Below are 71,510 nucleotides of genomic sequence, written 5' to 3'. Positions count from 1 at the left end.
TTGAAAATAGCATGGCAGCCAGGGCCTCAGGCCCCTCAGAAATGAAGATTTGGGTCATGTCACCAGAGAAGACACCAATACTAGGAGAAGCATTACCTGAGGCTGAGGGTAATAAAGAATGGACACCAGAGAATGGAAACAGTAAAAATCAGTTACATCCCCTAAATCAATTGCTGTGAGAAAAGGGAGAATTTTCTCTGAAATTCTGAATAAAATAAATTATCCCTTTTTTTATTATTTTATTTATTTGAGAGAATTCTCTCTCAAATTCCAGCTGTGAATTGTACCAACTGGAATCTGAAATTAAAAGCAATACCATCTATTTGAGCAAGTCCCCTCCTTCCCACCCAAACTAGCTTGCAGCAATTCTCATTGCAGTTGCAATGAATCTATAGAACAAGTTGGGAAGAACTGATAACTTCCCAATATTGAGTATCTCTATAAATGTACATGGAATATCTCTCCATTTATTTAGTCATTCTTTGATTTCATTCATCAAAATTTTGTAGTTTTCTTCATATACAGCTTGTTCAGTCTTTTTGTATTTATGCCCTAGCTGTCCTTTCCCAGTGGAGTTGTCTGGCTAGTGCTATTTCTCCCAGCCATAATGTGTGACAATATACAAGAAGTATTGTCAACCAGGGAAGCTCACCTAAGCTTCAGTGTCAGGGTTTTTACTAGGAGCTAGTTATGTAGACATGGCTGATCTTAGTTTCCAGATCCTCCAGAGGTGGTGCTGACCACCATAAATATTAAATACAATGGACTTCAGATCAGAGAAAATTACCAGAGACAGAGAGTGCTATCATATAATAATAAAAGGATCAATCACCCAGAAGACATAGCAATTATAGATATGCAAGCACAAAACAACAAAGTGACAAAATATGTTAAACAAATCTTAATATAACTAAAAGGAGATATTGACAAATCCACAATTATAGTTGAAGAACTCAACACTTTCCTCTCTCAACAACTTATAGAACAACTATACAGAAAATCAGCCTGGGTATAGAAAAACTAAACAATGTGATAGACCAACAGGATCTAATGGCTATTTATAGAACACTCCATCCAACAGTAGAGCACACATTCTTTTCAAGAACCCACAAAAAAAATACAAAGATAGATCATATCCTAGGCCATGACACAAACCTCAACAAATTTGAAAGAGTTGAAATCATACTGAGTGCATCCTCTGGGCTACAATGGAATCAAACTAGGAATCGATAAGAGAACAATAACAGAAAAACCTCCAAACATTTGGAATCTAAACAGCACATTTCTAAATAGTGCATAGGTTAAAGAAGAAGTCTCAAGGGAAATTTAAAAAGACACTGAACTGAATAAAGGTGAAAATAAAGCATATCAAAATTTGTAGAACACAGCTAAAGCCATGCTGAGAGGAAAATCAATAGCACTAAATGCTTATATTAGGAAAGAGGAAAAGTCTCAAATCAATAATATTAACTTTTCCTACAATAACCTAAAAAAAGAGCAAAATAGGCAGCTGAATGAAGACAATAATAAAGATAAGAGCCACAATAAACAAAGAGTTGGTTCTTTTTGTGGAAAGTAAAAAGTTTTTCTTTAAAGTTTCTTTTCTTGTTAAAGAATAAATAATAAATGTTAAAAATAATAGTTTCTTTTAAAGACTTCCTTTAAAATCTTCTTGTTTTTTATATTTTATTTTATTTTATTTTATTTTTATTTTTGCTAATAAATATTTGTTAGGCCCTATCCTATGTAGCTACTAGATATAAAGGAATAAGTACATTCTATGTCCTTGTACTTTAACCAAGATACTTGTTGTAGACATGCTCAGGCATGTCCCAGCTCACAGCCTATACCCCTTCCTTATTTAGAAATGTTATTACTTTTCTAAGTCCTTTCACAAGCAACTTCCTATTTTCATTTTTTTCTCCATTGCCTTTACCTATTTAAGAAATTTTTAAGTTGTTAGCCAATCAAGTTTAGCTTAGACTGTGAGATCCAGCTTCAACAGACAGATATATGACAGAGCGAAAAGGATAAATATTCCTGCCTTTCTTTGTTCATTGTGCCTTTGCGGCAAGATTTCTGATGGGTAGCACCCTTTCTGCAGAAAGTAAAATTGCTTTACTGAGAAAACTTTTTATCTAAATGCTAAATTTTCTTTGTGGCACCAAGGAACAGACATTTTGTTTCTAACAATCTGGTGGCCTGTACAGGGAGACATTCTTGTCCAGTGGGGGCAGTCTCTGGTCCTCTCTTGTGAGGAGGCACACCCTGCTGCATTGTTGCTGCAGCCTCAAGGTGAGGAATCTGGACCCACCCAGTGTGAGGAGTAAACCTGGACTCTCAACAATGGAAAGAAACTGGCCAACAACCTAAGAAAAAGAATCCTCCCATACCATGGCAACCAGGTAACTCTGTGCACAGACAAAGGTAAAAAAAAAAAAGTTGGAAAAGCAGCAAAGCATTTCCTTGTTAGTCAGGACCACAGAAAGAAAAGCCACAAGAGTGGTAAAGTGTTTCCTTAGTAGTCAAAACCTAAGAAAGAAAAGCCACAGAGGCAGTAAAGTATTCCTTAGTCAGAACATAACAAAGCAAGAAAAAGCTGCAATGCTGGTGAAGTAGTCCTTAGTCAAGGTGTCTTATAAGTTAAAGGGGTGAGAAATTTTTAATAGAAGAAATTAAGCCTCACCCCAAAAGATGAGAAATTTTCAATAAAAGAAATTGAGTCTCACCCCAAAACCATCAAGATAGGAAATATTCCAAGTAAAGTAAGAAGTGAAAATAATAAAGCTAGCAAAACAATAATATCCCTCCTGATAGTCCCCTAGGCCTATTATTAAAATATCAGAAAGATAATGAAAACACCAAGAATAAAAAGAAGCAACAAATAATAAAGTATTGTTTTATGTTGACTCAAAACCCAATCCTCAAACCCTCCATTTTCTGGCCAAAAAATTTAAGTCAAATGAGGATTGGATCTGTCAGCTTTTATAGAGTATGTTAATAACAAGAGTCCCATCTCTCAGGAAGAAATAAATTATGCCTTATGCCAGGCCTGCCAGAGCTGCACAAAGAGTGTGAAGGGAACCACTCCTCTGCTAAGAAATTCCTGTTACTCAAGTAGAAGTTAATGAAAACACTTACAAAGGTGGCTCTGACATACAGATAGCAGAGAACAGCAAGAGCATAAAGACACACGAGACACAGCCTAGAAACCAGAGAAGTAGAGAGAGAGAGAGAGAGACAGGCAGAGAGAGAAAGAGAGAGAGAGAGTCAGAGAGAGGCAGAACGAGAGAGAGAGAAAGAGACAAGGAGGCAAAGAGAGAAGGAGAGGCAAATAGAGAGAGGGATAGAAACACAGAAAGACAGAGACAAGTGGAGAGAAAGAGGACAAAACAAATATTTCAAATTAAAAATAAGTCACTTCAAAAGAGAATGTCCCAAATAGGAAAAAAAACAAAAGTCATATCTAAAAGAAAATCAGCTAATATTAAAATTTTGTTAATTCCGAAGGCAAGAACAAACCTATTAGAGATTTAATGCTAAAATTTAGCTTAAGCCTCTATATTAATCAAGGAAAATTCCTCTCCTCCCTAAACTTGCTCACCACCGCAAACAAAGAACACATCCATCCCAAAGTATGATCAAAAGACAGGAATTGAAGAAATTACAGATTCTCTGATTAATATTAAATTAAAAATAATATAATTTATAATTATATTATTAAAAAATAATAAAAAGAAAACAATACCCTATTCCTTTAAAAGCTGAAGTAAATTTAAAACCTATAATTAATAATTAAAAGTCTTCTCCGTGACAGGCTTCTTGAACTCTGCATATCTTGCTATAACACTCCAATACTGCCTGTAAAGAAGCCAGACAGGTCATATGAGTTAGTGCAAGACCTTAAAACTATTGATCAGACAGCCAAACAGGCTACTGTTTCTTAGCTGTACAACTGGCCTGCTTTACAGCTAAATAAAACCTAGGACACAGAGAGCTAAATGCTAGAATAAGCCAGACGTTATCTGCACTTCTGTCTAAATCAGAGGCTCTACGTCTAGCCCACAATCAAAATCCCAAACTTACAAGGTTTTCAATGAAAGTGAAGTTTGCTGAAAGTTAACATAACATGTACCATCCTAACTTCCAATTTTGTGGCCTTAAGCAGCCTAGTCCACAGACATAAAGGAAGTTTGCCTTAGAAAAAATGGTTATCATCTCTGACATTAAAAAGGGGAAATTTATGTAAAAAATCTCATATAGTAAATTCTTGTCCTAAAGTAAATTAACTAGTTGTTTAAAGAAAAAGATGTTTACAAGTTAGAAGGTTGAAGCATGTCAAAGATTGTCTGTGAAATTCATAGAAAATGTTATAAAAGAGAATTTATGCAAGAAATGTTGTATAATTTAAAAGTAATTAAGCCTCTTAAATGCAAAACTATTAAAGAAAGTGTGTAAAGTGTGTAAAGAAAGTAAATTTTAATTTTAGTAAAAAGATTATAAAGAAGCATAAGAATGTAGATTTTTACCTACATTAAAAAGTTTTTAAAAATTGTTTTGAAAGTTTAAGGAAGTGTTAAAACATTAATTGTAAAAGAAATTCTGTTTGTAAACATATTAGCTAAAGTTAAAGAGTGTCGTCAAGTTTTTCTATACACTAGACATTAAAATAAAAGCATAAGTTTTTCTTAAAGCACTAACCTGTTCTTTAACAAAAATTATAAAAGTTAAAAAGAGTCTATAAAAATCTTACCTTATAGTCAGACATTAAAATTAAATAAATATGTCTACAAAATTTTATTAAAATTAAGTTTAACATTAATAGCACACTAATATAAAGGTGAAATTTAGCTTATCTAGTATAAAATCATACAGGAAGCATTGTCAAATATAAAATAGTGTTTAGCTCTCATTAGTCTAAAAACTAATAAAAATAAGTGCTACTGAGAATTCAGAAATTCAGATACTGCCAGACCAGAAAAAAAAATGTTATCCAAACCCCTTATGAAGAAAATCTTGTTCTAATTGCCTCAAAAGACCCATTAAAGGCCCCAAGCTATGTGTGATGCAGCTCTCAAAATTTATAAGTGCATTAAAATTTTTACTTTAGCAAAACAAGTTGCAGACAGTTGTCTAATTGGTAAGAAAACAAATAAACAAGCCCTAAGAAAATTACCCCTTGGGACTCCATGTTTGGGTCCCCCTCCACGAACACCCTCTCTCTCATGGAAGCTGCTTTCCCTCTCCTAAACTCCATCTCTCTCTCTATTCCCTTCTCCTCAGTGTGGAAGCTGCTTTCCTCTCCTGGATTCCTTCTTTCTGGATTCTCTCACTTAGTGTGAGAAAAGCTTTCCTTATCTGGTTTTACCCTCTGGGAATCCTTCTCACTCAATGTAAGAGTGGCTTTTCTTTCTCTCACTCAGTGTGAAAGTTAGCTGTTTCTCTCTCCTTCTCCTTTTTCTCTCTCTAAATAAATCACTTTCTACAAACAAAAAAAAAAGAAAAAAGAAAAAGAAAGAAAAGAAAATTACCCCTTAGAAAAAGAAATCCAAGACTCAGACCATTTCAAAGTGTCCAAGTTGATTACACTGAAATGCCCCCAATTAGTCAGTGGAAGTATTTATTAGCAATAGTAGATCATTTCACCCATTAAGTAGAGGCTATTTCTTTTTCAAGTGTAACCACTAGTAATGTAGTTAAATCATTAACTGAATATATTATACCCAAGTTCAGACTAATAGAAAACATTGATTCAGACAAAAGAACCCATTTTAATCCACATATCATTAAAAGGTTAGAGCAAGTACTAGACATAAAGTAGGAATATCACATTATTTAGCTTCCATACTCCTCAAAAAGAGTAGGAAAAATAAGCCAAACCCTTAAAAGCCACCTAACTAAATTAGTCCTGGAGATCCAGTTGCCATAGTCTAAATGTCTTCCTATTGCTTTATTAAAGATTAGAACCACCCCTCAGAAAGATGTTGGCCTATCCCCTTATAAAATGTTTTACCAGTTGCCTAACTTACATTCCACTGCTGATTTCCCCATATTTGAAACAAAAGATGAGTTTCCCAGAAATTATGTACCTAGTATCTCCTCTACCCTTTCTTCTCTTAAAACCAGAGGTCTTTTAGCACAGGGAGCACCCCTAGAATTTCCAGTACACCAGCACCAGCCTAAGGACTATGTCCTAATCAAAGGATAGAAAGAAAAAAACTTGAGCCAGCCTAAGAAAGACCCTACCTCATGCTTCTACCCACCAAGACTGCCATTTGCACAGCAGAAAAAAGATAGACACATAACACCCAAGTCAAGAAAGCATCATCACCATCAGAATCATAGGCCATTGTCCCAAGATAAAGCCCTACCAGATTAAAGTTCAGAAAAGCTTAGTCTATTTTTTCTTTTTCTGTTCTTACCTTTAACCACTCCCCATCTTATTATTAATGTAATTAGACCTAACTCACCTCTAGTTATTATTTTTGATGCCAGTTTACTTATGTCTTGCAGAGATTTACACAACCAAAGACAGCTTACGACTTCAGAAAAATATCTCTGTCCCTCTTAAACTTCCTCAGATTAAGAAGACATTATAAGTTCCTGTAAAGATACTAGTAATCTAGAGAATAGTAGCTGTATTAATTAGTAAAGATCAGAATCTTGCCCCCTAAAACAAAATCTCTATGTTCTGCTAAGTCTAATGTCCTACAGAACACTAAACGTTTGAGATAGACTGCTTCCACAAGTCTTTGTCAGTCCTTAAAACCACATATCCATTTCACCAAAATAATTACTCCTTTTAGCTGTTAATATGACCAATGTAACCCTATACAGCTTACTATTACTACTGCAACATCTAAAAACTCTTCCTTTTCATTAAGCTCTGTTTATAGTATAAGAACCGACATTTCAGGAAAAGATCTTAGAAGATTTTTTAAAATATGCTTTATTGCTCCTTCAACCTATCAATCACTTCTCCCAGACACAATGACAAAACCAAAGTCTCTGTAGTAGAAGTAAAAAACCTAAAGCAAACCATAGCAATTAAGACAAAATATCAAGATGTAAATGCTTGGCTAGAATGGATTAAATATTCCATCCACACTCTAAATAAAACTGATCGTTATGCTTGTGTGCACAATAAGCCAGAAGCCCAAGTTGTCCCCTTGCCACTTAGATAGTCCTCTAATCAGTAAGACATAGACTGCATAATAGCTCTTTTTCAAAATCCCACAGTCTAAGATAATGAACTGTGCCAAACTCCCTGCTATTTCCTGAAGTATAGCACCCTGCAAGTCAGCCCCTGAAGGCCATCCAGCCTCTATCTTCCAAGACGAACTTTATCTTGTGCCTCCAATGACAAAAAAAAAAAAAAAATAGCATTCCTTAACTAAGTAACAGAATGCAGTGAAGTCAAGCACTCGTAAGAGCTGACCCATCAGTCCACCCTTATTCATCCCTGAGAAGATGTATAGTAGTATTGTAGAAGACCTTCACTAGACACTCTGCTAAATAATTAGAGCAGTACTTGTGTTCTAGTTAAATTAGCTATTTCTTTTACCCTACCATTTCATCAATCAGAAAAAAAAAAAAAACCATGACATCATAAAACAAGAGAAACCTCTCACAAGCCTCTCAACCTCCATGTCTGTTTAGATGCAATCAGCATTCTACAAAGTGTACCAAATGAATTTAAAGTTAAAGACCAAATAGCTACAAGAATTAAATCTATCCTCCCATAGATAACAGTTAATAAAAATATAGATTAGATAAGCTATATTTATTACAGTCAACCATGATTTATTACACTAAAGATGCTGTCAAAAGAAGAGCAGAACAGTTAAAGTCCACTAGCCAAATAGCCTAGAAAAACAGAATAGTTTTAAATATAATATTAGCTGAAAAAAGTAGTGTTATGTTATGACTAAAATCTGATGTTGTACTTTCATCCCAAACAACACTTCTCCTAATGGAAGCATAACGAAAGCCCTATAAAGCCTTAATACTTTATGTAGGGCTGGAGGGCCCCACAGGATCATGGGGTGTCCCTTATGCTGTGCTGTGGTGCAGGATCCAGGAAGTAAAGAGACAGGATACTGAAGAACTGGTGAAGAGCATCTGGACCCAGGGGGCCACGCAACCTATGAGTGGAGATCAGCGAGAGCCCCACATGCCCAGAAGCATCTGTATTTATTAGGTACAAGCAGGGGGCAGGGTCATGAGTGAGGTCATCATCTATAGGCTTAGTAATAGGGCATACATAATCACGTGAGTCACAAGCGAGGGGACCACCCCATTATGTCACCTGGGCAGAGAAGTGGGCCGTGTGCAGCAGGGGACCGTACTGTGCACAGTAGTAGAGGGTCGTGTACAGAAAAGAGGTCCACCCCCATTAGGCCACCGAGGTAAGGAGGTGGGCTGTGTGCAACAGGTGTCGTGTGCAACACTTCTTATCTGGGGGCTGGAGACTTCAAAGGATTTATAATAGAAGGATACTGTAAGCCAATGCAGTGGGAGCTGACAGACTTGTGCTCTTCTCTTAAGATATTTATGGGAGGATGATTTGAGGTAGCACAGAAGCAAGAAAAGACTGACAGGGTATACAGCTGCAGTATCTGGTCATACCAGAGGGGCTCTTCTCCCTCAGTTATTTCCAGGATCTCCTTTCCACAGGAACTGGATGCAAGGTACTACAACTCCTTTATCAGGAGGAGATGCTCTTGCTCCAAGCCTACCATACAGCGTATGCTCTTTCAGACAGGGACACCACTGCCTGGGTCTTTGGTTCTTGTCCTGGTCTGGCTGTTTTCCCATGTACTGCTTCTGTTCTGTGACTACTATAGGCATTCCTCCTACTACAAACTACTATGGTTATATGGAAGGATTATATAAATCAGCACTAAATGTGTCATTACAGCTCCGACTACAATACCTATATGATTACATAGAAAGATTATATGGGACTAAGTATGATTATATATATATATACACATATATATATAAGCTAGATATAGTAAGCAGTGAGTTATATTTCAGGTACTAACTGTGCCTGGGGTCTGCACAGTTCTCCTTTCTCAGTGCCCCTGGGGGGTGTTACCCACACTTTATCTAAAGAACTAGCTAAAAATTTTAGAATTAATAACCCTGTTTCAAATTGGCTAGAAAAGTAGTTCAATAGAAAGAACCATAGTCTCAATTCTTACCTCTTTAGCAACTGTAATAAGGATGCTCCTTCTTCGTAAGTGTTATGTTATACCATGCATTCAAGAGTTAGTGCAAAAGTTAATAAAAACAGCTTTTACAAAGCGTCTCTTAACTTTCTTCCATCTTATTCAGAGAAGCTTTTTTTTTTTTTTTGAGAGACTCAAGCAGAACAACTAAGCCAAGACATGCTAAAAAAAAGTTTGAAGAAGAAGAACTATAAAATCAAGAGGAAGAAATTGTGGAAAGTAAAAAGTTCCTCTTCAAAGTTTCTCTTCTTGATAAGAATAAATAATAAATGTTAAAAATAATAGTTTATTTTAAATACTAACTTCCTCCAAAGACTTCTTGGTTTTGTTTTGTTTTGTTTTCTAATAACTCTTTGTTAAGCTCTATCCTAAGTAGCTATTAGATATCAATGAAAAAGTGTGCACTATGTCCTTGTACTTTAACCAAGATGCTTGTCTAGACATGCTCAGGCATGTCCCAGCTCACAGCCTATGACCCTTCCTTATTTAGAAATATTATTAATTTTCTAAATCCTTTTGCAACTTCCTCTTTTCCTTTTGTTCTCCATTGCCTTTACCTATTTATGAAAGTTTTAAGCTGTTAGCCAATCAAGTTTAGCTTAGACTGTGAAGTCCAACTCCAACCAACAGAAATAAAACACAGCAGTAAAGACCCAATACGAAAAAGATAAATATTTCTGCCTTTCTTTGTTCATTGTGCTCTCATGGCAAGATTGCTAACAGGCAGCACCCTTTCTGCAGAAAGTAAAACTCCCTTGCTGAGAAAACTTTTTGTATAAATGCTAATTTTTCCTTGCAGTACCAAAGAACAGACATCTTGTTTCTAACAATCTGGGAAGGAAAAAAAAACAATAAAATTGACATACTGCTTAGAAAGACTTGGCTGGGAGGTAGGGAAACAGAAAGGGAGGGGTGGGGGAGAAAACCAAATTGCCAATAAGATCAAGAATGAAGCAGTGTTATCACAACAGCCCTTAAAGATATCAGAAGTATAAAAAGTGCATATTATCAACAACTCCACACATAAATTTGACAACTTGTATAAAATTGACCAAGTCCTTAAAAAATACAAATGGCCACAACTCATCTGATATGACACAGATAATTTGAATAGTGCTATAACTATTAAGGAAATTGAATTTGTAATTTAAAATCTTCTGAAAACGAAATCTCCAGGGCCAGATGCTTTTACTGGACAATTCTATCAAACTCTTAAAGAAGAATTAACACCAATTCTATACAGTCTGTCGCAGAAAATAGAAGAGGGTGGAAAACTTCCCAATTCATTTTATAAAGCTAGTATTATTCCTACACCATCCCTCTTAAAATGAAAGAAAGTATTAAAAGACAAACTTTAGACAAATTTAATTCAATGGAGTTTCACAGAGCAAAGAACAATTCGAGAATCAGGCAGCTCCCCAGAACTAGAATAGATTTGGGGACACTCCAACGCTGCCACTTAGCTAAAGATAATTTATGAACAGAGAAAGGAAAGCAGATTAGAGAAAACAGAAGTGAGGTATAGAAACAGCTTCCTTGGCTGTAGTTCACAATAAGGGAGAGACTCAAATAGTTAGAAGGATATTGAGTGTTCTCAACACAAAGAAATGATAAATGTTTGAAGTAGACAGATATGCTAGTTACCCTGATCTGATCACTATATATTTTATGTATCAAAACATCCCTATGTACCCCATAAATATGTACAATTATGTGTTAATTTTAAAATGCAATTTTAAAAAGTATTTTGAAAATTAAAAGGGTTTAAAAAGAAGAAAAAAGAAAAGAAATAGCTGCCTTGGCTACAGCTCAACACTCACCTGGTTTGAATACCGTTGGAACAGCTGGCCGCCTGCGAGTGGTTGAAGTTTTGCTTCTGTGATTGGCTGAGACTCAGATACCTGTTACAAAAGCAGGCTATCTGTTTCCGCTTTCAGTTAGGTTATATAGTTCACTATGTACTGAAAAACATTTAGGTCAAACTTAAAAGTATATAAGGAGGTAGCTTTAGGCTAGATTATTTTAACAAAAGATTAATTTAACAAAAGAAAGAGAAAAATAAAACTATACACCAAGGTTCTTTGTAAAGATAGACCACCCCCAATTTTTAAAAACTTTTTTAGACAGGATCTTCCCCTGTCACCCAGGCTGGAGTGCGGTGGCTCATCACAGCTCACTGTAACTTTGAAATCTTGAGCTCAAGTTACCCTTTTCCCTTAGCGTCTCAAATAAGTAGGACTACAGGTAGGCATCACCATGCCCAGGCCCCCAAAACCTTTAACAAAATATAGCAATATTTTAAAATAATTATACACTATGACTAAGTGGGGTTTATTTCAGGAATGCAAATCTCATTCAATATTTTGAAAATCAATCAATGGAATCTACCATATTAGCAGTCTAAAGAGAAAACACTTATGATCATATCATTGATAACAAAAAAGCATTTAATAAAACTCAATATCTGTTCATGACAAAAAAAAAGACTCTCAGAAAAATAGGAATAGAATAAAACTTCCTCAGTTTGATAAAGAGCATCTAAAATAAACTCCTATAGCTAATATCATAGTTAATGATGAAAGACTAGATGTTATCTTTCTAGGTGTGATGAACTATAAATGATCATGGATTATTAAAATAAAGATATTTTACAACTATAATTGATTCCTAATGTCAAGTCATACACACACAAAAACATGAGGGGGGCCAGATGTGGTGGCTCATGCCTGTAATCCCAGCACTTTGGGAGCCTGAGGCAGGCAGATCATGAGGTCAAGAGATCAAGACCATCCTGGCCAACATGGTGAACTCTGTCTCTACTAAAAATACAAAAATTAGCCGGGCATGGTGGCACGCGCCTGTGGTCCCAGCTACTTGGGAGGCTGAGGCGGAAGAATCGCTTGAACCAGGAGGTGGAGGTTGCAGTGAGCCGAGATTGTGCCACTACACCCCAGCCAGGCGACAGAGCAAGATTCCATCTAAAAAAAACCATGACGGGACTTCAAAAAGTTTGTGAAAAATAAAATTAAAAGGCAAAATTAAAATGTACACTTCATATCCTAACATAAACACCATCAAGTTCAAGATACTTTTGTAGGTGATGATACAGTCATTAAGTTCATTCCTAAAGAACTGAGTGTCCTGGGACCCTAATCATATCAATGCAGTCTTTCTTTAATAAATAAAAACAGGTGCTCTTTAAAAATTTTTTAAGATCAGGAAACAAAAAGAAGTCAGAGGAGCCAAATCAGGACTGTACAGCAGACGCCTAAAGATTTTCCATCAAAATGCTCACAAGAGTGCCTTTGTTTGATGAGAGGAATGAGCAGGAACACTACCTGGAGAAAGACTCTCTGGTGAAGCTTTCCCAGGTATTTTCTCCTGAAGCTATTGCTAACTTTCTCAAAATATGCTCATATTAAGCAGATGTTATTGTTCTCTGGCCCTCCAGAAAGTCCATAAGTAAAATGCCTTGAGCATCTCCAAAAAACTGTTGCCATGGTTCTCTGCTTTTGACCAGTGCACTTTTGCTTTGTCTGGACCACTTGATCTCTTGATAACCATTTCTTTTGTTGTTCCTTGTCTTCAGGATTGTACTGGTAAGGCCTTGTTTCATCTCCTGTTACAATTCTTCAAAGAAATGTTTAACGATCCTGATCCCACTCGTTTAAAATTTCTATTGAAAGATCTGCTCTTGTCTGCAGCGAACCTGGGTGCAATAGTTTTGGCACCTATCAAGTAGTGGAAAGTTTGTTCAACTTTAGTTTCTTGGTTAAAATTGTGTCAGCTGAACCAGTTGAGATATCTATGGTGTTGGCTATTGTTTTGACTGCTAATCCTTGATCCTCTTCAATTAGGGCATTGTCTTACCCATCTTAGTGTCTCAAACTAGATTCTGTCCAGACAGGCTATAACAAGTTGGTAAGAGTTTATGTGGGTTCAAAACAATATCTGAACTACATGCCTAGTTTTTTTCATAACATGCATTTTCCACAAACTTTTTAAAGGCCCCTTTTGTGTGTGTATATGTGTGTGTATTCACTTCTTGCAAATGAATCAGACTACATACAAACCTTCTTACATGTCTTAAGATATTTTTATTCTTCTGTAATACTCTGTTGTGTTTAACATGGAAGATACAAGAAGACCAGATACAAAATTAGGCTGGGCATAGGCAGGTAGGAGTCAGTTTCCTTCTGCCTTTTATTGATTCATCTTTCAAACAGCTCATCTAACATTTGCTAATAGCTTTCTTATCTAGTTTAGATTTTTTCACCTGGGAATTTCTGGCTTAGCTGGTCAGATGCTATATTTTCCCTGTACTTTCAATATCCCCTTAAAGCATTACTCTTCACTTTTTGATCCATGCCTACCCTGACTATGAGAAAGTTTCCTGAGTTTTGATACTTTCCACTCCTATGACTAGAAGTAAAATAGCCCAATAAAATTTTAAATTACCTTTTCTTCAATTTGACTTTTGTTTCTCTTCCAGAATATTCTACCCTCATTTTCTCCCTTCCCTTTTTTCACACTGAGACACATTTACATTGCCTGTTATTGTGCCACCTCTATGTCACATAGGACATGTTATGGAACAGGCATTTTCTTTTGAGTCAGCCCAACTGAATTTTGAATACTGGTTTCCCCTCTAGATATGTAATCTAGGGCAAATAGTTTAAATTCCGTAAGTCCTGTCATTTGTAAAATGGTAATAATAACGGCCTGTGATGGACTTAATTGAGGTATCCTTAACTTGATTTCTTTTTGTTCTTCTAATTCTGAAACTCGACATTTTAATAAGTGGTGTTGTTTGGGTTGATTAGTAGCAGTCCCTAATTAAGGGAGAGGCTGACTGGGCATTTCAGAGGTCAAGCTGTGCAAGGAGACCTGAAAGAACAAAGCTCAGAGGTCCCTTGGGCCTGGTGCTTTTAGAGGCCTGAAGAACAGATCTTACAATTTTGCTTTGTATTTACAACTATGTTGGGAGAAAGGTAAAGGTAGAGGGATGGAAAATTCTAATGATGGGAAAAAGAACAGCTGTAAGGAGAGGGAGGGGGAAGTAAGTTCTAAAACATAAAAAGGTCATATGATATTTATGAAAAAATTGATTATTTCAAAAAGATTCTCAATCTCATTCTCTAACACATAATCTATTTTTATTTTCCCACATCCTATGTCTTGGATCTTGACAGACTCAGTTCATTGTTTTATGTGGTTTGCAATCTCAACAAAACAAAATTTGTGTTCTTTGACAAGATTAATGTATAATACTGACTTCAGTATACCCTTTTAGTCAGAACCGACCCCTTTAATTTTATTTTCCATATTAACTATTTATGATCAAAATAAGTCTATCTTGTTTGTCCTAGTGCTTCATAATTTTAGTTATAGAAACGATCCAGACTAAATTAATTTAGCATGTGTCTTCTTGACTCTAGTACATTGAATCTGGCCAGAAAAACCACATCTGCTCTCTACATAGGTAACATAAATCCATCATTAGCCAAATTGCTGCATCCCTTTGGACTGGATCTCATTAGCAGATATTGGAGTGGCCATTGGCCGGCACAGGTTGCTTTAGGCCAGCAGGGGGCAGGTTAGCTCTAGGGCGCCCGCCCGAGCAGCAGGGGGGCGTGGCTTGTTTCCTTGACTGACAGCTGAGGATTCGGGCGAGGATGAGGTAATAGGAGCCAGGGCAATAAAGACGTGGGGGTGTGTGCGCGTGTGTGTGCGACTGTGAGTGTGCTAGTGCGTGTGCAAGGCCCGAGACAATGCGTGTCTCCAGCTCGCGCTGCGGGCACTGATCATGCTGCATTAAGAAAAAAAAAAAAAGAGAGAGAGAGAGAATTACATTTTGGGGAAGGAGGCTGCAAAGTTGCAGCTGGGCGACAGTGGCGGTCCCAGCGCCGTGTCATGGCGGGTCGTTTCTCTGCATCAAGCAACCAGGGAAACCCACGCGGGCGCGGGTTTGCCTTAGCGCCCCGCTTGGGAGGGGGAGGTTCATTCTGGAAGGGACTGAGCAGAGCCGCAGGGAGGGGGAGCTCTGCCCGCGGCGGCGACTGCAATTCGTGCGGCGAAGGGGTGGGGAGGGAGGGAGAGAGGGGAGGGGAGCAGAGCGTGCCATTCGGAGCGCGGCCGTGCGGTGAGATCCCACCCCGGCGTCTGCAGAGCCCGAGGCGCAACTGGTGCTAGGGCTGGGTCCTCGCCTCGCCGTCAGCCCCAGCTCGCGGCCGCCGGGGCTCGGGCCGCGCGCCCGCCGGGTGGCTTTTGCAAGGCGGGGGCCTGTTTGCAGAGAGCGGGGCATTTGCATGAAGCGACTCGACCCCACGGAGCAGCGGCAGCAGCGGCGGACCCAGGCGGCGGCGGCGGCGGCGGCGGCGGCGGCTGCGGCGCGCGGTCCGAGCCAGGCGGCCCCGGTGTCCCGGCCCCGGTGGATGCACGGCTGGGGAGGAGCCCATGGGCCGGAGCTGAGGCTGCCTGGGGCGGCGGGGCGCGGGGCAGGGGGCGCGGTCGAGGCCCGGAGGCGACGGCGCAGGAGGAAGCGGAGGAGGTCGGGCGCTCGGGGCCCGGGAGGCGGGCCGCGCAGCGCCGCAGCCCCGGGCTCGCCATGCTCCTGGCCTCGGCCGTGGTGGTCTGGGAATGGCTGAACGAGCACGGCCGCTGGCGTCCCTACAGCCCCGCCGTGAGCCACCACATCGAGGCGGTGGTCCGCGCTGGCCCCCGCGCGGGGGGCAGCGTGGTGCTGGGCCAGGTGGACAGCCGTCTCGCGCCCTACATCATCGACCTGCAGTCCATGAACCAGTTCCGCCAAGACACGGGTGAGCCGGCCGCCCCGTCCCCGCCCCGTCCGCTCCCACCACCTCCCCAACCTGCCAAGGTACCTCCCGCCCTGGGAACCCACCTTGGCCACCTAGTCGGTGCCTCGGTGCAGAAGTGTCACCGAGAGGTGGTGGTGAGAGGCGCGTCTGTCACTCCCCTGGATCCTCGCAGGATCCTCCCTCCCCCCCAAACATCCATGCAAGTAGTATCAGTGTTCCTGTGTTGCAAACCCACCTTCAACCTACTCGCTAAGAATCCCCTCCCCATCTTCTTTCACGCCCCCACTTTTCGGCGCTTGGTGGCCCTAAGTCTTTCCGTGTAGAAATTCTAGGGCCGCCCCCAGCCTACAGGCAATCGCAGCCCCTCGCAAAGGCTTCCTGCCCTCATCCCTTGACGGCCGGCACCGTGGCTGAACTGACCCTGCTTTGCCTCAGGCACGCTGGGGCTTGCCACAGGTCCCCTCACCCCTGATCTCACTGCCTCTGCGTCTCCTGTGTGGGATTCCTCCCCACAGCTGGGTCCTGGGTGTGGGAACTGGGGGAGGAAGAAGGGATTCCCCGGAGGCTGTCGCTACAGTTGGGTAAGGGAAGCGCCGGGCTCCCTATGAGGAGAGACTGGAGCTGGGGGACCCTGGACGCCGTGGCTTTGGCGAATGCCTCTGCTACACGCTCCAAACACGGAAGCAACAGGCCGGAGCAGATGGAGAGAGGAGGGGGAGGTTTGGGGCTTCGGAATGCCTGGCAGGCAAGCCGCTCCCTTTGTCTGCTGAGGAGGAGGGGGCAGATTCCTAAGGAGAAACTGTCCCCAAGGCTTCCTCTTGAAACCGTAGCCTGTAAGGAACCCTTAGCCTCCCGGAGCGCCAAGATCCTGTCTTTTCCTGAGAATCAAGTTGCCACTGTAGCCAGCACAAGCCCGCTTCCCAGCTGACCTGCCTTTCCAGGTCAGAGCCGGGAAGGGAGCCTGCAGGATGGGGACATAGGGGGCGGGGGGGTGGGGGAGGCTGCCCTAGGGAGGAGGACGGCAGAACTGCCCCTCTTTGCTCGGTCCTTGCTTAACTAGTGAATGTGAAGAGTTTCTGTCTCCTTCAGTGACAGGTGGGGAGGGGGCCATTGTTTCTGGAATTCTGGCTGAGCTTTCCCTAGAGTGTAACCGAGGAGCCTGGAGAGGCCGGTGTGCTGGGGAGGAAGTAGAAAAGACGACTGGGAGAGGCCCTCCCCAGCAAACAGCTGTTTGAACAGGGTTTCTCCGCTTCCTTGGAAAGCCCCCACATCCTGTGTGCTAATTAAAATTGTCATGGGAAAGGGGTATCTTTCCACCCTCATGTCCCCATCTTTAGTCACAATTCCCTTGAGCAACCCCTTTGCCAAGTACTCTGCAGACACTAATTGAGGAGAGCTTTCTGGGGACAGGATTTCTGGAAGTGTTCGAATTTGCAGGGTCTTAAACCGTGTAGGGAAGGGAGAGAGGTGGAGCTGGGGGAGACTGGGAGGAGGAGAGAATAGAGAGGAATGTGGGGAGAGTGAGAAAGAGGATTAAGTGTGGCTGAGGGGGAGGGAGAGAATGTCATTGTGCAACTTGAGTAGTTGTTGTGGAGGTGAGGGTGGAGGCAGCAGGTTAGCAGAGGGATGTGTGTTGTGGGGAGCTGAGCCATGGAGGTGGGACCAGAGAGACAGACCAGCAGTTAAAGCATCTGCCAGGGGATTCCAGTCCTCAAAAACAAAAAAAAAAACAAAAAAACAAAAAAAAAAAAAAAAAAACCAGGTGTTAGCTTTTCTATTTCAGACTAAATCTCTGCAGCATTTGGAGAACCACCCTTGTGGTAGAAAGGTCTCAGCCCCTTTCCCACATTTGGGAAGAGCAAAGGTGGAATCTGTGTTTGGGGGTACTTAGAATGGGCAAGGTTTCTACAAAGATTCATGATCCTTTCTACTGAAGTGAAGTTATAGAGAAAACTGGGCGGAAGGAAAGAAGCCACGTGTCCCAGGTCTCATCACTCTCACCTGAGGACAGGTTGAATACCTCCTGATGGTGAGCAGTTTAGTGAGAGGATGACACTCCCTGGACTTCAAACCGCAGTCAGAGACCTTGCCCTGCATCATTTTAAAGGCTGCCTGAGGGTGTGTTTTACATCAGACTGCTTTGGTTTCATCCACTTATTGCTAGAGTCAGTCAGTCGGTCATCCATCCTGAGTACCTCTGTCCTGTGCGCCAGGCCCTGTGCTGGGTGCTGGAGGCACTGGGCTGCATTCCCAGAAAAGCTGGGTCTGTCCAGGCACTTGTCAAAGTAGAATAGAAGAATCTCTGGGTTTCTGAGCTCTGAGCCCCCTCCTCTCCCTTCTCCACCAACGCACACATAGTTTCTCTCAGTCTCATTGATGAGGCCATGACAGGGTAGGAACTTTCAACCAGTGGCTCCCAGGCAACCTCAGCCAAGCCCTTGCAATGTTTAATTAAATTACCCACCATCCTTAAGCCATAATTCAAAGCTGGGAACCAGAAACATCCCCATAAACAAAAGAGAGCTGGAAGTCCCCTGCCCAGAGGCGATTCCTCTCCTTTTTTGTTGCCTTCTCTCTATGGGGACATTTCCTGATGTGAGAGCTTTGTCTTTTTAGAAGTTGCTTGCTGGCTGCTTTGAGAGTCCTCAGTCTCTCCACTGGCCTGGGCTCCTGACCTCATCCAGCCTGTCTCCAGGGAGATGGCTGGGAGGTTGCAGACACCCATCTGCCCGCCTCTGTTTGCCCTGGGTCCTTCTCCTTCCCCAGACTGCCTAGGGTTCTGAGCTTATTTGCATTCTATGCCAGTCTCTTCTAGGCACTTTGGGCTAGAGAAATTGGAAGAAGGTAAGAGATGGGGTGAGATAGATGGGACTGGCTCTTGGCCACTTCCAAAAGCCTTGGTGAGGTCCTCTCCACCTGCTGTCATTTACCCTGACTGGGTTGCCCTTTTTCTGTTATAGGGCAGTAACTGAAGAGCTTTACTGCAGCATCACTTTCCCCTGTACCTTTCAGCATGCCTGACCCTACCATCTCCAGGGCTTCCGTAGCAGGATGGGGAAGATCCAGGCTGAGAGTGGGGAGAAACAGCTGTGACTCTCATTCCAGGCTCACTGCTTACTCCATGACCTTGAGCAAGTCCCTAAATGGTCAGGCCTCATTTTTTTTTTTTCTGTAGAATGAAGAGCAGCCTTAAGATTTCTCCTTTCCCTCTTTTTCTTGCCTCCTGTCAAGCGGATCAACAGGTGAATGGGCTGGCCCCCATGCCAGTGATGATACTGATAAGCACAGGGTGAGGGAGAGTTCTTTCCAGCTCAGATTTTTCTGTGCAAGTTTTGCCTTCTTTATGTCTTAAAAGTGGTGAGAAGTGTCAGATGGAGGGAAAGAGAGTGAGTTGAATTAAATGATTTGACAGGCCGGGCGCAGTGGCTCACGCCTGTAATCCCAGCACTTTGGGAGGCTGAGGCAGGTGGATCACAAGGTCAGAGATTGAGGTCAACTGACCAACATAATGAAACCCCATCTCTACTAAAAATACAAAAATTAGCCGGGTGTAGTGGTGTGCGCCTGTATACCCAGCTACTTGGGAGGCTGAGACAGGAGAATCGCTTGAACCAAGAGGCAGAGGTTGCAGTGAGCCGAGATCATGCCACTGCACTCCAGCCTGGGCTATAGAGCGACACTCTGTCTCAAAAAATAAATAAATAAATACAAATAAGTGATTTGACAGCAGCTGAGTGTTAGCCCCCTGCAACACCCTCTACCCTATGTTGGCATAGGAGTGGAGGAGGCAGGCATCATGGTGACCACATGATACTTACCATGCACAGGATGCACCATGCGTCTGCGTCACACCAAGCACATTGCACACACTATCTTGTTTAATCCTCCTTAAACAATCTTGTGAAGAACCTATTATTATCCCCATTTTGTAAGGAAACAAGTTGAAAGAGATTAAGTTGCCAAGGGTTTACAGCTGTCAATGGCAGGGCTGAGATTCCGAATTAAGTGGCCTATGTCCTATTTCTTCGTTCAGTGAATACTGATGGAGCAACCATTTAGCGCAGGCACTGTTCCAGACATGTGGGATATAGCAATAATAGAGCCTCCAAATGTTTCTTTGTCCTCGTGAAATATTCTGGTGGGCGTGGGGGATGCTGGTGAGAGTGGCCTGGGATTTCTTGGACACAGTGCATGCTCTAACAGCAGTGAGTCACTTACATAGATGTGAGTAACATGCCCTAGAGACCTCGGTGCATGCCTGGAAGGCATTGCCTTCCACTTCCCAGAAGCTGAAAGATTTTAGGCGCTTTGTAAGGCAGGTGGAAAATCTGCAAAAAACTGATTTTCTTTCTCCTTCTTCATACTTAGATTATGAATATCCTCAGTCCCTATCCTACTGGAGTTCATTTCCTTGGGTTACTTCACAGATTATCTGGTTTATAATCCTGATTCTAGACAAGCTGAGAAGTAGCACATCCAAAATAGGGTGGTCTTTGAAAATAATCAGAGAATAAAATCCCACCGTGTCTGTTGTCTCAGCACTTTGGTTCTGAGATCTGTGTATTCTCTCTGACTGTCCTCTAGGGTTGCACTCAACCACATCCCCTCTAAAACTAGCTCTGCCTCTTGACATCCCTCTGACCCATTTTACCATGTTCCCAGGGTCTAAGCCCAGGATTCTTTGACTCATTCTGTCATTTTGAGTCTTACTTGGGTACCTAATATGTACAGGCATATAGATCCTGCAGCCCAACAGCTGAAACTTGAGTCTTCCTGTGCACCACTCAAAGTGGTCATTCACATGCAGATTCCCGTGCCCAGGCCCTGGAAATGCTGGCCCGTAGGTCTCAAGGGCATTGATGACTCAATTCATACCCCAGGAGATTCTGAAGGAGGCAATCCTCAAACCTCACTTGGAAATCATTCAGCTCCTCATGGTCAAGTCTTAGCCATGGTTTTCTCTGTAGGGTCTCTCCAGTTTGTCACCTTCTTTTCATTTTCCCTGCCAACACCTTTCCACTCACCTGGAACTAAGGGACAGAGTAGCTCTGGTCTTGTCCCTCTTTTCTTAACAAACTTTACTAGTTCTTCATTGATTACAAATTAAATCTATCATGGCTTGGCATTTCAGACCTTCCAGGCCCTCCCTGGCTATAACATACCTTTCCAGGATTGTCTTCTCCTATGCCTTATATTTCCCTCCAATCTGCCAAACAGAGGCCACTTCTGTCCTCATGCATTCCTTTAGAGTTCTCTGACACCCTTCACCCCCCAACTAGTCTTAAGGTCCTTTCCTATAAAACGCTGTCCTTTGCCATTTCTACCTGTCAAAATTCTTTTTATTATTCGAGTCCATGCCATTTGTTATTCATTTCTTAAAATGTTCTCCACACCTTGAAATGCTTTGCAAACAAACCATCATTACTTCATTTATTCAATCAATATTTTTGAGTGCCTAGCACATGCTGGCATGGGGAGTGCAGCAGTGAGCACACACCCTGATGCCCACTCTCATGGGATCAGGAGTCTACTGAAAGGGACAGATATTCATCAAATTAGCCACACAAATACATATGTAACTGCACATTGAGATGAGTGCTATTAAAATTTTTTTTAAGGAACAAGAATTTAACCTGGCCAGGACTGCCTAGGCGGGCTTCCTTCTTCCTTGAAGAAATGAGCCCTCCTCTAGGAAGATCTGTGAAAAAAGATGTCAGAGAGTTTTAGGGAGGAAGCGGCATTGTGAAGAGGTCCAGAATCAGAGAAGCCTGGCAATGGGCAGAGATTGAATGCCAGCGTAGCTGAAATGTGGGCAGAGTTGGGCTCTGAGGGGGACCACGTATATTGGTGGATCGGGGGCATTTAGATTTCAACCTAAGGAGAAGTCATGCAAGGGATTTACGCAGGGAGGGGACGTGGTCAATTTTCCTGCCAACATGCATTTTGTTGGCGTCCTCTTTGTAATGTGTTCTGCCTCATAAAGAGTCATTTGCACATTTGTCTTCTAACCCTGTTTTAGACTAAAAGCTACTTGAGGAATGCTTGAATCTGCATTCCACATAGCAGTTAATGGGTTCTCAGTGATACATGATAAATGATTAAACATTAAAGTGGCCAGAAGTCTTCAGTCACAGCACAGTTTCTGGAGCCCTCGCAACTTCCAGGCATTGGGCACTAAGAATGCAAAGAGCTCCACAGCAGCATGTCTGCCCCCACTTAAGGCAGGATGGTATAAAAAGTGTTGCTGAAACATCGGTGCACATCAGCATAGTCAAGCTACACACCTCAGGCTTCCCGAGGGTGGGGCCTTGGCTGCGAGAACATTTTAAGAAATGAATGGAAAATGGAGTAAGACCTGAATGGTAAGGAGAATTTCAACAGGTAAAAATGGCAAAGGCCATTTCAGTAGAGGGAACATAGCAAATTGTGGGGGAGGGAGCCAGGGAACTCTGAGGGAATGTGTGAGGATAAAGGGGACCTCCATTTGGCAGGAATAGAAGAAAACACAGAGATTGAGGAAGATACACCTGGAAAGGTATATTATAGACCCATAGCATAGTTTCCAGAAGTAGTTCTGGGGCCACTCTCAGGCATCTCCAGGACTGATAACACTATTGTGTAATATATATATATATATATATATATATATATATATATATATCTCCCTCTCAGATGCACCTAAAATATAAAATATATATATATTATATATGTATAAGTATATACGTGTATATACTTATACATATATAATATATATACTTATATAATATATAGGCATATATATTTTAGGCACATCTGTGAGGGAGTTAAGTGCACTGTCCCTGACACCCTGGAGAGAATATAAAATAGTGCCATTTAAACTCTCTATACTTAATTTCCTCATTTGTGAAAGGTATTTCTAGGATTGCTATGAAATTACATGGGACATGTGAGGTGCTTTGTAAGTAATAAATATTGTACAAATACCAGTTATGAGAGCAGGAGAAGGCAGCCAAATGCTTGGAAAGATAGGGGCAGGTCCCCAGTGAAACCCCACCTTCAAGCCCATACCAGCCTGAAGGCTTAAAGACTGGACTGCTGGACTGGGATGAAACCCACAACCCAGAGTGAGAACTTCTGTTCCTGTTTCTCCACCCTTTCCCAATTGATTGTTTCTGAATAATGCCTTTTAACCAGTCAAATGTTGCCTTTTCTAGTACCACCTACAGCCTGCCCCTCCCCTATTCTGAGCCTATGAAGGCCCCGGACTCAGCCACATTGCAGAGGCTTTCCCAACTTTGTACAGGGGGACCACCTCTGGGTCCCCTCTCTGCTGAAAGCTGTTCCATCACTCAGTAAAACTCCCCACCTTGTTTGTTCTTTGATTGTCAACATATCCTCATTCTTCTTGGGTATGGGACAAGAACTTAGGAACTGGTGTACAGCCAAACTTGGCCCAGGTGGGCTGAGTGGGCAGGCCGTCTCCTGCAGCAGGTAGTTTGGTCGAGTGAGGCCCAGGCAGGGTGTTGCTGGCCAGAGGTCCCTGGCTTGCAAAGTGACTGAGAAGAAAATCTTGTCAGTTATACAGAAACTTTCTCTCTCTCTCTCTTTCTTACACCCCCTAGCATCCTACATACACACACCCCAACACACACACGCATCCCCTGAACTAAACCTTTCCATGGCTTCTCGATCCTGCTTAGACATATAATAGAAAATAAATTACAATAATAATCACCAATTTTCATTGAGCTCTTGCCATGGTGACAGGTGCTATTTTTGAGTTTTATGTTCATTTAATCCTCAAATCCACCCTTTGAAGTCTCTACCCAGGACCCAAACAGATGAGGAAACTGAGGCTTTCTCACACAGCTGAAAAGCACAGAACCACCCCTGTTGGCCCCAAAGCCCATATTCTTTGTTCCCCAGCAAGCTGGGCACTTAGGAAGGAAATGGAGGCAAGCCAGGGAACTATCACCTCCCCTTCTCCTGCCCCCGCATCCTGATACCCCAGGTCCCCCAGCAGAGGCCCTGGTGATGAATAGGGGATTGTTCTGCTTCTCCGTTATGCCTCTGAATGTTGATGTTTTGGGTCATTAAGGGGCTTGGAGATGGGATGGGGGGCGGGTTATGACCCTGGCAAAGGCCTGAATAGCCATTGTTTCTTTTCTTCCCCCCTTGAATGGGATTCTGTCCCCAGTCTTGGTGTCTCCCTCTGGGTTGGAGGAGGGGTGGGTCAGAGGCCGGTGAAGGGAGTCTTTTCTCACCACTTTGATGGATAGAGCTTAAGCTGACAGATGCAGAGATTCCAGCATTCCAGGGGCCCTCCCCAGCCTCCCCACCCTGCCCTGAGCCAGGCATCTGTAGCCTTGATGTTGATACCATGAAATGAGCCCTGGTTGAGGATGGGTCAGGATTCGGGTTTTGAGAAAGGGAGAAAGAGGCAACAGTTAGAACCTCAGTTCCCTTGCAGTCCTGCCAGTTCATATCTGTCGTACCATTACTCTGTAATAACCATGACCTCTTCCCGGCCCCAAAGTGAGACTGTCAAAACTAAGGCAATCCTATCCTTAGGAGGGTTTGAGCTTCTTGAAAGAAAGGCATCAGATAAATATAAAGTGATTCTCATGACCATTAAGAATGTTACGTTTGCTGCTGTTATAAGATTTAATCCTGGGAAACATGAGAGAGTTCTAACCTGATTTCCCTTCTTCTCATAGTAACACAGCATTTTTTTTGACAGCATTTATAAATGTATAGAGACCCAGCTTCCTCACACCCGCCTCTGGGCAGCCTTCCCACATGGAGAAAGAATCTTCCCTTAGTCCTCTAGGCTTCCACAGCCTTGTATTCTTTTCCTCATGACTCTTGGTGCAAGAGCATTTAGAGGGACAAGAGGGAATATGATCATTATGAGCACCACTGTGTGACAAGGGCTTTACATGCCTTAGCGCATTTATAGAGTTCACGTGAAATCCAGAACCTGGCATGTACAAATACATATTTGTTGAATTAACAAGTGAGCTATATTTAATTTGTACAAAAACTCTAGGAAGGAGTTATCCTATTTCCCAGGAGGGAAGAGGAGGCTTAGAGGTTCTATGTCAGCTAGTAAATGGAATGAGTTTGGCTGCAAACCGAGGTGTTCCGACTACAAACCAGGAGGGAGTCGTTCTGCTAGCCTGCACTGCCACCCATATCCTTCATGTTGTAACTCATCTGCTTCTACTGTGGTTGGACTGTAGACATCTTAAAGGGAGAAATGAGTTTCATTCAAAGCTAGCACTTCAGGTAGCGTCATGCCCAGTACACATGTGACTTGCTAATGTCATGCCATTCAGTATAATTGCATGCTGACCCTGACCTCTCCTCTATCCCACCCTGGCAGGAACTCTCCGCCCAGTTCGCCGCAACTACTACGACCCCTCCTCGGCCCCTGGGAAGGGCGTGGTCTGGGAGTGGGAGAACGACAATGGCTCCTGGACGCCCTACGACATGGAAGTGGGCATCACCATCCAGCATGCCTATGAGAAGCAGCACCCCTGGATCGACCTCACTTCCATCGGCTTTAGCTACGTCATTGACTTCAACACCATGGGCCAGATCAACCGTCAGACCCAGCGCCAACGCCGAGTCCGCCGGCGCCTTGACCTCATCTACCCCATGGTTACGGGGACCTTGCCTAAGGCTCAGTCCTGGCCAGTCAGCCCTGGGCCAGCCACCTCACCCCCCACCCCACCCTGCTCCTGTCCCCAGTGTGTCTTGGTGATGAGTGTTAAAGCAGCCATGGTCAATGGCAGCACTGGACCCCTGCAGCCCCCAGTTACTCGCAAGAACATGGCTCCTCCTGGAGTGGTCAAGCTGCCCCCACCACCAGGCCCTGGGGCCAAGCCACTGTACAGCACAGACACCATTCAAGGCCCGATAAAGACCGCCCCATCCCAGATGATCCGGAGACAGGCCTCCAGCATGCCTAGTGGGACAACCGCAGGCTCTCCTGCCAGCCCCCCAGGACCCAACGGCAAGACTGGAAGGGTGGCCCTGGCCACCTTGAATCGTACCAACCTGCAGCGACTGGCCATTGCCCAGTCCCGGGTGCTGATCGCCTCTGGGTAGGTGCTTCCACAGCTGCCTCAGGCATTTACTCACTGCAGAGATAGGCTACAGCAGATCTTCTGGATCAGAAGAAGGAGGGGCTGCCAAGACTTAAGCTTCTCCGCATCTTGCGTTGACCCCTGGCTGCAGGTGAAGGCAGCATGGGGTGGTAGACCAGGGAGGGTTAGATCCTTGGGCTCTGATCTGGACTCTGGTTGAGACTTTGCCTCTTACTAGCCATATGATTTAGGACCAGATTCCTAACATCACAGAGTCCTAACTTGGTCATGTGTAAATTCTGGCAGTATTGCACCTGTTCGGGGGGCTATAAGGCTTAAAGAAGATTGTGGTCAGGCGTGGTGGCTCATATCTGTAATACTAGCACTTTGGGAGGCTGAGGCTGGAGGACTGCATGAGCCCAGGAGGTCAAGGCTGCAGTGAGCTATGATCGTACCACTACACTTCAGCTTGGGTGACAGAATGAGACCCTGTCCCCCCAAAAAAAAGATTCTGCCTACTAAGTAGTAATAGGCAACATTGATTGAACTCCCACTATATTGTAGTTTGGGGCTTTATCATCTCATTTAATTTTTACAAAAACTCTATGAAGTAAGCAAGTAGGCATTACCCTATTTACAGATAAAGAAAGTAGATGTTCACTTGCTTAAAGATATTTAGCTAATCATTGGCAGAAAGTGGGATTCAAACTTCAGGATATCTGACGCTAGACCCCAGATTCTGACTCTGCTGTGCTCCTCTTCCACCAAGTACCTACCACAATGCCCAACATTCAGTAGTTGCAAAACGAGAGTTAGTTTCTTTCCTCTAGTCTCTCTGGAAGCTGGAGAGGTGACTCCAGATTGGAATACTGGCCTGTTTCAGTGGTGACTTATTATTTGCCGGGTCCTTTCCATACATTGTCTCAGTTATTCCTGTGACAACCTGGTGATGCTGTAGGTCCTATTTGTATTGCTTTTTATATTCTTGATCTTCCTGATCATAAAATCGAAGTGACCCAGATCCATGTGGTGGCTGCAACCTTTGCATGCCAGCCCCTGCTTTCTTAGCATCTCACAGCCACCCAATCTTCCCTTTCTGTCTCCAGAGAGGCCTGGCTCTGCCTGTGGCCCCTGAGCCCAGATGATCAGGATGGTTTTCAATTGCATCGGGTGCTTAAGTCTGAAAGTCCGGGCACCTCTAAGAAGGTAGTTTTGATACTCAGCTGGGTCCCTGTACACAGAGATTTGACATTGGGAGGAGGGTTGAAGAAGGGTACACCACAGAGTGGGAGGAGTGCCGGGTTGGAAGTCCAGAGGCCCAGCCCCCACTCCTACCTCTGTCACTGGGGTGAGCCAGAGAATCTTTGCAAGATCCAGTGGCCTTACCTACCCCATGGAGTCATCATGAACACCTCCACTCAGGGAGCTGGCCCCTTGGCATTGCATTCCCTTACCTTGTGATCTAAGTGTTAAGCACGGACATTCAGCTCAGAATTCATTTCCCCAGGAGGAACACAGAGCTTCTGTGTTATGCAGTAGGGGTTGGAACCCAGGTTTTGGTCTCCCAATTCACTGTTCTTTTGGCTAAAGCCCAGCTCCTCATTGTATGCAAAGTCAGTTTGTAAAAGGCAAAATGCTGGTGAGATGCATGAGATTTCCCCTGAGATGGCAGAAGTATTTGGGAGCGGGTAATACTTCTGGGGGAAGTCATGAAATGACTTAGCCGTGGCAAGGCTTAGCTATCAGTAGGTGCAAGACAAGAGTTATTTTCTTTCCTCTAGTCTCTCTGGAAGCTGGAGAGGTGACTCTAGATTGGAATACCGCCCTGTTTTCAGTGATGACTTATTATTTGCCAGGTCCTTTCCATACATTGTTTCAGTTATTCCTGTGACAACCTGGTGATGCTGTAGGTCCTGTTTGTATTGCTTTTTATGTTCTGGATCTTCCCAATCATAAAGTCAAAGTGACTCAGATCCATATGGTGGCTGCAACCTTTGCTACCACAAATAGCTAAGCCTTGCCACTGCTTAATTTCTCCCCACTGTCACACAGAACCATCCTGGGGGTGCCTAACAGAGTTCCAGGGTGATTGCTGGCATGGAGGAGGAAGGCTCCTTTGCGGGATAAGAGCACACCCTCCAGAAGTTAGGACTGTCTGGGGCTTGAACCCAAGTGCCTTGCTGTGTCCCTTGGGGAAAGATTTGCATCCCGTCTTCAGTTTCCTCATCTGTAAGATGGGATAGTAATAGTGACTTCCTTTTATGGTTGTCATAAGGATCAAACGACATATTAAGTGTATAGACTTAGCTTGACACATAATGAGTTCAGTCAGTATTGGCTGCTGTCATTGTGATTGCTGTTATCATTGTCAACAGGTGTCCATGGAGTTGAAGTCAAAGCTGAGCAGGGTCTGACATCCCACCTTGTCTCTGGTGCCCTTGACAAATGCCAGGTGACTTCATGCCATCACTGAGGGAGAGGCACCCAGGTGGCTTTGAATCTCGATGAGGGAGTAGAGTCAGCAGCTTTATCTCTCTTCTTTATTTCCTCTGCCTTCTCATAGAACTGGGGCTAGAGAATGTGTGGAGGTCCAGGCAGTCCAGTTTCAAAAGGGCTATAGAAACAAGTCGTTTTTTTTTTTCTCGACTCTGTTTTCCTGACGAGGGAGGCCCTGCCTACCCCTCTCGATCTTCCAGTCCTTTGCTTTTCACCTCTTCCCACCTCCCTCACCCCAATTCCCATCTTCTCCTCCAGCCTTTCTTGGCCATTTAATTAGCGTGTTTATTCCCTTTGTCTGGCATTGCCATCGACCTTCTGTCGCTCAGGGCCCCTTCCCCCTCCTCTGTCTGCCCATGACCTCTTCCAGCAACTTTCCCACGGAAAAAGGAAGACCAGGGAGGCGGGAGGAGTGGGATGAAGAGAAAGGTTTGGGGGCAGGAACAAAAGATCCTGTGAATTATTCAGAGACAGAAGCAGGGGGTTTCTAAAGGGAAGCAAGAAGGGGTCTGCGCAGTGGAGGCGAGCGTCACCCGGTAGCCCCCTCCTCTAGAGTTGAGGATTCTCTGTCTCCAGCTAGGCCTCAGTTGCCGTAGAGACGAGACCCTTGTCCTTCTGGAGGATTCCCTGGCTGGTGCATAACTCCGAGAAAAACACTTCTCGTCATGGTGCCTACAGAGATATCCTCCCTCCCCCAAACCCCCTTCCTCTGCCGCCTTGCCAGCTCTCTTCTTTTGTCTTAGTTTTATGTTTTAGCAATAGAAACAAAAACTTGGACCCTCCATGATGAGGAACAGCCCAACTGAATGGGGGCACGGGGTGTCTTCTGATTGGCCAAGATGTGGTTAGGACAGACAGTTTTGGCTGATGGAATTGCCGGAAGGATGTGAAATGCATGCCTGCCCTTGGGTTGCTGTTTTCTAGGAGAGCTCAGGCTTATGTAGCTGGGGCCCCAGCAGGGCGTGACCAGCTGGAACTTCATGGGCTGTTCTCCAAGGTTTCCACCTTAACCAGTAATAGTGGGGGAGGTGTGGTCAGGTGTGGCCAACTCAACAGTCTCACATACTGCCCAGCACTCAACTTTATACCTGGATACCTATGAGCTCAAGAATCAGAAAATTGCAATATTAGAGCAGAAAAAGTCTTTATTCAGCCCAATGCCCCTTTTATACTTGGGAGATAAAAGCAGAAACAGTCACCCCAACTTGCACAGGGCTCAGCTGTTTGCACAGTTATTTGATCTAGTTCCTAAATCCTCATAGGGACCCCATAGGGCACACATTTAGGATGCCCTGTTCACAGCTGTGGTAACTCAGACATAGTCAACAAAACACAGAAAGGCTTTGTGGCTCTCCCAAAGGCAAAGCAGGTCCGCGCTGAGCGGGACTAAAACAGAGACTCCCTGACACCAGTGCAGAGCCCCTTTCATTACACCATTCTGGATTTCACAAGCAAGTAACCCCCTTCTCCCCAGGCCCCTCCTTCCCAGATCCCAGTGACAAGCCCACCCGCCATGTCATTCCTCTCCTCAAGTGGCAGGGACATGGCATCTCTCCCACCTGTTGGCCCAGCAGTCTTCTTTTGTGTCCCAGGTCCACATGCAGGCCCTTCCCTCCCTCTCTCCAGACCTTGCCCGGGAGTTCTTGAGCTGCCTGAGATGTGTGGTGTTCTGGGGATTGGATTATTTCCTGGTTGACCAGATTGGGTGTGAAACCTGCCAGTCCAGTTTATGGGAACAAAGGTAGCTTTTGTCACCCAGATCACAGCTACTTATCAGCTGGAGTGGGGCCTCTGTAGATGGTGATGGAGAAGGCAGGTGCAGGGCTGGCCCTGTGTGCCGCCCCCTGCTGGGGAGCTGGGAGCAGGACCCAGGAAGCCAAGTCTCCCCAAGCCTTTCCAGAAAGAGCTGGGTGAGGAGAATCCGCGGTAAGTGGGGGACTCAGGACTTGGGTGTTCACCTTTGTGTTGTCTGCTATTCCCGATGCCGGGGGTCAGCAGTGACCACACAGCTCATGGCCTTTCTTCATGCACACATTATAATTGCCAGCATGTACAGAGTTCACCTTCTCCCAGGAATGGCTTCAACTGCTCACAGCATATAAACCTGTCTAATTCTTCTCTGGACTCTAATTCTAGAGTCCAGAATCAAGTCCATTCTTCTTTTCTTGGCCCAGTGGCCGTTGTTTTATATTCAGCTTTCGCCTCCATCCTCCCATCCTGGTTTGATTTATCCCGGGGACAATTTCAAAGAAAAGTGGCTTCGGGTGTCCCAGGGAGACACAGACATTCCCATTCCCACATCTGTTCTTCCATATCCATTTCCCAGCATTGGTGTACATGTCGTCATCACTGGGGAGGCACAGAGGCCCAGGCAGGCTCAAAGTAGCTTGGAGCTGGGGAAGCACCTTCCTTATAGGCATGAGGGGCAGAGATGGACCCACTGCTGGCGTGGAGGTCCTGTTGCAGCTTCCCCATTCCTAGTGGTGGGTTTCATCATGACGCTGTCCGAGTTTCTGGTCTGTGTCTGCAGTGTGGGATGTACAAGGATTACATAAACACATGAGCGCGCCATAGTAAATGGGCTCTGGTGCCAGATTTTCTGGCTTAGCTGTGTGATCTTACCAGGTTTCCTTAACCTCTCTGTGCCTCAATGTAGTTGTCTTTAACATGGGGTTAATAAGTATACCTCTTGCACAGGATGTTGGAGGTATTAGACAGGTTTATATACTGAGACCAGTTGGAGCCACTCTTGGGAAGAACTGAGCTCTGTGTGTGTAGGCAATTATAACGTGGGTGAAGAAGGGCCATGAGCTGTGTGTTCGCTGCTGACCCCCAACATCAGGAATAGCGAACAACACAAAATAGGGCTCAATAAACACTTTCTGGATGGATAAATCAATAAATAAATATTATTTCTTTCTTCCTCTTGCTTTCCCAGCACCAACCTACCCCCATAGCACAGCTGCTGGCTTCGCAGGCTGTCTACGTCCTGGAGTCATCTGTGACCGGGTTAGCCTCTCCAAGCCCAGCTGCAGGAGCGTGGGTGGCAGAGGGGATGGTGCAAGACCCAGCCCCATGTGTCCCATATTTTCCAAGTCAGCGCTGTGGGAGGGCCGTGCCTTTCCCAAGCAGCTGTGCCATCTCCTCTCCAGCCTGGCTGGAGTTTCTGGAGAGAAGGACAGAAAGCGGAGGAGGCTTTGCCTAATATTTATATATGTCTCAGGGAAAAGGGGAAGTGACAGCTGTTCCAGCAGTGGTTCCAAATGTTTGGGGATTGCTACATCTGCATCCTCTCAGGAGCTTTGGGAAATGCAGCTTCTTGTGCTCCGCAGGTGGAGATTCTGGCCTAGATCTGGGACTCCGTCCTTCTAAAAGCATCTTAGGTGACTCTTGTACACCCTGGTTTGAACTTGCTTTTTTATTTTTTCATTTCTTCAATAAATATCAGTTGAATGCCTACTAGTGCCTGGCTCTGAACAAAACGAGAAAGATATTTGCTTTTGTAGAGCCTAGATTTTAGAAGGGGACAAAAGAAGCAACCATTTCTTTTAAAGGATCCTAAGTAGAGCAGGAGTCCTGGTGTGGGATGGAGGGGTGGATAGCAATACTAAATCTGATGGTCTCAGGAACCTCACCTGGTAGGTCTGAGTGAAGCCAGGACTGAAGGAGTTGTAGGAGGAAGCTAAGCAGTCGTCTGATAGAAGAGCAATTCAGGTACAGGGAACAGCATATGCAAAGGCTCTGAGGCAGGAGTACACCTGGCATGTAGGAGGAGCAGCAAGAGCTGAACAGAGAGCTAAATAACATGAGAAGAGGCAAGGGGCACAAGGGAACCTTGGTGGCAGTGTAGGCAGATCCAGGCTGTGTAGGCCTTGCCAGGACTTTAACTTTGACTCTGAGTGAACTGAGGGATCATAATTCTGAGGTTCTGGGTGGCAGAGTGACATGGTCTGACTTAGGTTTTGAAGATGCCACCTCCTGCCTGCTGCTGTGTTAAGCACTTACTGCATTTTGTTAGAATTAAATACTAGTCCAAATGACATTGTATCTGCTCTTTCCTTCCACAGGGTCCCCACAGTCCCAGTGAAGAACCTAAATGGCTCCAGTCCTGTCAACCCTGCCTTGGCAGGTAAGAGAAACTCTTACCTGGGTTAAGGTAGGATGCTCTGGGTTAAGGTAGAGAAACCAGGTCGTGAGCATTTGTGGGGAATAAAAGGAGAGAATCAGATATTAATGAAAGCACATGGTGATTTTAGGAATTGCATGGGAAGGCTATGAAGAGTTTGGAAGAGCACTGATCACTAAAAGCAAAGCATGCAATTGAAGATAAGTGAATGAATAACTTTCTGGGGAAAGTACAGGGTAGAGAATCCAGGAATTCTGAGAACTTTCTACTGGAAAGGAAGAGAGTAGGTTAATGGGGAAAGAGGAATTTGGGGAGTGTTGAGAGCTAAGTCTCCAGTCCTTCCTCACCCATGCCCTGCCCCTTCCAGGAATCACTGGGATCCTCATGAGTGCAGCGGGGCTGCCTGTGTGTCTCACCAGGCCACCAAAGCTGGTCCTACACCCACCCCCCGTCAGCAAGAGTGAAATAAAATCCATCCCAGGAGTTTCCAACACAAGCCGCAAGACCACCAAAAAACAAGCCAAGAAAGGTACTAGCCTCTTGTCTTATGGGATACTGAGAGTCGCAGACTTGGCTCTCAGCCCTGACTCTGCCTCCACCTCCAAGGGTCATAGCCACAGCTTAACCCTCTGTGCCTCAATTTCTGCATCTTCTAAGTGGGCCTAACCAGTAAATGTTGACGATTGTACAAAAGCTGATGGCATACGGATCAGATGGAAACACCTTGAGAAATAAAAATATTCAGTGCAAAAGTATAGAAGACTAAAAATATAAGATGTGGTACAAAGAAAATGTGTTAGAAGAGAAAGATGACTTTGACATTGGAACCAAAACATACTGGATTCAAATCATACCTTCGTTTCTTGCAAGTTGTGTGGCCACACGGAGCCCCTATTTTCTGATCTTTATAATGAAGTAAAAATGGTCACAACTGGTATCCAGGAGGGATATCCTGGAATGCATCAACGACAGGAATCAGTCACTAACCTGTATCCCCCTAGAACCTACAGATGCTCTGGTCACTCGAATCCTCCTTTAGGAACCCCCTCCTACCTGCACACAATCCAACAAGTAAGGGGTCAATATCTGTATCTTTCTAGCACTGCAGGACCCCAGCTTAGCTCTGTGGGTCTTTCTGGTCCCTTGCATTAGTTGTTAAAGTTGACCCATCTCTCTAAGCCGCAACCTTGCAAGCTTGTGAAGTTTAAATTGGATCATGTGTGTGTTGCCCTTAGCCCAGGGCCTGGCAAGAAATAGGCTCTTAATTAGTAGAAGCTTAATTCTTACAAGAGAAGCAGGGCAACAGGAGGAAAGGGCCTGCATCGAAGCTTCGGGCTGTTGCATGATCCACTTCCTCAAACCCTTGTCCTACTTTCCAGTCTATCAAGATTTCTCTGCGTAAATGAACTCAATTGCCTTGCTCATGGTCTTATCAGAAATAACAGTATTTTACACTTTCCCACTCTTCCTGTTATTATTAATAGTGCATATCAGGCCCTTATCTGGCAGAGAGCTAAAGGGCAGTACATCCATTTGCTCATTCAATTGTCAAAGCAACCCTTTGAGGTAGGTGCTATTGCTCATCCTCGTTTCATAGGTGAGGAAACAGAAGCTTAGAGAAATTAAAGGGAGTGGCCCAAGGTGGCACTGAACATTTTTCAGGCAGTATCGTCCCACCCTCTACCTTCAGGTTGGGCTGTCTTTTACAAGTCCAGTCCCCCCAAAAATCCCTAAATCATTGCAGCCCATCAGGGTGCTTCCCAGAGGATCACCCTCCCCCTGCAGCCGGGCTATGCCTGCTGGCAGTGACAGTGCCGTCCACAGCCAGGAAAGACTGTTTTGGAGCCGTGGATCATAACTTCCTTGTTTCCCATAAAAATAATCTCACTTTGACACCACATTATAAATTGAGACTATACTTAGCAAGCTGTAAAATGAAGGCGATGTTTATTTAACCTGTAACAGGTTTACAAAATGCTTTCATTTCTGTTATCGAATCATTTGATTGCAAGGAAGAAAAACCCACCCAACTCATCTCATTTAAAATGTGGGTCTGCTGAAAATAGGCAGAGAGATTTCAGAAAAGGTACTGCAAGGAGTAAAACCTTCTCGTCAAACCATCTCATTGCTTTCTACAATCCATACTCTCTTCCACATTCTTAACTTCAATTGCAGAAGGAATTCCTCCCTTTTTTGCTTTTGACTTGCCTTATAAGTTCCCCGTCTGCCATACCTGACGTGGCAAGCTGTATGATCTCTCACCTCTGCCTTGGTGGCCCACTGAACCTCCTGTCTCTACAGGTAAAACCCCAGAGGAAGTGCTAAAAAAATATCTGCAGAAAGTCCGGCACCCACCAGATGAGGTGAGTTCAGGTTAGGAGAGCGGGATTCACCTTCTCCATCACCCACAAGCATTCCCTCTGCTATTGTCAGTTTCTACGGGATATGGCAGGGGTTGCTTTCCAAGCTCTGATGGATACAGGACTGGTCAGAGCTGACACTGAGGCTGCAAGGTCCATGGTCTAGAGCTGCAGCTGCACCTCTCCCGCCTCCCCCTTCAGCATAGTGCTGATTGATTTTAGGCTATCTTAACATGGCAGTCTCTGTTTAAGAAAAACATTATGGGCCAGGTGCAGGGGCTCACACCTGTAATCCCAGCACTTTGTGAGGCTGAGACAGACAGATCACCAGAGATCAGGAGTTCGAGACCAGTGTGGACAGCATGGTAAAACTCTGTCTCTAATAAAAATACAAACATTAGCCGGGTGTGGTGGCGGGTGCCTATAATCCCAGTTACTTGGCAGGCTGAGGCAGGAGAATCGCTTGACCCTAGAAGGCAAAGGTTGCAGTGAGCTGAGACTGTTCCATTGCTCTCCAGCCTGGGCAACAGAGCGAGACTCCTTATCCAAAAAAAAAAAAAGAAAGAAAGAAAGAAAAAGGGAAAACAGTGAAAAGCCGTAAGAAGTCACCTTAAAATGGATTTATAACAGAACAGTGGTTCTCAACCAGAGGCAGTTTGGTCCCTGAGGGAACATTTGGCCATGTTCAGAGACATTTTTGGTTGTCATGATTCACGGGAGAGGAGATGTCACCGGCGTCTTGTGAGTAGAGCAGAGGCCAGGGATGGCACTAACCACCCTACAATGCCCAGGACAGTCCTCACAGCAAAGAATCATCCTTCCCAAAATGTAAATAGTTCTGAGGTTTAGAAACCCCGTGGGACATTTATTTAAACAGCGATCTCTCTGGTACAGTTAAAATACAATTCCTTGACATTCCTTTACAAGTTCACCTTAAGTAAAGCTTGTCAGTGGGTCTGTCGACAGCATTTGTTTCCTCCACCAGCCGTTGGAGGACAAAACAGGACAGTGCATTGTCACAGCCCTCAAGATTGTGATAATTTAGATGATGAGTCCAAGTTCATCAGCACCAGGAATTATTTCAGGATGTTGTATAAAGTAAGACAAAATGATATTTAGATTCCAGAAAGCACATATACCCTGATTTGTGGGCTTTTTAGATGAGAAGTGGCAACAGCTCATCCGACTTTTGAGATTGTGTGGGAATGTCCCAGGCTGGGTGAGAGCTGACAGCCTCTCTGCTGTGTCTCCCCCTCCCCAGGACTGCACCATCTGTATGGAACGCCTCACGGCCCCCTCAGGCTACAAGGGCCCGCAGCCTACGGTCAAGCCTGACCTAGTAGGGAAGCTGTCCAGGTGCGGCCACATCTACCACATCTACTGCTTGGTCGCTATGTACAACAATGGGAACAAGGTCAGTGCCAGCCTCTGGAGCTCCTGCCACCCTTCATACTGGGCTATCGAGTAGCAAGATCGTGAAGGCCCTAAAGGGCTCTTGCACAAGTGATCTGGGGAGTCCTAGAGGTACCCCTAGGCAAGAGTGATGATCTTGGCTATTCTCAGCAGGATCAGTTCTTCACTCAATTATGGTGCTGGTAAAACCCATCTTCACCTTCCCTTTTGGGCTGTGCTATCTGATTCTCAATCTTTGATGTCAGGTCTAAGAGGGGGGTGGGTATTTGTCCATGGGGATTCTGAGGGGAGTGGCCCATTGTCATGGCCCATTGCTAGGTGAAGTGTGTCCCCATCAGTGAGAGAGATGGAAGTTCTTATCACAGCGCTAGACCCATGGTGAGTATTCATTCACAGCATTGTAAATGGGTTTTGCAACCACTTTTTCTTTTCCAGGGATAGTGATTTTCAACTATAATTTTCTTTGGACAATTTCAAAACACCCTTGACTGGCCTTTCAAAGATATTAAAGACTGTTGCCACAGTACACCTGGTAATATCTGCCCTAGAATGTTGGAAGAGGGGAAGGCTGTTTGGGATGCTTGTCTATTATCTGACAATGTAGTGATATCCCCTCATTAGAGCCAGTTCTTTGGAATCTGGAAGTCTCCATAGGTGACAATTATCTCCTTAAATGTCTGAGCATTTCGTATGTCATTGACTCATGCTCTTTCCTGTACCTGAGATAACTTTCACTCCCCATTTCCATGAATTTGAATACTACTTATTTCCCCAGGCTAAGCTTGGATTACCTTAGAGTCTGAGATATAACTGATAGCTCCCAACCTCTCACTAAGCAAGAAGTATGTCTGGATTTCAGGGTCTGCTCTGTGCGTCTCTTACAGTGGGAAAGAAGGAGAGGCAAGAGAGGTGGGAGACCTGAGCTTGAATCCCGGCTTATTAGCTGAATGACCTTGGGCAAGGTTTTCCAATCTCTTTGAGATTTCACTTTCCATCTGGAAAATGGAGATGAAAACCATACCTGCTTTATGGGGTGTTAGGTTATTATTATTCAAATTGATATGTCCTTTGTATTAAAGGCTATAATTTTTTCCTTCATCTTCATGTAGCCTATTTGATTGAAGTTCCCAGAGTACTTTCTTGTTGTCCTTGAGAGACAAGCTCATAGTGGTGGTCAGTTACTGATGGGGGATGCAAATCTGGATCACTTGCTCACTTTCCCAACCCTGGGCTAAAAGCTTTCATTGGCATCTTGCATTTCAAGAGGTTATTTTGGGCTTAAAGGGGTTTCTTAGCACATTTGTTCCCTATTTGATGTCTATATCCAAGAAGAGTATGGTAACTCTGCTTTTATTTCCGTGGGGCTTTCAAAAATGTTTCTCAAGACTCTATGCTTTATTCCCTTTTGCATGAATACTTTGAAGCCTGCATTTTAACTTTATCAAACACATGAGAGAAAAGGGCCCAGAAAGAAGGGAGTGATTCGCCCTAGGTCATGAAGCAAGTCAAGGCCAAAGCAGAGAGCAGGAGCGTGGTTTCAGAGAATAGTCGCCTGAATATGAGCTATTGCTTTAAGTGAGTAGAGTGGAGAAGTCCCTAAATAGCTCAGCAGAGGATCCCTGTCTTCCTGAGGAGATGGGGATGTCCTGGCAAGCTTTCATCCCAGCTGCGCAGCAGCACATTTCACACACAGCACTCCCAGCCCATGCGCCTTCCTTCTCTTCACCCCTCCTTTCTGCTAGCCTGGGAATAGGATTTGGTGCCCAGGTCCTCCTCCAGGCAGCACCTCACCAGGCCCTGCAGTGAAACCATAACCCTGTCCATCCCTGCATCCAGAACTGCCTCTTCCCACTAATGGAGCCACTGAGTTGCAATGCAAAGCGGGGGGGTTAAACAGACCTCACACCCTGACAAGCAGCAAGTCCTTTAATCTTGCTGTGCCTCAATTCCCCTCTCTCTAAAAAGGGGCTAATAATTTCTTCCAGGCCAGTGTCAGAAGCTGTGGCCTAAATGAAACAAGAAATGTTAAACTCTCTTTATAGTATGATTTAAAGCACTTTAATGAATGGCATCATTCTTTCTTCTAGGTATCTGTGCAGACGTTATCCTCTATCCTTCTAAGCAAATTCATAGCTATTCGTCAAGGACCATTTTCTTAAAGTTATCCTCATTTACTCTAGCTCTTAGTGGCCGATTTCTTTTTTCAGAGCAGTAGTTTCCAAACCTGGATGAGCATCAGTCTTTCCATAGAAATTATAAAAATGCTAATAACATTTAGATATACCACAAGCTAAAAGCTTCCTATGGATTATCTCATTTAATTCTCCCAACATCCCAATGAGACAGATATTTTTTATCTTTCTTCTGTAAGGGAAACTGAGACTCAAAGAAGTTAATTTGTCCAAGGTCACACAGCAGGCAGATGGCAGAGTTAAGAATTACGTCTAGGCAGTTTGATTTTCGCATTTGTGGTCTGAACTACTACACTCCGTAGCTTCCCAGTTCTGATTCAGTGGACCTGATGCGGCCAGGCTTAACAAGCTCTGTGGGTGATTCTGATGCTCAGGAACTGGGCAGTTACTGCTCTCCTGGTCTTGCTGTCTGTTCCATCCATTTGGTAGTGGGTGGCTGAATAATGACTTCCTATGTATGCTCCTCTCAGTGTATGCGCCTGCCCTAGTGATATGGTCCCCTCATCAGGGACAGGGGCTTCTCTTACATATCCCTCAGCTTGGAGCATGGTACCAGTTGTGGAATTTACCTCCCGTTACTTTGGAGAAAGCAGAAATAGCCTAGGTGACTGGGCTGGAAGGGAAAAACTAAGATCTATCACTCATCAGGGTGCACCTTTATCTCTGGTACCTTTTGGGACTGGGTGAAGAAGTTATTAGCAGAACTGTTTCTCAGTCTGGCTCTTCTGGCCTTGGCCTCTCAGGATGGGAGTTTGCAGTGTCCAACTTGCAAGACCATTTATGGGGTGAAGACAGGCACCCAGCCTCCGGGGAAGATGGAGTACCACCTCATCCCCCACTCCTTACCTGGCCACCCGGACTGCAAAACCATCCGGATCATCTACAGCATCCCCCCTGGCATTCAGGTGAGCCTTTCTCTTAGGTGGGCCTTTCTCTCAGCCCTCGGATTCTATTGTTTTAGGTGTTTGTAGGTAAAATGTTACACATGAAGAGTCTCCTTCCCACACTTGTCCCCCATCTACCCAGCCTCACCCACTGACACCACATCCCCCAACTTCACTACCACTGTTCTGACTTTCCTATGGATCCTTCCAGGATTCTTTGTGCACATGCAACAGAGAACTGTATCCACCCCTCCCATTTTTTTCACGAACAGTGACATTTAGGCACCTTGTTCAGCACCCTGCATTTTTCAATTAACAATATAGTCTATAGATCTCTCCACATCAGTATAGAGAGAGCTTCCTCGTTCTTGTGTCTGTGTAATCATCCATTGTATAAATGTACCACTATTTGCATTCAGCAGTCTCCATTTGGTGGGCATGTGGATTGTTGCCAATCTTTGTCTACAACAAATAATGCTGGAATGAATCACCTTGTACACATGTGAATGTGTCTGTAGAATAATTTTCCAAAAGTGGAATTTTTCAAATGGTATTTGCATTTGTAATTTGATAGCTATACTTGACTTTGATTTGGAGGGCATTTCTTTCCTCTTTTGATTCTTTGAAAGTCCTGAAGAACACATTTGAACACTATTCCTGGCTAAATACAAATGTGGCACTTTCCTTCACACAATGAAGCTTTTTCTGAGTGTTCTAGGGCATTGACTGTATGCATTTCTTTAGCAAATATTAATTCATCTAGCCTCTTTTCCTTCTTCCTAGTTTTCTTCTTCCATTTTGTCTTTTATTTGACAAATATATGAGTGTGGATTACGGTCCAGACATGTTCTAGATGCTGGAGAAGCAATGAGCAAAATAGACGCAGTCCTTGCTCCCTGAAGCCCTTATTCTAGTGGGACCAGGAAGGCCATAAAGGAAACAAATGAATAAACAAGATACTTCCAGATAGTGATAATTGGTGAGAAGGAAATAAAACAGGAAGCTTTGGTAGCCTTTAAAAAGCAGTGAATAAATCATGGTTCTTCCTGGAGGGACTTACTAACCAGTCAGGGGAAGATAAATGCATATTGCTAACAAAACCTATGAGATGCAATGTAGACAAAGTGAGAAAATAAGGCCTTCAAAGTCTGATGGACCTGAGTTTCACTTCCTGGCCGAGTCTTTATTAGCTGGTGCCTTCAGCCCAAGAGTCCCCAACCCCCAGGCCACCGAAGGGGCCACACAGCAGGAGGTGAGTGGTGGGCCAGCTGAGCTCTGCCTTCTGCCAGGTAAGTGGGGCATTAAATTCTCATAGGAGCATAAACTCTATTGTGAACTGTGCATGCTAGAGATCTAGGCATGCTCCTTGTGAGAATCTAATGCCTGATGATCTGTCACTGTCTCCCATCACCCCCAGATGGGACCATCTAGTTGCAGGAAAACAAGCTCAAGGCTCCCACTGATCTTCATTAAGAATAATTATTTTAGACTAGATGTGGTGGCTCACGCCTGTAATCCCAGCACTTTGGGAGCCAAGGCAGGTGAATCACAAGGTCAGGAGATCGAGACCAGCCTGACCAACATGGTAAGACCCCATCTCTACTAAAAATACAAAAAAAATTAGCCAAGCATGGTGGTGTGCCTGTAGTCCCAGCTACTTGGGAGGCTGAGGCAGGAGAATCGCTTGAACCTGGGAGGTGGAGGTGCAATAAACCAAGATTGCACCACTGCACTTCAGCCTGGGTGAAAGAGTGAGACTCTGTCTCAAAAAATAATAATTATTATTATCTTATTATATATTACAATGTAATAATAAAAAGAAAGGGCACAATAAATGTAATGCTCTTGCATCATCCAAAAACCATACCCCACTCCCCTGGTTCATGGGGAAGTTGTCTTCCACAAAACCAGTCCCTGGTGCCAAAATGGTTGGAGACAGCTGTTTTAGGCAATAGTCCCTTGACATTTCTGAGTTTGGTTTCTTCACCTGTGCAGCCAGGAGCCCAAACGGCAGAGGTTTGGTGAGGATGGGAGATAAAGTTTTTCTATGCATAGTGAAGGAAGGACACAGTACCAAGGTGCTCAATACCTGGTTGTCAACATTATTTGAGGTCCTGCTTGTCATGGGAAGGAAGGGGGGCTTATGTCTGTCTGTCTGTCTGTCTGGGAAGGTCAGAGGGGACTTTCAAGTGCAGGGAATTCTCTAGTTGAGTCTAGAAAGACATAAAGAAATGGGGGACAACATTTTTCGTGGGAGGAGGTAACACAGTTGTAGAGGAAAAAAATTGTGTATTGAAGGGCATGAAGGAAGGGTTTAATTTGGGTCTCAAGACTTACAAGGAAGTAGAGGGAGGGAGCGTGAAGGAGGTGGAGGGAGAAGACTAGGCTGTGAGGGAGGTTGCAGCCAGATCACAGAAGGCCTTGAATACCAGGGCAGGGGCCGTGGATTTTACTCATCAGTTATTGAGTGTGAGGTTAAGAATATGGACCATTGTGTGATTTGAATTATGCTCTAGGAAGGCTAGTCAGGCAAAAGAGTGGGGGATGGCCAGAGGGAAGAAGACCAATTAAAAGACCACTGCATGGTCCAGGCCCTAGGAATGGGGCCTGAACCAGGGAAGGCCAGGATAAGGAAGAGAGAGGTGTGGTTGGATATGGGGTCAGGTGAGACTTCTGGAGTGTCTTGGAGGCAATGAGCCAAGGTGATAGAGACATGAATGAAAAAACAGAACTTGGGAGAAGCAGCTGATGGTCTGGTGAGCAGTAGAACAGACCAAAACATGCAAAGACAAGGGTGGGGCTACCATTTCCTCCAGGATTAAAGAGCAGAGAGCCTACACTAGGGGATAGAGGTGGTGCATGCTGCCTTGATGGGTGCCCCGGTGGCTCTTCCTGAAAAACCCAAGCTCGTATCACGGGAAGTGTAGGTCTCCACAGTTAGGATATGCATTCATCCCTGAGTGTAAGTGGCAGGATACTCAGCGCCATGTTACTCAAGTTTCCAGGGACCACACAGGCATGGGCTTCTGTAAGGAGTCGAGACCTTCAAGCTCTGCATTCGCTGCAGAGAACCATTCCCTTGGGGAGAAACTCTGGGCTGGGCTGAGGCAGAGTCGTGACTGCTCCACTTAGCAACGAGCTGGGAGGGTACAGCCATGTTGGGTCAGTGCCAGGCAGGCATCTGAGTTGGCCACACAAGCGGCAATCCCAGGCAGATCAGGAGCAGTCAGAGCCATGGTTAGAATTGGCCTTTCAGTCAGGCAGCTTGATTTAGAAACAGCCGCAGCCATGGGAAGGTTGTAAATTTGCAGTGATTTCCTGTGAATGTGAAATTCATAACTTGGATTCTGCACCTCCGATAAGGCATTGTTGCTTCTTTCAGCTCGCAGTGGCCTCTCCCTTCTGAGAGAGACCCCACTGCATTTACCGTGCCAAACCACACGTGATCTTGAATCATGTTAGCTATTTTAAAAAATGGAAAACCACAAAATTTCTTATCATTTTGGAACCATGGTCCCTAATAAGAGAAAAAGAAAAATCTGTTTTTTTCTTACAGTTTTCTCATTCATTTGTTCTTCCACACTCATTCATTTAATCAGCCAGGACATATTTGCTGATCATCTACATGAGAGCTTGTGCCAAGAGCTGCATGCAATTATCAATATTATACTGGTTGAATCTGGAAGGGGTCTTTTAAGAGGGTTCCAGTCCTGAGGAGGTCAGGGATGCTCAGAAATTAGAGACAAACCTTAGCATGGGGAAGAGGGGATATGGTCATTGTTACCAGGAGAAAATTTGTCACTTTTCATGAGCTTCTCAAAGACACCTGTGGACCCACTCTGGGCATTGATTAGGAAGCCTATTCTCACTCAATTGTGCTTCAGTTTTTTTCTCACTCAGTGGCCAGAGCCTGCCTACTTAATAGGGTATTGAGTGGCAATAGTTGAAATGCTGTTAGAAGATTTTTAGTCTTGACTATCCCAATTCCTATCGTTAAAAAGGAAAACAAACAAAACCCCATGAGGACGAAGGAGAAAATCCACAAGAATGGTTCAGAAAATTCTGATGGCATGGCTCATAGCCTGGAGGCACTTTCTTTATTCTGAGTAGTTAAAAATGTGGAGTGTGCCTCAGGAAACCTGGGATTCAATTTTAGCAAAACCACTAATATTACAGAAGCCACTTATCTTCTCTGCACTGCAGCCTTTTTCTTCTGTAAGACAGTAGATGATGAAGATGATGGACAATGATTTTAACATTTACTGAGCTCTAACTACACATCAGGCACCGCTCACTTAACATTTATAACAACTCCATGAGGGAAGGACTTTGCGTCATTCCCCTTAAAGAGATGGAGAACAAAAACCCCAAGAGAGGGCTCCAGCTAATGCAGTGCAAGGTAACAGCTCTGCATCTAAACCCACATCTAAGGATGCAGAAATGTGTTAAATGACCACTCACACTGCTTTTTGGGTCTATTCTCTGTTGAGGTTCTAGGAGCATTATTGTCATCATTATTGAAATTAGTCACAGCCTAACCCCCCTTTTATCAGAAATATTTTGAAAAATGCCATTTTCTTGCTTGCTTTCTGCTTTCAGGGACCAGAACACCCGAATCCTGGGAAGAGTTTTAGCGCCCGAGGCTTCCCACGACACTGTTACCTTCCAGACAGCGAGAAAGGGAGAAAAGTAAGTCTGGGGATTTCCACATAGAACTAGGTTTTAGAATAGATCCGGACAGTTGACTTCTACGTCAAGGTTCAAAGTTTTGCTTCTTACAGTGCACAGACCAAAGAGAACTGTGTTTCTTTTAACACTAGATGTACACAGTAACAAGGTCAAATTTGAGTCAACCATAGGCAGGGGGTGGCTATGACTAGAATTTTTTTTTTTTTTTGGCAGTTGGGGTGGGAGTGGGACATTTAGTTTGTGTATTAGTCTGCTAATAAAGACATAAATGAAACTGGGTAATTTATGAAGGAAAGAGGTTTAACTGACTCACAGTTCCACATGGCTGGGAAGTCTTCACAATCATGGCAGAAGATGAAAGGCAAGTCTTACATGGCGACAGTCAAGAGAGATTGAGAGCCAAGTGAAAGGGGAAACCCATTATAAAACCATCAGATCTTGTGACACTTATTCACCACCAAGAGAACAGTATGGGGGAAACCACCCCCATGATTCAGTTATCTCCCACTGAGTCCCTCCCACAGCATGTGGGAATTATGGGAGCTACAATTCGAGATGAGGTTTTGGTGGGGACACAGCCAAACCATATCAGTTTGTTTGTTTCCTCTCTAGGGTATTACTGGCAATAATTCATCTATTTTAAGATCCTGTGTCTAGAGCCCTGCTGCTTAAAGGCTGGTCCTGGGACCAGCACCAGTAGCACCACATAGGAGCTTGATAGAAATGAAGAATCAGAAGCTACGTCATCTTAATGAGATGCATAGCTGATCTGACAACACATTAAAGCTTTAGAACCACTGGTCTGGGGCAGGGATCTTAATATGTAGATTATTTTCTTTTTATGTACTTTCATATTATTTGACTTTTTCCCTTTTGGGAAAAGTATCTGCTCTTTTCTCAAAAGGACAGAGAAAACAATCATTGGGTTTCTGGATTCCTAGTGATTCATGATCAGGCTTCCATGGTTCTATGAACTCTAAAATTGGAATAAAAAGTTTATGTTTGTATTTCTATGGATGAGGCCAGAAAATCATTGGATTTTCAAAATCTTTCCTGATCTCAAAAGGAGTAGGAATCATTGATCTAAGGGAGTGCTGGGGGGAATATTGGACAAGATGTATTTTAGAGAGCTTCCTCTCCAAATTTCAGCAGCTTACTCCGACAAGTATTTATTTGTCATGTACTTTGCATGTCAGTAGCTATGGCTATGTTGTTGCTATGGGTCAGTGTCTTAGTCTGTTCTAGCTGCTGTAACACAGCACTGTAGACAAGGTGGCTTATAAACAACAGACACTTATTTCTCACAATTCTGGAGCCTGGGAAGTCCAAGATCAAGGTGCTGGCAGATTTGGTGTCTGGCTAGGACTTGTTTATATGAACCCATCCTGGTTCATAGATGGTGCCTTCTCACTGTGTCCCCACATGGGGCAAGGGGTTTCTCTGGGCCCTCTTTTATAAGGGCACTAATGTCATCCATTAGGGTTCTGCTGTTCTGACCTAATCACCTCTCCAAGGCCTCACCTTCTAATACTGTCACCTTCGGGGTGAGGATTCCAACATAGGAATTTGGTGAGGACACATATTCAGACCATAGCAGCAGCTTCAGTTGGCTCTATGTGTCTTCCTGTTCTAGAGCCCAGGTGGAAGGAGCAGCCCTTCTCTGCTCCATGCCCTTCCCATTGAAGGAGGTGGAGGACAAACAGAGAACCCAATTGGAAGTGTATCATGCCATCTAAAAGTTCTTGGTTGCTTGTTACTTTCACTCATCCTTCACAGGCCCCAAAAAGTCCTAGGCAAGCCAGACAAGGGGTGGGCCAGTGACCTGCCTACAAGGAGGCAGTTTGGGTTTCATGTCAAAGGGTATGGATCTGGTCTCCCTACAGGTGGGAAGCAGGTGTTTTGGAGGAAATAGAGAATCAACCACATCGAGATGTGCCAGTGCAGTGTTTCCAGATTAAAAGTTGGGACAATTCTTGATACTGTTTGCCTTGAAGGGCCAGATTTCTGTGCTTGAGCCCTGGAGCTACATCCCAACTGTTGGCAAAATGTCTCCGCTGCAAAGTCCTGCAGTTACAACTAGAATCCTGTTGTCAAGAGCTGCTTTTCTTCCAGGCCTCCCTCTTTATATTAATGACATACTCAGCATCCCTGGTACCCAGATGGGCACACTAACCTTCTTGGACTCCTGTTCTTATCCATCGCATCCGTTTAGCTCATTCCTCCCCACACACTCACTGCCTTCCAAACCACTAGACCCCTCTTCTAACCCTGCCACCACCAACGTATATAAGACTTCTTCATCTTTTATCTGCTGCCAGATTAGGTATCTCAAAGAGTTTTTAGAATCAAGGTTTTTGTGTGTAAAAGAAATAAAACAAAGAGATAACAAAGTGCAGTCTTCTTACCTTGACATATAAAACCGACTGCAGTGTGGGTTAAACTTTCTCCTCACACTAATTTCCCATCCTTATCCTTTACATCTGCTGTTCCAGTACGCTAACCTTGGGCTTCATTGTAGATTGAGGTATGATTGGAGGATAGGCTTTGGAGCCAGACCAGCCTGGGTTCAAGTCCCATTTCTGTCATTTACTAGCTGTGGGAACTGGCATGAAACTTCATGTCTTGAAGTCTGTTTCCTAATCTGTAAAATAGTGGTGATAATTTCCATCTGTATGGACAAGATGTTGGAAAAATGAAATGAAAATATCTTTTGTAAAATGCACAGCATAGAGACAGCAATTGTAATTTATCCATGCCTTGAGTTTATATTTGTTTACTATGTCTACGCATTCTTCTCTATTGACATACCTCAAATCCTTCCCTTCCCTTCCTTTACTACTCAGCTCAGAAGCAGCCTCCTCCATGAATTCTATACTGATTCCTATCTGGGAGTCAACAGAGTGGTGATTCAGACCATGAGCTATGGAGTCAGGCAGTCCTGAAATCAATCCCCTAACCCCACAACCCCAACCACTTACTAGCTATGAGACCAAAGCAAGTCTTTATCTTTTGAGCCTCTGTTTCCTTGAGGGGGATAATGAGAGTACAGTTATTTGTCATTTAATGACAGGGATATAATTATCATTGGACAGCTTCATCATCATACAAACATCACAGAGTGTACTTACACAAAACTAGATGGTATAGCCTATTACACACCTAGGCAATATGGTATAGCCTATTGCTTCTAGACTACAAACTTGTACACCATGTTATTGTACTGAATACTATAGGTAGTTGTATAATGGTAAGTATTTGTGAATCTAAACATACCTAAACACTGAAAAGGTATAGTAAAAATGCAGTATAAAAGATAAAAGTGGTATATCTGTATAGGGCACTTACCATGAATGGTACTTGCAGGACTGGAAATTGTTTTGGGTGAATCAGTGAGTGAGTGTGAAGGCCTAGGACATTGCCGTACATTACCAAAGACTTTGTGAACACTGTACTCTTAAACTACACTAAATTTACATAAAACTACTTTTCTTTCTTCAATAATAAACTAAGCTTAGCTTATTGTGACTTCCCCATTTATAAACCTTTTAATTTTTTTTAACTTTTGAGTTGTTTGTAACAACACAGCTTAAAACAGAAACATATTGTTCAGCTGTAGAAAAATATTTTCTTTAATTCTTATTCTATAAGCTATTTTGTTTTTAAAACTTTATTTTTTTTATTTTTACTTTTGAAACTTTTTATTTAAAATTAACACATGAACATATACATTAGCCTTGACCTACTCCGGGCAGAATCATCAGCATCACTGTCTTTCACCTCCAAATCTTACCCCGCTGGAAGGCCTTGGGAGCAATAGCAGGAATGGAGCTGTCATCTCTTATGATAACAATGCCTTCTTCTAGAATACCTCCTGAAGAAACTCCCTGAGGCTGTTTTACAGTTAACGTTTTCTCAATAAGTAGGCATGCACCCTACAATAATGATTAAAAGTACAGCATAATTAAGTGGTAGAGCAATAGGAATTTCTCAGCTCTATTGTAATCTAATGAGATCACTATCGCATATGTGTTTAGTCATTGACCAAAATGTCACTATGTGGCACATGGCCATACCTATATCATCTTATTACTGTAACGATTACATGTCTCATTGCCCAGCACTTAGAAAGTACACACTCAGGAAATAGCAGCTCATATTTCTAATGTCTGCTTTTATTATTACTAATACTATGATGGTTTCCTCTCCTCCAGCCCATACCATGTTTATAGTAGTTCAGTTTTGAACCCAAGACATTTTTATTGGATGCTTTTTCTTCATGCTGGACACTACTCTGACCAAGGCCTGGAACAGGGCATTAGGCATTAGTCTTGCTCAACAAACATTTTTAAAATTTAACTGATTTAGAACATTCTACAGGCCCCAAAACTTTCTTTGAGCCTCAGTTTTCTCACCTACAGAAAATCGAAATGCTCCAAGATGTCACTAGAGAAATATTGCACAACGTCAGCTTTGGATAAATTAATACTACATTGAGGTAGTGGTGTGGTAATGAAGGGCAGAGCTTCAGAAGTTCTCAGATCATAAGCGCCTTCAACTCCTAGATTCTATCTTTCAAAATGCAGCCATTATGTTAGCAGATAACATTTATCAAGTAGTGCGTTGTAGGCACTGGTGTGAAAATACTTTTCATGTAGTACCCAGTAAGACGTTCACAACCTTCAGAGGCCAATTGTACCATTGCCATTTCATAAATAAGAAAGTTAAAGTTCAGAGACGTGCTATAACTTCTCCAAGGTCACACAGTTATTCAGTGACAGCGCCAGAGCTCAGCCTCTAGCTCCCAAACTCCAAATCCAAATCTCTTTCTTTCCCTTGGGCTACTGAGAGCACCATGATGCAGGAAGGGATGGGACCCTTGGGCTTACTCTCTACCAAAGGATAGTGTTTGATCGCCCATGAATGCCTGCCTTTCATGTCCCACCTTTGTCCCTCTAGGTTCTGAAGCTGCTGCTCGTGGCCTGGGATCGCCGCCTCATTTTTGCCATTGGCACCTCCAGCACCACGGGCGAGTCAGATACCGTCATCTGGAATGAGGTCCACCACAAGACAGAGTTTGGCTCTAATCTCACTGGCCACGGCTACCCAGATGCTAATTACCTGGATAATGTGCTGGCTGAACTGGCTGCCCAAGGCATCTCTGAGGACAGCACTGCCCAGGAGAAGGACTGAGGCGAGAAAAGCTTTGAGGTGGGAGGGGCTGTGGGGACTGCAGGACAGGAAGTGGGGAGAGTGAGTCAATGTAGAAGAAGTTGGTGTCGTGCCCTCCCAACTTTCTCACCTCCCCTCCTGTCCTGTGTCCATCCCTTGTCCCTCCCAACCACAGGGGGAGCCAGACTGAATAAAGCGACATCATTCATAAACCTCATCCACACAAAGGGAGATGGGATGAGGGCCATCCTGGGTCTGTTCCCATGGAGTTTTTGGTGCTGGGTAGGCAAGAATCCCCTCCCTACCCCACCTCCAAAGTAGGGGCATGGTCAGCACACCTGGGACCGTGGACGCAAATGCCCATGGACAGTGCCTGGGCATTTGGAAGCTGGGGTTTCTTGCCTCAGCCGGCTTCTTGCTACTTCCACTCTGCTTTGAGAGTGGAGTTTTTGCTATTCTCTCCTCCGCTGGAGGCAGGGAGCTCTCACTGTGCAAGGTTGGGGGACAAAGGGGTAAACCGCTAAACTGCTGTGACATCAGAAACTGATGCCTTGGTGTAGAGTGAGGAAGCATGACTTCCCAAGAGGGTCAGAGAAGGAAAAGCCTTGGGGAGCACATTCTGCTCTCATCACAGCCCTTGGCTTCTCCAGGCCCTCCTCTCCTCCACACAGGTCTGACCTGTCCAAAGAGGCATCTGGTTCTCTCATGTGGATGAATGGACTCTGGCATTCTTCCTTGGGGGTGGCATCCCATGATGCTCTTTCTATCCCCTCTCTGATCAAACCAGAGCCTGAGTCCCACTGAGTATCTGAACTGTCCTCAGGGAGAGGAGCCCACAGCCTTCTTCCCAACTCATTCTAGACCAGCTCAAAGATTCCATGAGTTTCATCAAGTCACTGTGAGTGGAGCCCATGCTGGGCTCTGTGCCCTCTGTGTCTGTGCATGCGTGTGTGTGTGTGGGGGCGTGTGTGCATCGCTGGGCCAGCTTGATGGGAAGGCCCGTCATGTCCCTGCACTCTGTTTTGCAAGATGCCAAACCCCAGTTCTGATGGGGATCCAATAGTGAGGCTGTGGTCCTTTGACGTTCCTCACCTGTTGCTAACCTATCCCATAGTGAACTGAAACCCCAGTGGAGACAGAACTGTGCCTGGGGAGATGCAATGAGGTGAGGGCTGGACTCATCCTTTTATATTTCTTTTCAAGATTGGATCAGAGGTCATCTCCATCCAGTCTTGTTTCTATGAAGGCTTCAATCTGTTTCCATGCAAATTTGCTAATCAGAGCCCAGAGCTGCTGGGCTTCTCATCTCCCTCATCTATTATAGATTGACTTAGAGCAGGGAGGGAGCCTCTTTAGTTCATTTTTAGAGCAGGGAGGGAGCCTCTTTAGTTCATTTCTAATGGGGTTGGGACCACAATATGGTCTGGTCCAATCTGCACCTTGGTTGTGTCCCAAGACCCTATCTCCTCCCCAACATTCCTATTGCCTTTGGCTCCCAGTAAGGGATGAATTGGGGGCCAGGGAGGAGAAAAGGGGTCAAGAAGGGAAACCCAATTCCCCCTTTGAAAGTGGGTTCTTTGAACTATGTGTTTGGGGGAAGTTCCTCTGGATAATAATTTGAATTTATATACCTCAAGTTTTGGGGGTTTGACGTATATATATGCATATATATTTCATAATTTTTGGAAGGTTTTTGATGCTAGAAAAATGGAAACAAAAGAACCTTCAAAAATGGTACTTAGATGGGAACCGGAGGCCGAGCTTTTATAAAAGCCAGCAAGCCCCATAGCTGCTTGCTGTTAGGCCTCCAGCCATTTTGATGTTGGTGTGGACAGTGGATTCACCTGCCTGTCACCCAGTCCTATGGATGTGCTGGTGCTGAGCCTTTGCTCCCTTTCCAAATGGCTACAGGGACGTTGATCAGCTCCACCAGAAGGAGCTCTGATGGGAGGAATCATTCTGCCATCCTTGTCCCTGTATCTCCTGTCAGCAGGCAGCCATTGTATCTCACCAGCCAATCAGGAGACTGGTCCCCAGCTTACTGCACCACACGGCAATTTCTTGCCACAGTTAGGGAAACACCTGAACTAAATGGAAGGGATATCCCTGCGGTGTTTAATGTCACACCCATGCCCTTTGTCAGGTTATCATGTACCAGAGATTACCTGGAGAGCCTCATGCCATCTCTGCCTTCAGCACACTGGTCAAGTATCTGCTGAGCTTATTGGCCGCAAGGGTGCAGAAATAGGCCGAGGGTCCATGGGAAGAAAGACACAATGACGCAGTAGGAGGTGAGGAAGAAGAGAAGTTAGATTTTCACAATGGAAGAAGGCACTGGGGAGAGACCAGTTTCCCCACATCAGGCAGAAGGTATAGGTGGGGAAGGGGGTGGCCAGGAGCAGAAGGAAGAGGACTCAAGATGGAAAGGGAGCCACTATGCCCATGGCAATACCACTTGGAGAGGTAGTCTTCATACCTTCAAGCCTTTGCCCCTAGGATTTGATTGTGTCTATGCCCCATTTCTTGTCCTCTGCTGATGCCCAGTAGGGGCTACCTCATCCTCGTGCTGTTCTTGTGTAGCTTTCTGGGCTGTAGGGATGTTGAATTTCCTTTCTAACACTGTGCCAGGCAAAGCAGGGTGCATTCCTCTGCCCTTTCTCTTGTGCCAAAATGGAAAGGTAGGGTCTAGATTTCAGTGAAAACCCTGCCAGCCGAGCCCTGTGCATCCACTACCTTGACACAGGGCGTTTTCCCACCAGAAGCCCTGCTGTGCTCTCCTGGCCAAGGTAGGGGATTCCATGCCTTCCCTTTCATGGTCTTAGCACCAGCAGCCTAGTTTCTCCCTTCCTGAGTCTCCAGGGATGAGGAATTGGATTGGAGACAAGGTCTAAAAGGTTCATTGTGTATATGTGGCTGTGTGTGCCTTTTGTGTTTTCATTCTCTTCCCCTTTTTGTAAAATTTGGTCTTCTCTGTGGTTTTATACTTGGTCGAAAGTCCTCATCTTGGTATTGCACTGTTGTGTGCATGAGAAAATTGGGGGAAGGCTTGTGTGGTACAAGAAAGGACCCCTAACCCCTTTCCTTGCCTGTGGTCCCCAGCATTAGATTGGGGGGTTCTGGGAGAGGCAGGTGAATGTCCTAAGTGAATTGTTCTGTTTGTAACTGGAGTGTTTTGAAGTCCTTGGTGTTGCTCTGTGAGAGGACATCGCCACCTGGTGCTCATGAGGTGTCTGTGCAGAACAATAAATGGCAAATGAACAACCACAAAATTGTTGCTGTTGTTGACCTTCTGCTTTTTGTAGATAAGTGCACCTATCTGTGAGGGATTTGGGTTACCTCCCTGAGTCTGTAAGCAATTAAAAGCCCTTCCACTGGGTGGGGGAAGTCCTCCCCAACACCACCTAAAAAAACATTTTCCACATATTATCCACCCACACATTTGATCTGGCTAGACTCTTTGTTCACCTAAAGGAACAGACCACACGGCTGGGAAAATGAATAAGAGAACATGTGGGAGTTAAACCACCTTTAAAATCACAAATATTCACTTTTAAAGGTCCCTTCGCCTGACTACAATATAGTGTGTGTTTAAATTGTTTCCAAGCTGTTTCTCAAATAAATGTTTAATATTAATCATCTCAAAACTGACAAGAACACAAAAATAAAATGCAAATGAAGAGCCACCCTTGTCACCCAAATCTGTGTCTATTTCTGGTAGTATGTGGAATGTGGTTTTCTTGGAAGCCAGGCTTGGTCTCCCCACTGACCCCAGCCTAAGACCACCAGTTAGGAACCCAGGATTTGGAAGGTAGAGTTTGTCAACTTGTCCATCAGGGATCTGACTCCGCCAAATGGCTTGATGAATGCAAACGGCAAACTCCCATGATTTGACTTCATATGCATGAGCCATTGGGCACAGAGTTCCTTAGTACATATTTTAATGCATATTTATGTGCAATCTTGTTAGTAGGAATATACATTTATAAAGAACTTTTCATTTCAATAGGCAGTTAGTGCATTAAAAGCCTGGGAATTGGGTGCTATATTTTGCCTTTCTGACTCAATAATCTTCAAAGAATTCATAGGAAAATCAGTATTTGCAGATAAGTGATTAGCTTGGCTAAAATGTACAAAACACCCAGAACCCATAAAACACTCAGAGGTTTAGGAGAATGTTTTAATTCTTAAGGGGCAGGGTTAAGTGAAGGGGTTACAGAAATCAGTGTCTCTGGCTGGGCAGTCAAGAGAGCATGGCTCAAATTCTGTGACTCAGTTCTCTGTGTCTCAGTTGGAAATGAATGCGTAACCTGGTTCCCACCTTCCCACATGCTGTGATGCTTCAAACTCTGGGGAAGGGCCTCTTCTCAGCCCAAGATCTTGATTGTGAACATTAATGAAGAGAACAGTCATCCTCCACAAATTATAACTCCTTAATGACATATGATTCAGTGAATAAATAGTATCATTAAACAAATATTGTAGGGGGATGATAAAAGTAGTGAAGGTAATTACAGTCAGGAGTGATTGGTATTAAAATTGAACACAGTCCCAACTATTGCCAGCTGAAGGTCATGCATCCTGCTAGATGCTCCAGGGCACTCAGTCTGGAACTGAAATAAACTTGAGGTGACCCCAAGGAGATAACACAAAGTGGTGCTAGATGCCTTTTTCAGTTCACTTGAAAACATGGATTTGATCATGTCAGCTCCCTCTCTGCTGGAAAAAAAAAAGTAGGGTGCGTAATTGGTGTTATCTACTCTGTTTTGATTCTACAGAGTAAGTAAAACTTAGTTGTGGGCTTACTTTAGCTTCTTGCCTTTTTTACCCTCAAATCTTTTTCAGTTTTTACCTATCTTTCCTTATTCCTTGTCTCCATATCATCCCTTCCTCTTTAACCCACTAATAGAAGTTTATAAATTAAAATATTTTCTGAGGACTTGATGACACTAGTCAGAAGTCCAAGAGTGGTCTGGTCTAAGGGAGTCTTCATCATGGGCCAGCTGGAAAAAGTGGAATTGGCATAGGCAACATCATTCTTTTCAGATGTTTTTGAGGTGACCCCAAGGAGATAACACTGTCAACAGGAGCCCTCAAAGTTAAAAAGCAGTAGCCAAGCAAGACTTATGTCTTTTCAGGGCTCTTCCAGGCTCTAAGACTGTGAAATTCAGATAGCTGTTTAAAAATCAGAATAGAGCCGGGCGCGGTGGCTCACGCCTGTAATCCCAGCACTTTGGGAGGCCGAGGCAGGTGGATCACGAGGTCAAGAGATCGAGACTATCCTGGCCAACACGATGAAACCCCGTCTCTACTAAAAATACAAAAATTAGCTGGGCATGGTGGTGCGTGCCTGTAGTCTCAGCTACTCGGGAGGCTGAAGCAGGAAAATTGATTGAATCCGGGAGACGGAGATTGCAGTGAGCTGAGATCACACCACTGCACTCCAGCCTGGGACCTGGCGATAGAGCGAGACTGTCTCAAAAAATAAATAATCAATCAAAATAGAAGGAGGGTAGTTCTTACAGGCAGAAATTCTTGGAGCTCACAAATTGAAAGCAGTGGCAAACTTCAGAGTAAATTCAGAGCTTCCAAATCCAAACATTAACACTCTCCTCTATATTTACACAAATGCATTCAGGTGAAGATAGCAACACACATTGGGAAAGGACACTTGCTTCCTGTTTTAGTCCCAGAATGGCTTTTGCTTCTAGTCTCAGCTGTTCCTTCTCCCCAACCCCTCTTACCCATGTAACAATATGAATTTCCTGACCCAGAGACCTAAACAAGAAGTCACAAAGTTACACCTACTTTTGGTTGCACTTGCCATTTCAATACTTAGGAAAACAGAGTGATCAGAAATGACCACACTGGTAGGAGATGAGAGAAGCCATTTTCGGGAAGAGATTTAAGCAGGACTCTGCACCTGCGCTTGGTCCGGGGTGTCTCCAGTTGCTGAAGTGCCTGGAACCAAACTCTGCCTCTCTTCAATTGCCTGATATGCTTTCTTCTTGAACTTCCGGGTGCCGTAGACAGCCAGGGTGATGACAACAGCCAGAATGGTGGTGACCCCCACTGTGACCCCAGCTGCAGCCCCTCCTGATAGACCACCACCATCCCCATGAATGACATTCATGGCCCTCCGCAGCTCTGTCGGCTCTCCCAGCCTCCACTGGTGGGTCTGGGAGTCTTTAATCCAGGATCTTGCATTCTCAGAATTGGTCACTATGACAGTATTGGTGGCAGCCTGACTCATGAGGGGTGGCCGAGTGAAAGGTGGGAGCCTGGCAGGGGGCAGGGACCTTCCTGTAAAGAGCCCGGACTTTACACAGTAAGACACTTGGCATCCATCACTGATGAGGGCTAGGTGCTGGCTGAACCCCCCCGGGCACTTTTTCAGAGATGGTGCCCCTAAGTCTTTGGATATAGCAGGATCCACCAAGGGGTTCCCAACTGTGCAGCTGAAGAACCCACCAAAGGGAACCGCAAACCTGCTTCCCAACTCATAGTCCTGAGAGGCACATACCTTGAGGTTTTCAAAGAGTCTCAGTGGAAAGTAGCCGGCTGGGCATGACTGTGCATTTGTCATGGGGTTTATGCTCTTGCTGCTGAAGAGGCCCCCAAAAAGCATTCCTGAGTTTTCCGGGACTTGGCTACTAGCTGCACACCAAAAAGCCCTAAATTCAGCCTTTGCCACCTGGAACACATCTTCACACACTGTCTTGCAGAAGATGAGGAAGGTGCACTTCTTACGACACTCCAGGTGGTTGTAACCCTCTTCGTGGATCTGGGATAGCAGGTGCACTGGGGAGTAGCCAGAGGGGCAGGAGAAAGCACCAGTGAGTGGATTCTTCTGCTCCAACTTTTGGCAGAGGAGGACATTCCCATTCCCTGAGAGCTGAGTGCATTCCTGATAAACCCCACCAAAAGAGAAATTGCTCATTTTTCCTTCGCAGGAGCCATCATCTGTGTTGGCCTGAAAATTGAAGTTGGGAGAATTGAGATCTGTGCAGCCAGGGTAAGTGTTGAACGCATAATAGCGCTTAATAGCAGTTTCCACCGTGTGTGACACCTTCTTCACCAGGGGGCCTGGCAAGTCAGGCAGCATGTTGGGGTTGATGAAGAAATGCAGAGGCAGGCCAGTGCGGTCGATGGCCACCAGGTGGTTGGTGATGCCCTGCTGCCAAGCCTGGAGGGTGATGCCTGGGTAAAACGGAACCCCTCCAATGCTCTGCACCCTGGAGTTGGTTCTGTTTGAGAGGTAGCTCTTGGTGAGAATATTCTGTGAGGTATAGTCCTCTTCAAATTTGAAGTTCACCATGTTTTGGAAGGCAACTCCAGCAGATGCGGTCACGGCACTATGACTGCTCTGGCTGTCTCGGAGAAAGGAGGCCCTGATGTGGTCCTCCTGAATAAGAGCAGCCCCAGCATCCACACTGGTGATGACATGGGTGCCATAGTTGAGAACCAAAAGTTCTGCCAAGTAGGTGGCCATCCTTGTCTGGTTGTTCTCTAGACGGTCAGAGATGTCCAGGAGCTCCTTCCTAAAACCCCAGGTTAGCTCTAAGGCTGGGTTGATTTTGACTGTGTAGATCAGGTTTCTCACCTGAACTCGGGTAGTAACAGCCTTGTCCTTCACTTGAAGGGTCTTCATTCTTTGGAACTCGGTGGAGAACTTGCCATTGACTTTGGAAAAAAGAGAGAGTTCTGTGTTGATGGAGTAGGATGTGCTGCTCTGGTAATTTGTCCATGATTCCAGGATTTCTGAGTTCATCTCGAGGTTGCTCTGTTTCTGGGGAATGGTGAAGATTTCATCAGGGATAATATACTGTCCATCCTCAGTTGTCCTGCAGTTGGTGTAAGTCAAGTCCATCACCCGTCCCATGTCCACATTCCTCAGATTGTCCCAGCCCCCTCCAGGCAGGACTTCCAGGACAGGTAGTTTCAAGGCATTCTTGCATTTTTGAACTCCAACTTTATCTGTCTCTCCTGGAGGCTTGCCTGATTTAGCCCATGCTGCCACTGCACAGAAGAGGATGGCAGCCCTGAAGCTGTTCATGGCTCAGACAGCCCCAGCCACACACCAGCCCTACACAGCTGCCAACAAGCTTCAGGCAAACTAAATGGGGAAAAAAAAGTAGGCAATGAAGCAGAAAATTCAACAGTTCTCTGAAAGCTACAAGTTCCTCTTTAAGCTAATTTAATTGCAAAATGGGAAACGAGAGTTGGTTGGAATATTAAAGACCATCAGGACTTTGAAGAATTTATGCCATATTAAACATCCAAACACAGCCCTACATGCCTAACAGTTAACTATTCTAATTTTCCCCCAGCCCAGGCTGGTTACTCTGCTGCAGGGGTGGGCACTTAGAAAAAAAAAAAAAAAAAAAAAACAGAAAAAAAAAACCAAAAACGTGACCCCACACCCTACTGCTTCCTCCACTAGAAAGTTTGGCTTTGCTTTTTGCTCACTCTCTTGGACTTGATGTTTCACATTTTCCCTGACTGCTCTCTCTTGGGCCTCCAATACCACCAGTTTCCTTTTACTGGAAATGCAGAGGCAAATGACCACATCACCCTTACTGAAACACCCTGCTCCACCATACCCATGCAAGCTGTCAGTCAAGGCCAGTTCTGGGTTTCCTATTTGCCTGCGGGTGGAAGCCATTTCCAGAAAGAAAGGAGTGAAACTCTTGGACACTTGTCCCATGGGGTTCATTGTTATGAGTCATAACAGTTCTGTCCTTGGGGATAGCATTGTCTGGAGCAGAGCTGAGGGGGCCTGAAGAGGATTCGATGCAATATACTGGGAAACCCCAATTTGCATTGTCCTAAGCATTCTGAGTGAGGGCAAGGAATCCCTGCACTGTGTTGTTTTTATTCAGATAGAAATATTCAAGACAAAGCCACACTATAATCTAGATTTTATCAATGGCAGACAGGGGCCAAGGAACATATGTGTATGTGTTCACACATTTATATATCCTCTGTGTGTGTGCATTTTGCATGAAGTTCTTCCTGTTATACCTTTAATTTTTCATTCCATTGCTAGTGTGTAATCAGTTGCATAAAAAAGAATGTGGGTCTTCATTACCCAATATTTTTTAAAGCAACAATTAATTTGCTATATCATAGAAAAATATAATTACATGAATTTCTTTTCAAGTACCAATGCCAACTCTATTAGACCCCATAATTTAAAACAATGTTTCCTGGCCCGTTGATCTGGTGCCAAGATTGATTGAATCTCAGCTCTGTTAATTCTTTGGGACAATTAGGCTGTGTCTTAGTATACTTAGTGGTAGCCAGACAATCCAGAGGAGTTAATGAAGCTCCTAATTTCATCCTTAACATCCCCCAAATCATACCATGAACCAGATACAGTGCTGAAACGGAAAAAGTCACATTGCAATTCACAGGTATCACTACATCATTACCTGTGTGCATTCTGGAAAGAAGGTTCCAAGGAACTGAATTCCTCTATTGGTCATTGATGCAGCTAAGACATATTTTTAGAAAGAATGAGGCTAGTTGCCTAGCTTCCCAGGCTGGGCTTTACCAGTTATTATCAAAACCATGATGGTGTTCTGTAAATCTAGAAATACTGTATTCTGAATCTATTTCTTTTTCCGAAACAGGGCCTTGCTTATTGCCCAGGCTGGAGTGCAGTAGCTATTCACACCTGTGGTCCCACTACTGAGCAGCATGGGAGTTTTGACCTGCTCCATTTCCAACCTGGGTCCTTTTATTCCTCCTTAGGCAACCTGGTGGTCTGCTCCAAGGAGGTCACCATAGTGATGCTGAACTTAGTGTGGACACCAGATTGGATAGCACACTACAGCCCAGAACTCCTGCACTCAAGCAATCCTTCCACTTCAGCCTCTCAAGAATCTGGGACTGCAGGCATGCACCACCACACCTGGACATTCTGGGTCTGTTTGTGCCACATTTATCATGCTTCTGGGACCTGACAGCAGCCACCCAAGAGGAATTAATTTATAAACTAATATCCAGTCTATATTTTGATAGAGAATCAAACCTTTGCACAGGGTGTTCTAGTTAATTTATAAATCAGTTAGTTATAAATTTATACCTCAGCAGCATGATCCCAGAATTAGAAAAATGAGAGTTGAATGCCCTTGAGTACTTCCAATAAGTCTGTTGAAATATCTACATACTTCTCTTCAAACTATTTGAGATGGTTCATCAAAATTAGAATACTCTCTCACTTATACTGCTTTGGAGACAAGCTGACAATTTGTTACCCTCTGCTTTCCCTTAAGTATATCCTGTTGAGAGCTCACTCTCCTGAAATGAGAATACAAGCAAGGTTAATACAGACAATTCTATATTCAGGTTTTCCTATGTCTCCAGATGACCATTCACTGTATTTTTTATTTCTTCTACAGCCTTTGTCTTCTTTTTATCATAGGAAAAAAAAGGAAAATAGATGAAAGAGCAATTACATTATATCCATAAGAAAATATTTTACAGTCATCACAATTACTTCAAACAATTTTAATAACATGAGAAATTCTTATGCCATAATGTTACTGGAAAGAATTCCCAATCCAGACCCCAAGAGAGAGTTCTTGAACTTTGTGAAAGAAGGAATTCAGGGTAAGTCCATTGAGTAAAGTGAAAGCAAGTTTATTAGAGAAGTAAAAAAAAAAAACAAAAGAATGGCTACTCCACAGGCAGAGCAGAAGCATGTGCTGCTTGACTAAGGATATTTCGTGTTATTTCTTGATCATATGGTAAACCAGGGGTGGATTATTCATGAGTTTCTTGGGAAAGAGTTGGGCAATTCTCAGAAATGAGGGTTCCTCCCCTTTTAAAACTATAGAGGGTAACTTCTGGACATGGGCAGTCAAGGCATTGGTGGAAATATCTCTTAGCATGCTAATGCACTATAATTAGACTATAATGAACAATGAAGATGACCAGAGGTCAGTCTTGTCGCCGTCTTGGATTTGGTGGGTTTTGGCTGCCTTCTTTACTGCATGCTGTTTTATCAGCAAGATCTTTATGACCTGTGTCTTATACCAACCTCCTATGTCATCCTGTGACTTAGAATACCCAACCTACTGGGAATAAAGCCGAGCAAGTCTCAGCCTTCTCTTACCCAGCCCCTATTCAAGATACAGTTGCTCTGGCTCAAATGCCTCTGACAAGAATGTTATGAAAAACAGAATGCGAAACATTCAGCATGACCCCAACTATGTGCGTAACTAGAGGGATGCATGCCAATACATAGACAGTAATTACATCTGGTTGGGACATTTTTCTAAATTAATTTTTTCCTCTTCTCTGTGTTTTTTGAGTTTTCAACAATGAGCATGTATTTATTAACTTGAGAAATTTGTATTCAGAACCTACTAAGTGCCAACAGTGATGAGTATTGGGTAATCATTACTTTTGTGCTCAGGAAAATAACCAATGCACACCAATTTAAAAAACAAAAGAAACAGGGCAGGTGTGGTGGCTCGTGCCTGTAATCCCAGCACTTTGGGAGTCCAAGGTAGATGGATCACTTGAGGCCAGGAGTTCAAGACCAGCCTGGCCAACATGGAGAAATCACATCTCTACTAAAAATACAAAAAATTAGCCAGTTGTGGTGGTGGCACACACCTGTAATCCCAGCTACTTGGGAGGCCGAGGCAGGGGAATTGCTTGAGCCTAAGAGGCAGAGGTTGCAGTGAGCTGAGATCATGCCACTGCACTCCAGCCTGGGGAACAGAGTAAGACTGTCAAAAAGAACAAAAAAATTTATATCTAAAATTTTTATATGCCTGAAATGACCCAAAGCCTATGGATTCTGTGACTGCTGTGCTCAAAGAAATTCTCTTTCCAATTCACTGGGAGATAGTGAAAGGAGAAGTGAAAATGATGAGAAATTTGGCTTAACTTAATTTTGCATACCAGGAGCAGAAGAACTGTTCATAACAGTTACATATGAGGAAGTGGTGACCAGTGGGTTTTACCTACACCTTTTCTTGTTTATCTGTTCACCAGCAATTTCCGCTGCTTTTTCTTGTACTAGAATGCATATGCAGTCACATAACCTCCCCAGATGGCCACACTTGAGGAGTAATGGCCTGTGGACTAACACTGAACTTTCATCTCTAAAAGAAAGAGGCATCTTGTCCACAAAAACTTTGCATCTGCATTGCTGAAGGGCGATTTCACTTCCTCCAAAAAGAGGCAAGAAGGAAGTCCCACATCTGCTTTCTTTCTCAGTTTGATCCCGTGCAACCTTCTGACACAATTTCATTCAGAGCCAAACCATGATTCATGTCTGTGGTTCAGTCCTGTGTGGGCTTGGAACTAGCCCAGGTGTTTCCTACTTCTGCATTTCACCTGTGGTCTGAATTGGGGAGGAAAATCCAGTTACATTTGCTAAGACAATTCCCTTTCAGCAGGAATCTTGGGGACCAGTGTGAAAACTGATAGTCAAATAATCACTAAGCGGATCAGAGAACTATGGATTTATAGACTTTGGAGTAAACTTTGTTAAGGAAAATCTGGAAGGTATAAATGAACAAAGTGGCAGTGTTTTCCTTTCTGAACAGTTGATATCTAACGTGACATTTTAGGAGTTGCTTGCCAGCTTCTTCCCCTCAGAGGCTGTTCTTTCCACCAGGATCGTTTGGGTACTGACCACAAAACTAAGAACATGGTGATTCCCTGACTCCTTTTAATCTGGAGAAAATGGAAGGCCCATGTGAAATTCTGCATATTTCCATTAAAAGCTAGGCCAGAATTTGATGGTCTAAGCCATTTCATTTCTGTTCTCTATCACTCTTTTTCTTCCTCTCTCTTCTACTTTCTTTGATCCATTTTCTCATCAGTTATTCCCTTTCTGCTCTTTTTTTTTTTTTTTTTGCTTTGCCATTTGTAAATTTAGATTTGGAGGACACATGTCAGTGATATGAGGTGGTACTTCCACTGGACTCAAGAGCAGCTGGTTTGATGGTGTGAGCCTGTAGTCCAAGCTATTCAAGAAGCTGAAGCAGAAAGATCCCTTGAGTCCAGGAGTTCAAGGCCAGCCTGTCAAACATAGTGAGACACTGTCTCTAAAAAAAGAAAGACAAAAAAAGAAAGAAAGAAAGAATAAAGAAAGAAAGAAAAAGAAAAAAAAAGAAAAGAAAAGAAATAAGAAGGACACCCTGATATGGCAAAAGCTTAGCCTTTTTAGCCTGTAGGCTTCCATACCCCTATTCCATATCATGTCAGATATCACCAAGCACTCATACTGTTGACTTCCAGTGAGCCCTGAGGTTGCCTCAACATCACTCTCAATATAGTTTTCCAAGACATTCAAGAGAAAGCCTAATTTATCAATCCATTACGTAAATACTCCTTGAGCATCTGTTATTGGTCATTTGAAGAGTCTAGGAGACAGAGTAAGCCTTCAGAGCCATTGTTCCCTCTCCATCTGCCCTCCAAGCTAAGCTCTACAAGGATTAAGCATTAGGACCAGCTCATTTCCCCTGCCCATCTGCCTTCAGGCTTCCAAATGACATCGCCTAACATAAAAAGTGTTTCTTGCATTATCCTTCAGCTGAAAACCATTTAGCATGAAGAGCTTTGCACACACAGGACTGGAAACACAGTGGAATTTCTCTTATGTCCTCATTTCTCAGTCTCCACTTCTTCCCTGTCATGTAACTTTTTCTTAGGGAAGATTTGAATAAAAGCAGTGATGGAGTTGCATTTGGTCTTTCTGGGTTAACTGCTGTCAAACTTCATATCTTTAAATTTGTTTCATTATTCAGTAACATAAAACCAGTCTCATGTTCAATCTTTTCTTTTTTTACCCTGGGATATTCAGATGAACTTTGAGATGAAGCAGAGTAAAAATTGCCACCATTTTTCTTTCTGCCTGAAATAACCATGAATAAGTTAAGGTGAAAACAATTTAAGTGAGGTGATTCTTCCATCACAGAATTATACAGAATTTGGAACTCTGGGTCCTCTATTGAAATGTTCCAATGTGTCTTCCATTTGCTGGTAATCTCAATATGATATTAAGAGCAAAGCCTGCGTTGTGAGTCTATTCAGTCTCCAGAAATTGTTCTTGCTTGGCTAATCAAATACTGCTAGAATGACAAATATGGATGGAAAATAGAGGTTTCAGAATTGAAATACAGCAACATTTTAGCTGAATAGGTGACTGTGCAAGTTCTGGGGTTTCCCTAAGTCTTCCTCTTCTCAAATGTGAAACACAAACAGTAGGAGCTTCCTCTATACAGTAGTTGCAGTTGCTAAGAGGATTGACTGCAATCATCCATGTACATTTCAACATGGTGCAGGCAGGAGCTCAATGTGTATCAGCTCTCAGCTTTGCTGATCTTGCTGTGCAGTCTTCAGGATAGGAGTGGGGGAAAAGGCATCTCAGAGGCTTGACTCCCCCCCGCCCAGTTATGTATTTGACAGGAGTGGGGGGAAAAGGCATCTCAGAGACTTGACTTCCCCCCTCCCTAGTTATGTATTTGACAGTATGAGAAGTCATATTGACTCCGAGAGACCACCTGACTATTGTTTACTAATGTCCTAAACAAATGCATGAATCTCTTTAAGGAAAACAATCTGGTTGCAATGCCATCTGGATTAATGACACAGGTAAATGTGAAGTGATTGGTTACTTTATCAAAAAATTCATTTTAGGAGTGCTTTACAATGGGATTACCAAACTTCTTTCTATAAATGAGAAGCTAGTAAATATTCTAGGCTTTGCAATTGAATGGTCTCTGTGGTAACTACCTAGCTTTGCCACTGTAGTGTAAAAGTAGGTGATAAGAAAATGCATGAGCATGAATGTGTTCCATTCAATCTTTTTTTTTTCCATCTTTCCACAATGTCAGGCTTTTATTGATGCTAGTTCCATCACAAATGCCATGAGCTACATGGAGTTCCCAAGGAGGCATTCTCCTTAGTACTTCCCCTTCCCTCAGGAGTCAGAGCTGCGGGCACACAGGCTCAACACACTTAGATGTCAATCAGTATTGCAAAGCATATATAAAAGTATATTTAATATACAAATGTTCTTGGTCAAATATTCTACAACAAAGAAAGTAACACTTAACAACAAGAAAAAAGAGATAGGAGAAAGGGTTAAGGAACCAGTCCATGGGCAAAGACAAAAGGAGTCCTAGTCTGGATTGGGCAGTCCATCAATCTTGGAAGTAAGACTTTTTGATGTGACAGAGCCTTCCACAGCAGATGCCAAGTTCTTATCACGAGTAACTATAAGACAGTGTCAGTTAAGATGGCCATTTCAAGCTGCCAAAGGCCTCATTTTTTTTTCCTTTTTTTTTTTTTAGGCAGAGTTGCACACTATCGCCCAGGCTGGAGTGCAGTGGTGTAATCTCAGCCCACTGCAACCTCCGCCTCCCAGATGCAAGCAATTTTCCTGCCCCAGTCCTTTGAGTAGCTGGGATTATAGCATGCCCGGCCAATTTTTTTGTATTTTTAGTAGATGCAGGGCTTCACATCTTTAAAATCACCCAAAGAGATTTTTAAAATCCTAGTTCTTGCCAGGCACGGTAGCTCACACCTGTAACCCCAGCACTTTGGGAGGCTGAGGAGGGCGGATCATCTGAGGTCAGGAGTTCAAGACCAGCCTGGTCAACATGATGAAACCCTGTCCCTACTAAAAACACTAACAATCAGCTGGGCATGGTGGCAGGCGCCCGCAATCCCAGCCACTCAGGAGGCTGAGGCTGAAGTAAGCCAAGATCACGCCACTGCACTCCAGCCTTGGCATAGAGAGCGCAATTTCATCTTAGATAAATAAACAAATAGATAAATAAACAAATAAAATCCCAATTCTTGGCTCCACCTCCAGAAATTCTGATTTGATTTTCCTGGCATAAAGCCCTGTTTTTCTTTTTTTCCTTTTTATATTTCACCAGGTATGGGAAGCTGTGGATTCATAACCTGAGTCAAATAAGTGATTTTACATCATGAGCTCAGTTTGAGATGAGTTGGTCCCTGGAAGGGTAAATGAAAATCCACTCTGGAGTCAACTTATGCATCAAGGAGCCTCCACAAATAATTTTTCAGCAACAATGACCAGAAAGTTGTCACAGATATCCAGCATGCAAGGGAACAGAACCACATAAATGAGATCAAATAGATACAACAGATAGTATAAGCAGATTCATCTAAACAGAGTAGCTTTGAACTAGGGATGTTGCTTTGGTTTGGGTTCAAGGCCCTCATTCTACTTCTCTTAGCCCACAACTGTGAGTCTTCAAGAAATATGAATATACATTATAGTGACAGCTATCCCTTTGACAGTTATCTACTGCCAGGTACATACTATGGCACAACTAATTTCCCATAAAACCTGTCCCCACTCCAAAGTCTTTATAGGAGCTGTAATAGTTGCCTCTGTTTAGATTACGGGGTTTATTTCCCACTGTGTCCTCCATATGTGGTGCTAGATATTGTTTATTTCTAATCAGCACTAATTTCTACCTCTTTTTTGTGCTCTTACCTGTGTTTCAAGTGCTGGAAACCTAAGAATTTTACTTCCTAGACTACTTGCTACAAGTCATCTAAAGACAGTCTGGTTACTGCCAAAGATATGCTTTCAAATAAGATTTGGATAAAGAAGGGAGATAGATGCCTTTTTTCAGCAGTGAAGTGATGTATAGACCAGCAGATATAGGCATCTAAGTGAATCCATCAATCACCAGCAACAATTTCCTGAAACTTCCTGACCTCCAAACTGCAGCTTCTTTAGTGTGAGTTTAAAGCCAGCTAGATGCAATTCTCAGGTTCCACGCATATGCCCAAGGGTCCAGGAAATAATAAGAAACAGGGTTCAGGGGATGGTTTCATGAGGCATTTACTTGAATTTTCTATAAATCTTTTTAAAAATAAGATGAGGCTGGATTTGGCCTGTAGTCTATAATTTACTGACTCTCAATTTAGAACGATAGAATTATAGAATACTGTAATTGAAAAAGACCTGCCCTCCCAGCCAGTGATTTCACATTCTCCAATAAGGTCTAACAAAGTGGTCATCCAACCTCTGCTTGGATGCTTCCAGAGCATGAGGGCTCCCTAGCTCCTGTCTATAGACAGTTCTAATCTTAAAACACTCCTTCTTCAACTGAGCCCAAATGGTCTGTTTGTTCCTCTAGTGGCTGACCTCACTCTTCTTCTATGCTGTGGCCATCTTGGCAGTGATGCTGTATATCATATTTATGCAAAAGAAGACAGTAGCCTTAGATGGCCATGAGCCTAGAGGCCCTGTGAGGATGTGACTGTATGTTTCTTGTTTCCTGACTAATTAGAATGAATGAGGATCACAATGCAAGCGCCCCAGGCCTCCTTTTGGGCCAATTATTATTTTGTTACTAGATCGTGGTGAATTCAGTGGTTTTCAGGTCAGAGATCAAGATGAATAGGGCAATTGATGGACTTGAAGAAGCACCAGTTAACTTTCAAAAAGAAAATATTTCAATATTTTCACAATCCCTCAATGTGGGGATTTTTTCAGAAGAGGTCCTATATAACCCAGAAGAGTCCCATTCTACATGTTAACTGTGAGGCAGGAGATGCCCAGTTTCTGGGATAGCTGTGAGGTTTTCCTCAGTTTCAACCTAACAAAGGTGGGAAATATTTACAAACTTAGGGACTATTTAATATGTATGAAAATTCTGCAGTAAGCATTAGGAAGGGTTGTAGAGGCAAACTCAGTTGAAGAGCTATCTTTTGAGGAGCAGGCAAAAAGATAGGTGTGGGCAATGGCTCAAACCTGAAGTGCTCTCTCTAGGGCCTGGGCAGTGCATGATGTTTATCCAGATTGGGCTACTTCCTAAATTCTCTAGGCTAATTTCTGCTTGTCCTTCATATTTCAGTTTAAACATGATTTCTTCCTAGAAGCCACTGTTGAATCCATAGGCCTATGTTGCAAGATAAAATTTTTGTGCCTCACTAGATCCATGGGCAGCACCAGCTTCCCAAACCCTTGGCCACTCCTTCTGTGTAGATTCCCAGGTTGTCCTCCAACCCCTCACCTCCAAAACCACCTGCCTCTCTCCCAGGAAAAGGCCTGGGCTCTGGCATAGTCTCCCCCTCCCCAGTGGCCCCTATGCAAGCCCAAGAGTAGGGTAGCAAGATTTAACAAATGCAATTTCAGGACACCCAATTAAATTTGAATTTCACATATATAATGAGCGTGTTTTTTAGTATAAGCATGCAATACTTGGGGAATAAAAATAATTATTCACTGTTTATCTAAAATTCAATTTTAACTGTGAATCCTGCATTTTATCTGAACACCCTAAACATGAATGACCGCAAAGAGATTCTGGTTCCTCTCATCACATCCAGACTCCCCTGAAGCACCGAGTCACTGTGGGTGGCATCTGGCTTCTCCAGTGGCTGGCCAGAGGTGCTGCACAGCCCACAAGTTAAGAGGGCTTAATTCCACAGGGCAGTGAACATTGAGGAATTAGAGCTGAGATACAGGAGAAATCTGGCAGACAATTTCCTCTCCTTTCTCCCTCCAATGGACTGTCCTGAGCCCTGGTTGGTTACATATGGTCTGGTTAAAGAGAGTAACATGATTAAACAACCACCTGTGTTTTTCACTGAGCTGTGATCAGCTCAGTAACACACCTCTTTAAGTTTGCTTCCTCTCCTTCTCTACTTTATTTCCCTTGCTCCCTCACATTTGCTGCCCTTGGATTTCCCCTCCCAATAAAACATTAATTAAATGATACCAGAATGTTCTTATTATATGCTCCAATAGCACCCCTTGAATTATTACTCTGTATTTCAATTGACTTTTTCTTTGACTCTCTCTTCTAATGAATGTAAGCTCTTTAATGGCAGAGGACTGTGTCTTTGGTTTATCATTCTCTTCTTGGAATATAGCACAGTGTTTGGTACACAGTTTGCTTACATTGAATGAATAAAGACATGCATAAAACAGACAAATATGACAGTGTTTCTCAAACATTTCCCTGGAAAAGGAGGCCATGACTCATTGAGAGGCAATACTCAACTGTAAGTGACATTATTATGGAATTTTTGTTTTAATTTACTTCAACATTTTTGGACACTTATCCTGGGTCTAGTGTGTGTTATTTGTGCTTCTTACTGTAAAAAAAGTGGTTTTCTGGTCTGAAGTTATATCTGTGGTAAACCTGGGATGGTGTAAACCTGATGTCTTATATAATTAATCAACTACAAAGCCTAAAGAAAGTGCTCCTCAAAATAGGAACACTTTTACACTGTCGGTGGGAGTGTAAATTAGTTCAACCATTGTGGAAGACAGTGTGGAGATTCCTCAACAATCTGGAACTAGAAATACCATATGACTCAGCAATCCCATTACTGGATATATACCCAAAGGAGTATAAATTATTCTATTATAAAGACACATACACATGTATGTTTATTGCAGCACTATTCACAATAGCAAAGACTTGGATCCAACCGAAAAACCCATCAACGATAGACTGGATAAAGAAAATGTGGCACATATGCACCATGGAATACTATGCAGCCATAAAAAAAGATGAGTTCATGTCCTTTGGAGGGACATGGATGAAGCTGGAAACCACTGTTCTAAGCAAATTAACACAAGAACAGAAAACCAAACACCACATGTTCTCACTCATAAGTGGGAGTTGAACAATGAGAACTCATGGACACTGGGAGGAGAATATTACACACTGGGGCCTGTTGGGGGTGAGGGCCTAGGGGGATAGCATTAGGAGAAATACCTAATGTCGATAGCAGGATGATGGATGCAGCAAACCACCATGGCATGTGTATACCTATGTAACAAACCTGCACATTCTGCACATGTACCCCAGAACTTAAAGTATCATTTTTTAAAAAAGAAAGAAAGAAAGAAAGTGCTCCTCTATGCCAAAAACTTTGGCCTTATTTACATCTGATCTGGTCTTCAAGGCTCTGGCCATGCAAGGCTGAGCCCATAGCCAGTACCATACCCACTTTGCTCCCCATCTTTGCCTGATATCTGCAGCTAGTGATGCTGGTCTAAAGATACCTGTTCTTCCCCCCCCTTCCTGTTCCTAACGCTTCTACATAGAAATAGAAGCAGGGTGGGGAAGAGGTTGGGAAGAAAGCAGAAACTATCACAGAACCTGACTTGCCCCAATTGTAGTAACATTTTCATTATGCCACCAGCAGGAGAACTACATAGGAGAAAACTAGGAAAGAGAACCGGGTCAGCATAACACAAATACAAGACAGGAGGCATTTATTTAAGGTTTCTAGTTATTAGAGAGCCAAATAGGAGCTTTGCTAATTAGAACTAGGGTTCTCATTCTGGGTTTTCCTGGATCCTGGGTAATTCTTTCTGTCCTTCATTTCTTCTGATCCTCTCTTGAAGCTAGATTTTTAAATTTTACCTTGAGAAATCAGGGCATCGTAGGACAGAAAAAGTAGCATAGGGCTAGAAACCTGCCAAATTGATTCTATTCCTCCTTCTCCCACTAACCTAAGGGTGATTTTAGACAAGTCACCTCCCACCTTTGAGTCTCTGTTTCCCCATCTGTAAAATAAAAAAGCTTGTTGAGACCTAAAAATTATGACCATGATGTTTTACAAAATATGTATCTCGTTGCATCCAGGTCATGGTGTGGAAATTTTCCCATGTTTTGTTTCTGTTGATACTTCCCCTTTGTGACTTGCTTCCTTGTGCAGTTTGTAATTTATGAGTCTTGAGCTCCTTTCCACTGGGGGTTGTTTGCTGTGGGAAGCTGGTTTGCTCTAGTTTATGAAACTGTCCCTCCAAGATGGTTTTAGCTTTGACTCTGCTGAGGACTACTCTACCAGTATATGAGGCCTTAGACTCAATATATTGAATAAACTTATACTGAATATACTGAGTATGGGGTGACTTAACCAGTGTTTATAATTTCTTGGTTTGGGATCAACGTGAACAAAAACCTCACACCCATGTGGACATAGGTCTTCTTGACTCCCAAGACAGTTCCATCACCCCCTTGACAGTTGTACACAGGACCAGCAGCCTGGATCCCCAACCACAGCCCTTAAATCCCCAAGACTCTACCATTAAGTCTACATAAGGCCCAGCAAGCTCCTTAGCTGAAGGGCTTCAGCTCTCACTTACTGCTCTGATTTTGAGTTCTCTCTTTTTGGCCTTCAGGTATTTCCCTTTCTTGGTTTTCAGCTTGAATCATTGTGTTTGAAGAAATGTGTCTGTATGAGTATAGGGCAGGGTTTCCAGGCATCAGCTCTACCAGCCAGTTCTCTTTTGTTATGATTATTTTGTAATGATTAACTTTTTCATAGATATAACAGGTGGCCATGTATGTATTGTGATATCAGGGCTGTGGGAAACAAACTTTCCTACTGTCACACCCCTGCCCTGAATAAAAGAACATTTTCACTGAAGTCTAAAACCCCTTTTTTCGGAGGTAACAACTTCCTTTCTATAGGGAAATCTCAGGCTGCAAATGTAATCTGCCTTCCCTCTCCCTGAACTGCTAGAATAAAGATGAAGAACTGCTATTTCACCAAGTGATGAGAGTTGAACTTTTCCTCAGAGTCAGGAGAGGGCAAAAGAGCAGCTGGTGATTGTATCAGTGAAGTGGAGAGAGGAAAAGATGAAGAAAGCTGAGGCCTCGGGGTGGAGAAAGGTCTGGAGACTAGCTTCACTGGCAGTGAGATGTTAACAAGAACCAGATCGCCGCAACGCTCTTCACTTTTACTTTTGTGATGTGTGAGGTAATACGAAGGAATTCTTCATAGAGAGGAAAGGTTATGGTCAGGACATGAGGAATCAGGAGCACTCAGCGTGAATCCTAGCTCTGCCACCATTGTGCAAATGGCTATTTTTCTCTGGGCTTTGATTTTATCATTCACAAAATTAGATGATTATATTAAATTGTGGATTATAAGCATTATTCAGCAGTAGAGCCATTCTTTTCCAATGTAAGCTTATATGGAAAACAAAAATATAAAATGTAAAAGAAGAGCTCCCTTGGTTGAGTAGGAAGCAGGGTGCCAAAGCTCAGAGCCTCACTCCCCCCTCACCTCTCAGAGC

The 71,510-nt window shown here is 43.8% G+C and overlaps 2 protein-coding genes across 4 annotated transcripts; one reads left to right on the top strand and one right to left on the bottom strand.

The window, feature by feature from the left end:
- Positions 1-14,779: 14,779 nt before the first annotated feature.
- DTX4 (deltex E3 ubiquitin ligase 4) lies at positions 14,780-49,817 on the top strand. 3 transcript variants are annotated; one of them, XM_032282110.1, is made up of 9 exons: positions 14,780-14,913; positions 25,416-26,139; positions 32,685-32,746; positions 33,111-33,272; positions 35,045-35,106; positions 36,365-36,517; positions 39,452-39,613; positions 44,192-44,281; positions 49,238-49,817. In XM_032282110.1, exons 2-9 carry the CDS (start codon positions 25,523-25,525, stop codon positions 49,469-49,471), a joined length of 1,542 nt encoding a protein of 513 aa, XP_032138001.1. In that variant the 5' UTR covers positions 14,780-14,913; positions 25,416-25,522; the 3' UTR covers positions 49,472-49,817. The 3 variants fall into 3 exon arrangements, with proteins under 3 accessions (XP_032138001.1, XP_032137999.1, XP_032138000.1); XM_032282108.1 differs by lacking the exon at positions 14,780-14,913 and adding an exon at positions 15,684-16,051; XM_032282109.1 differs by lacking the exons at positions 14,780-14,913; positions 49,238-49,817 and adding exons at positions 15,684-16,051; positions 46,165-47,567.
- Positions 49,818-55,069: 5,252 nt separating this feature from the next.
- LOC116554265 (macrophage-expressed gene 1 protein) lies at positions 55,070-57,702 on the bottom strand. The gene has a single exon (XM_032282106.1). The coding sequence runs from the start codon at positions 57,501-57,503 to the stop codon at positions 55,353-55,355; it is 2,151 nt and encodes a 716-aa protein (XP_032137997.1). The 5' UTR covers positions 57,504-57,702; the 3' UTR covers positions 55,070-55,352.
- Between the last annotated feature and the right edge of the window lie 13,808 nt (positions 57,703-71,510).

Source organism: Sapajus apella, unplaced genomic scaffold, assembly GCF_009761245.1.
Source record: "Sapajus apella isolate SASKATOON/1434 unplaced genomic scaffold, GSC_monkey_1.0 scaffold14, whole genome shotgun sequence".
Taxonomy (NCBI): Eukaryota; Metazoa; Chordata; class Mammalia; order Primates; family Cebidae; genus Sapajus; species Sapajus apella.
This window is presented reverse-complemented; position numbering and strand designations above follow the sequence as displayed.

Coding starts and splice junctions, on each gene's coding strand:
- DTX4 (XM_032282108.1), top strand. CDS start 15,841: ATGCTCCTGGCCTCGGCCGTGGTGGTCTGGGAATGGCTGAACGAGCAC. Junction 33,273..35,044: donor CAAAAAACAAGCCAAGAAAG/GTACTAGCCTCT, acceptor CTGTCTCTACAG/GTAAAACCCCAGAGGAAGTG. Junction 36,518..39,451: donor TGTACAACAATGGGAACAAG/GTCAGTGCCAGC, acceptor TTGGCCTCTCAG/GATGGGAGTTTGCAGTGTCC.
- LOC116554265 (XM_032282106.1), bottom strand. CDS start 57,503: ATGAACAGCTTCAGGGCTGCCATCCTCTTCTGTGCAGTGGCAGCATGG.